This window comes from Mastacembelus armatus, chromosome 11, assembly GCF_900324485.2.
Source record: "Mastacembelus armatus chromosome 11, fMasArm1.2, whole genome shotgun sequence".
In the NCBI taxonomy this organism is placed as follows: Eukaryota; Metazoa; Chordata; class Actinopteri; order Synbranchiformes; family Mastacembelidae; genus Mastacembelus; species Mastacembelus armatus.
In genome coordinates this window covers 19,366,026-19,418,228 of record NC_046643.1, presented here as the reverse complement: position 1 = coordinate 19,418,228, position 52,203 = coordinate 19,366,026, and the positions used below count along the sequence as shown (strand labels likewise).

Sequence of the window (52,203 nt, the reverse complement as noted above, 5' to 3'; positions counted from 1 at the left end):
TTTACCCTCAGTGGCTGCAGAGGAAGGTGAACCATGGGAACTAAAACACTCTGAATGAATGCAGTGACACCACCTGGAGGGTTTTTGACTTCTGATCCAGAACAGCCTAAAGCTTTTTGTAGAAGTGTCACACAGTTAAAAAGACATTCAGGTCAAACCCTGCTAAATGGGACACCTCCGCCATCTACTGTCACAATGCTGCTCCTGCATCCAGTCAGACCAGCCAGGACTTATGGGTCTTTAAGACGTGAGGCAGATTCTCAGAACAACCTCAAATATAATAGTTCAAGTGCTGAGGATCATCATTGAATATTTCCCCCCAGTCATGTTTCAGCTCTATTACCTGTTTGTTGCTGTCGCAGTAATCACTGAAACAGCCACAACATCTGGGAGGTTTGGGATTCCTGAAGATGCAGTGATGAAAAACATCAGGGAGAGTTTCACTGTGGACAAAGATCAATATGTTCACTATAAATATGACACACACACACATCATCATCATCATCATCATCATCACACATGTGATGTTTTCAGTAGGCTTCAGTTAAACCAGTGACAAAGCAGCAGCAGTTTCATTCTAGTCTTCATCAGTTTGATAGAGCTGAGCTGAAGAGACAGTCGGTTGTTCAGTCCAAAGATGTTTCCTGGTTTTGTTTGCAGTCTGTGAGTATTTGAGGCAGGTTTAGCTGCAGCTGAGTCAGGTGGACCAGGGTTAATTGTCCTAAAGATTCAAATTAAAAACAACCAGTTATTTCAGTGTTTGTGTTGCTCTAACTTTTCCTAGTGAGTCTCTCATGTTGGATTTTACAAATAAAGCAAAACTGATCTTTAAATGTGACTGAAAATGTTTTTGATCCATTTGCTGCTTCTCATTTCTGAAAAGGTGAAACACATTTTCAAGTGTGTCCAGTTATTACACACACTGCAGTCCTGTGTTTTTACTGTTTTATTATTTTAGATACTATAACAACCATCTGTCACGTCACATTGATAATGTCTCAACAAACCCAGAGAAAGTGCTTTGTTTAGAAAAGAACAAATGAAACATCTACATGACATTTTCATCACAGTCTAATCAGCTGATGAACAGTCACCATAAGTGTGATGGGAATTAACAGGACAGATGCAAACCTGAGCTTTTTCCACACAGACACATTTTACTGTGTAGTATTTCAGAAAGGAGCAGGTGACAGCAGCCCAACATGTTCTTTAGCAGACAGTGCTACATCAGGACAATAAGCCATGATTAAGTTGGTTCCATCCAAGACAAAGAGAGAATTAAAACACAAACAACCACAGACAGAAAAATATAATAATGAATTTAAGAGAGAATATAAAGATACATGTGTCTACAAATTCATATTGTCAGGGCTACATCAATAGGCTGCTTTATATGGAAACACTAAGGTTTGTTTGTTTTATTACACTTTGGAAAGACAAGAGCTTATAACAGGTTTAGTGCAGAGTCTTCAGTGTGTTTCAAAAGTAGAAAAGTCAAACTAAAGCCCAGAAATGACGACTACAGGCCTGTGTATGACTTCCTACTAATCAAAGACACTACATTAGAATAACTGCAGTACCTACTGATATAAGTTAGTAACAGAAATACTTCAAGGTGCAGATCATCACTCTTTTTTGTCTCTTTGTGTCTTTGGTCTCTGGCTCATTCTTAAAGCTCTGCAGAAACAGCTGGATAGCAGCATCACTTCTCTCCAGATGTTGTTGCCCCTGGAGTGTTTTCCTCCACAGTAACGTTTGTGTCAGATCTGTCACTGACTGGAAACAAGAGAAATATGAGTTTGATGAGAAGCTTCACTGAATCTTCAGAGTCAAGATCAATTCATAAACAGACAAGATGAATATTTGATTAGACACTAATTAAAGTTCATACTGAAACATCATCAATGTTCATTAGTCAGGAGATATTGAGGAGACATGACATTTCATAATTGATATAATACAAATTCAATTCTTCAAAGCAAATACATTTTATTTTATATATAAAGTCAAACTTACTGTTCACAGGTCTGAACCCTGAAACACAGATGAAAGATCACAGCATTACATATAAAAAATCTGAATTCATGAAAAGACAAGAAAACATTTTTACCTATTGTGAAGAAAGAATTTCACATATTGCTGCTTTGAATATAAAGGCAGGAGAGCAACTCTTAGCAAACACACTGTTCAACTTTTCTCCTTCAGATGAACCTGTGTGTTCAATCCAACACAGGAGTAAAAAAGGCTTCATGATGACTGAGAACATGTTTGTCCCTCACCGTTGTTTTTCTTCCTCCAGATGAAGAGTCCAGAGATGCAGGCGGCCAGGAGCAGCAGTCCTACAACAGCTCCAATGACAGCAGCTACAGGAAACTGTGGGTCACCACCTGGAACCAAAACACAACATTCACACTTTGTCTTTACCACTGGATGGAGATCAGTAGGTTTAGTTTATAGAATCCACTGTAGGTTTGACGTGTTTGAAACAGATCAGATGAAAAACATGTTAAAATGGATTCAGTCAAATAAACAGCAGTTTGACTTTATTTCAATTGTTTGTTTTTCCTTCAATACAGAGATAAGAACCTTGTTTCCTGCTCAGACGACGTCACTGTTCACAGACATTATCACTGAGTTGAATTGTCCTTGAAGATTAAGATTTAAAATCTGAGTCAAAAATCTGAGATTGACATCCATCCATCATCTATATCCACTTATTCCTAACCAGGGTCCCAGGGATCTGCTGGAGCCTATCCCAGCTCTCTCTGGGTGAAAGGCAGGGGTCCACCCTGGACAGGTCCCCAGTCCATCACAGGGCCACATAGAGACAAACAACCTCACACACTCACACTCACTCCTATGGGCAATTTAGAGTCACCAATCAACCTGACATACATGTTTTTGGACTGTGGGAGGAAACCTGAGTACCTGGAGAAAACCCACACAAGCACAGGGAGAACATGCAGACTCCACACAGAAAGGTCCCTGATGGGTTTCAAACCAGGAACCTTCTTGCTGTGAGGCAACAGTGATAACCACTAATCCACTGTGCTGCCCTTAGTTTGACATGTTTGCTAGTTTGCCACTTTTGTCATGATGACAACACACTCCACAATACATAAAGGTGTACCAAATAAAAAAGAATATAAATGAATTAATTATCTTTTAGGGAAGTTTATTTTAACCTGAACAAATAAAACTGAATAAAAATGAATGAACTGAATGTGTTTGTACCTCTTTCACGAGGATTTCCCCAGTTTGCCCTGATCATGTCTTTGTCCAGTTTGGTGACGATGTGGTTCTTAACTCCAGAGAGCTGAAACACACAGTCGTACCTGCTCCAGTCTTCAGGTCTGACTGATGAAAGGTTCAGGTCAACCCTCATCTGGAAGGTCCCGTCCTTGTTGGGGAGGATCTCTCCGTGGTCCACGTCCTCATGAAGCTGCTCTCCATCTTTCCTCCAGAACAGGTCAGCTTTGTCAGGGTAGAAACCTGTAGCGTGGCAGCTGACTGGAGAGGAGGGGGTCTTCTGGAGGAGAGACACTGAGGGGAGGTCTGCACACAGACGGACAGACCATGGAAGAAATACTCAGTTATTTTCTCAAATAGAAGAACCAATAATTAATAAATTACAAATAAAGTAAAACTACATGCAAGTGCACATATTGTTAGAATAATGTATTGTTATGGAGTCTGAACTTTAACAGCCACATTAAATCGATAACATCGTCAGCTTTTTCCCATCTCAAAAACATTGCCAGAATCAAAGGGATCATGTCTAAACCAGACTTGGAAAGACTCATCCATGCATTTATCTCCAGATGGTTAGATTACTGTAATGGCCTGTTCACGGGGCTCTCAAAACCAGCTGTAAGGCAGCTACAGTACATTCAGAACACTGCTGCTCGGGTCCTGACTAGAACCAGGAAGTACAATCGCATTACTCCTGTTCTCAGAGCTCTGCACTGGCTTCCTGTCTCTCAGAGAATAGACTTTAAAACAGCACTGCTTGTGAATAAGTCTCTTCATGGCTCAGCACTACATTACATCTCTGACATGCTGATGCCATATGAACCATCTCGAACTCTGAGAACATCAGGGACAGGCCTTCTGCTCGTGCCCAGAGTCAAGACTAAACAGGGAGAAGCAGCGTTTCAGTTCTATGCAGCTAAAACCTGGAATAGTCTTCCTGATGATGTTAGACAAGCCTCATCTCTGGTAATGTTTAAGTCCAAGCTAAAAACTTTTATTTTCAGCTCAGCATATGACAACTGGAAGGGTTTTATCTGCACTCATTCTCCTTTAATTTTTATTTCAAGTTAATTTTCTATACTATTTGCTGTCTTTCATTTAAATTTTTGACTTTAAATTAGTCTTTTATTTCTGTAAAGCACTTTGAATTACTGTGTATGAATTGTGCTATATAAATTAACTTGCCTTGCCATGTAAGTGTCAAAGTAAAATGCTCACTCTCCTCTGACTCAATCTGACATTAGATTGTAACACGTTTTAAACTACTTTCTATACAGTTGCACCACCAGGAGTGCAGAGGTTATCACTGACACCTCACACTAAGAAAGTTGTGGGTTCAAAGCCATTCAACACTGATGCCTTTCTTTGAGCAGTCTGTGCTCCTGAACTGGACTTAGTGGTATAGATAATGGATGGTTTTCAACCTAAAGGCTGAGACCCTCCAAAGGGTCCCAAGATAAATCTGAAGGATGTGAGATGAGTAATAGCAGAAGGAAGAGCACATTTAGATAATGTGAGATGTTTAGAGGGGAAATATCTGTTTGGTGAACTCAGAGTCAGAAACACAATTACAAAGGTTTTTATGGAGAAGTCATATTGGAAACTACTGTTTTAATCTTTACATTAACTACATTATTTAGAAGATGATCATAATTTTCTTGATATAAAGTCTTGTCAGGACCCACACTCCTGCCACACTTCCTGTTCCCAGACTCTTATTTTGTATTACTTCCTGTCCCTTCAGCATTCCCTTATTGTTTCTGCCTTGACTTTGTCATTATCTCTGATTGAACCTGTTTGCTCTGCCTGTTCCAGGAATAAAACCCTGTAGTTCCTCCATCCTGCCTTTCTGATTTGTCTGCATTGAAGTCCACAGTTTGTTAGACCTGACAAGTCTTTGTCTACAAATTAACTAGAAGCTACAGTTACTAGTTCAATGTAGTCAGATTAAATCAACAGAAACATCTCAGTGGGGCTCACTGTGTCAGTTCATGTTCACTGTAACTGCACATTAGAAATTCAATATTCACATCATGACACTACATCAGGTCATGTGACTCTACCTGTTCTCTGCAGAGAGCTGCTCCCATAGATCAAAAAGGTCTTCAACCACTGAGGACAAATGTTGGTGAGAAAGTTAGTATCTTTAAATCCATCTTTGCCACTTTCCCACTTGTGTTTGTAGGTTGCAGCCTGTTCTGTGTACAGCCATGTCTGTGTCTTCATGCTGAATGATATGAAATCTTCTCCATCATAACCAAAGTCATCATATCCATCAAACTCTCCAGTCTCTTCATCCCATTCACATCCAGATAACTCCTGGAAAATGTGAAGACCTGAGACACAGTGAGACAGAGACTGCAGTAAAAACCAGAATGATACTGTAACACACGTAGGCCTAAGTGTTCAAATAATTGGCTATTGCATGAATTTTTCTTGTGTATTTTGTCAACCCAACAGTGTGGCACAATCCAGCCCGAAGGACACAACAAAAACAAGAATGAAACACTAGTTAGTACAAATCAAACATACATTTACCTCCAGTTTGGTTGAAGTGCAGGTTTATATCCTCAATCACAGCTTTTGTAAGCTGATGTGTTACTATGCACCGATTAACATGCCACTCCAACTCCTGAGGAGCAAATTTGATTAATGTTCTGAGCCAGTCCTGTCTGAGTTCGACAGTTTTAATGTCACTGTCACAATAACCCATCTCAGCTCCATCAATCATCGACACAGCCACAAACTCTGGGAAGGTCTGGAGTCCAGAGGATGCAGTGACGAAATATGTCAGAGAGTGTTTCACTGTAGGACAAACCAAAGGTTTCAGGTCAGACAACTTTAAAAAATCAATTTTCATTTATTATCAATTCTCAGTTCTGTGACTAAAACAGGATTTAAGTTCATATTTAGTCAAGAAAGGACAAAGGAGTGATTGTATTTACTTTCTAAACCATAACTGGCTGGTAATTCAAGAGTAAAAGTCATTTCTCTGCTTTGACTCAGTCAGTCCAGACCAGTTCACAGCTTCTCTGTCAATGATTAATATGTTTCAGTCAAGATTCATGTTTGTCTTTAAATGAGAAAGTCTTTTCAGACCGCAGAACAACGTCCAAAGAGGAACTACGGGGCCAAACGCTGAACCAACACCGCAATCAAACAAATGAGTTTGGAGAAATAAATGTTACAACTGGATTTTAATGTGGATCTTACCTGAATGTGCGACAGGAAGCAGAAAAAGCACAAGAACAAGCTCCATCGTCTCCAGACGGAGGAAAGTTTGTCAGAGTCACGTGATCGTTCACACCCAATAGAAATATTCATCTATTGGCCTGATGCCACAAATATTGAACACACCTTTATACAAAATGTGCCCAAAATAAAAATGTTTCAGATCTTCAACCTTTTTGTTTCCACTCAGAGTCCTGGGCTCGTTTGAAATGTGACTGAGTTTATTTTGCAAATAAACCAGGACTGAGTATAAGAAACTGAACCAAAGTGAAATATACAGTGGGTACAGAAAGTATTCAGACCCCTTTAAATTTTTCACTCTTTGTGTCATTGCAGCCATTTGCCAAAATCCAAAAAGTTTATGTTATTTCTCATTAATGTCTTATATAGACAGGTGTGTGCCTTTCCTAATCAAGTCCAATCAGTTTAATTAAACACAGCTGGACTCCAATGAAGGAGCAGAACCATCTCAAGGAGGATCAGAAGAAATGGACAGCATGTGAGTTAAATATGAGTGTCACTGCAAAGGGTCTGAATACTTATGACCATGTGATATTTCAGTTTTTCTTTTTTAATAAATTTGCAAAAATTTCTACATTTCTGGTTTTTTCTGTCAAGATGGGGTGCTGAGTGTACATTAATGAGAAATAAAATGAACTTTTTTGATTTTGGCAAATGGCTGCAATGACACAAAGAGTGAAAAATTTAAAGGGGTCTGAAAACTTTCCGTACCCACTGTAAGGTTTCATCCTCAGCTGTTTGGTTTTGGGCTAATTTAAGTTTGTTTCGGCCTTATCAGGAAAAGATGTGTCAAAACGCGCCGGCGCGTGCGTCGACCCCAGAGGGTTAAAAAACATATCAGGTCTGTAGTGGAACATTTGTCAGGGGAAAACATTTTGGAGCCAGAGAGTTGATGATGGTCTTTGATAGGAAGGATCAAGAGGATCAATAGACATGATCAGCCTAAACCTCAGTGCTAAAGGGTTTCCATAACTTCACTTACTGGCACATTCAGTTATTGAGAATGAAAGATTTAATATCTTATTTTCCACAAATTATTTTTAATTTACTATTTTTAATTCACTTTCATTCCCTCCACCCTGGATGGAAGTTATAATCAGTGAAAATATTAGGAGTGGCAACTAAACAAGCTCGCTGATCTTCATTTTAGACCATTTTAGACAGATCTACAGAGGACACTGTCTGCAAACACTTTCTGTTTAATAACCATCCATCCATCCATCCATCTTCTTCCGCTTACCCGGGGCCGGGTCGCGGGGGCAGTAGCCGAATCAGGGATACCCAGACTTCCTTCTCCCTGGACACTTCCTCCAGCTCTTCCGGGGGGACACCGAGGCGTTCCCAGGCCAGCCGGGAGACATAGTCCCTCCAGCGTGTCCTGGGTCTTCCCTGGGGCCTCCTCCCGGTGGGACATGCCCAGAACACCTCCCCAGGAAGGCGCCCACGAGGCATCCGAAACAGATGCCTGAGACCCCTCAACTGACTCCTCTCGATGTGGAGGAGCAGCGGCTCTACTCCGAGCTCCTCCTGGGTGACCAAGCTCCTCACCCTATCTCTAAGGGAGCGCCCGGCCACCCTGCGGAGGAAGCTCATTTCAGCCGCTTGTATCCGCGATCCTGTTCTTTCGGTCATGACCCAGAGCTCATCACCATAGGTGAGAGTAGGAACGTAGATTGACCGGTAAATCGAGAGCTTCGCCTTCCGGCTTAGCTCCTTCTTCACCACAACGGACTGGTACACCGACCGCATTACTGCTGCCGATGCCCCGATCCGTCTGTCAATCTCGCGTTCCGTCATTCCCTCACTCGTGAACAAGACCCCGAGATACTTAAACTCCTCCACTTGAGGCAGGATCTCTCCCCTGGCCTGGAGATGGCAAGCCACCTTTTTCCGGTTGAGTACCATGGCCTTGGACTTGGAGGTGCTGATTCTCATCCCAGCCGGTTGCAAACTGCCCCAGCGCATGCTGGAGATCCTGGCTCGATGGAGCCAACAGGACAACATCATCTGCAAAAAGCAGAGATGAAATCCTGTGGTCCCCGAACTGGACTCCCTCCGGCCCCTGGCTGCGCCTAGAAATTCTGTCCATAAAAGTAATGAACAGAACCGGTGACAAAGGGCAGCCCTGCCGGAGCCCAACGTGCACTGGGAACAGGTCTGACTTACTACCGGCAAAGCGAACCAAGCTCCTGCTCCATTTGTACAGAGACCGGATAGCCATCAGCAAAGGGCCCCGGACCCCATACTACTGGAGCACCTCCCACAGGATGTCACGAGGGACCTGATCGAATGCCTTCTCCAAGTCCACAAAACACATGTGGACTGGTTGAGCAAACTCCAATGAACCCTCGAGCACCCTCGAGAGTGTGTAGAGCTGGTCCAGTGTTCCACGCCCAGGACGGAAATCGCATTGTTCCTCCTGGATCCGAGGTTCGACCACTGGCCAGATCCTCCTCTCCAGCACCCTGGCATAGACCTTCCCCGGGAGGCTGGGGAGTGTGATCCCTCTGTAGTTGGAACACACCCTCTGGTCCCCCTTCTTAAAAAGAGGAACCACCACCCCGGTCTGCCAATCCAGGGGTACTGTCCCCGAACGCCACGCGATGTTGCACAGGCGTGTCAGCCATGACAGCCCAACAACATCCAGAGACTTGAGGTACTCGGGACGGACCTCATCCACCCCCGGTGCTTTGCCACCGAGGAGCTGCCGAACTACCTCAGTGACTTCACCTTGGGTGATGGATGGATCAGCCCCCGAATCCCCAGCCCCTGCTTCCTTTATGGAAGACGTGTTGACGGGATTGAGGAGATCCTCGAAGTATTCCTTCCACCGTCCGACAATATCCCCAGTCGAGGTCAGCAGCTCCCCACTTCCACTGTAAACAGTGTTGGTAGAGCACTGCTTTCCCCTCCTGAGGCGCCGGACGGTTTGCCAGAATTTCTTCGGGGCCGACAGGTAGTCCTTCTCCATGGCCTCACCGAACTCCTCCCATACCTGAGTTTTTGCCGCCGTCACCGCCTGGGATGCAACACGCTTGGCCTCCGGCCTAGGGTGTCCTGGTGCCATGTGCACTGATGGACACCCTTATGCTTGAACATGGTGTTCGTTATGGACAAACTGTGACTAGCACAGAAGTCCAGCAACAGAACACCGCTTGGGTTCGTATCGGGGAGGCCGTTCCTCGCAATCATGCCCCTGTCGCTGCCCACGTGAGTGTTGAAGTCCCCCAACAGAATTATGGAGTCCCCGGTAGGAGCACCTTTCAGCACCCCCCCGAGAGACTCCAAAAAGGCCGGGTACTCTGCACTGTTGTTTTGGCCTATGGGCCGATCTTTCAGAGCCAAAGGCGCAGCTGCCGATGACGACCCTTTCACTCTGGGGGGAAAACTCCAACACGTGGCGGCTGAGCTGGGGAGCTATGAGCAAGCCCACACCAGCTCGCCGCCGCTCACCGCGAGCAACTCCAAAGTAGAACAGAGTCCAGCCTCTCTCAAGGAGCTGGGTTCCAGAACCCAGGCTGTGCGTGGAGGTGAGCCCGACTATCTCTAGTTGGTACCGCTCGACCTCCCGCACAAGCTCAGGCTCCTTCCCCCCCCAGTGAGGTGACATTCCATGTCCCTAGAGCCAGCATCCAGGGATCGGGTCGCCGAGGTCCCCGTCCTCGACCACTGCCCGATCCACTATGCACCGGCCCCTTATGGATCCTCCTGCGGGTGGTGGGTCCACAGAAGAGCTCTTTCGGGCTTTGCCCGGCTGGGCCCCATGGGGGGAGACCCAGCAACCAGGCGCTCGCCTGCGAGCCTGAACCCCAGGCCTGGCTCGAGGGTGGGACCACGGCTTCGCCATGCCAGGCGACGTCATGGTCCTTGATTGTCGCTCCATAAGGGGTCACTGAACCGCTCTTAGTCTGGTCCGTCACCTAGGACCTGTTTGCCTTGGGAGACCCTGCCAGGGGCATATAGCCCCGGACAACATAGCTCCTAGGATCAAACGGGCACTCAAACCCCTCCACGACGATAAGGTGGCGGTTCAAGGAGGGGTGTTTAATAACATTAACGTAAAATATAAAAGCATCAGCATCAGTCTGGTTCAGTCCACATTCATCTTAACACTGGATCAAGATCCAGACTGTTATTTCTCCTTAGTGGCTTCATCGCATTGACCATCATCACATTTTACTGATCTTTCAGAAAACAAACTCTGTACTGGATGTTGTGATTATTCTAATTTGAATATAACTAACAAAGCTGTGACAGCTGTTGTTCTTATGTTGCACCTGAACTTCTTATTAGAAGAAATGCTCCTTTAATATCTGGATACATTTTGCTACAAGAGCTGATTAATACCAAAGTGAAGCTGTCGTGTTGAGATTTAGGAATAAAGCAAAGCTGATTTTTAAATGTGATTTAATTTATTTTTGATCCATCTGCTGAAAACTTACCTCAAACTTTCCTCCATCTGGAGACGATGGAGCTTTGGACTGAACAACAGACTGTCTCTTCAGCTCAGTTCTATCAAACTGATGAAGACTAGAATGAAACTGCTGCTCCTTTGGAGGGAAATATTCAATGATGATCCTCAGCACTTGAACTATTATATTTGAGGTTGTTCTGAGAATCTGCCTCACGTCTTAAAGAACCATAAGTCCTGGCTGGTCTGACTGGATGCAGGAGCAGCATTGTGACAGTAGATGGCGGAGGTGTCCCATTTAGCAGGGTTTGACCTGAATGTCTTTTTAACTGTGTGACACTTCTACAAAAAGCTTTAGGCTGTTCTGGATCAGAAGTCAAAAACCCTCCAGGTGGTGTCACTGCATTCATTCAGAGTGTTTTAGTTCCCATGGTTCACCTTCCTCTGCAGCCACTGAGGGTAAATGTTGGTGAAGTTTCTATCATCATCTAATTGAGCTTCATGTCTCTCCCACTTGTGTTTGAAGGAGGCAGCCTGATGGGAGAACATCCATGTATTTGTTTCCAGGTCCAGTGATATGATAATTTAAGTCATTTCATTTGCATGTTTGGGTTTTGGACAGTTGCAACAGTATCTTACTGTGGACTGTCATTAATTAACTACAGAGGAATTTAATCTGCATACCTGCAGCCAAACTGTCTGCATCAAGTTTATCTATACGTGACAGAAGATGTGACTGAACCACTCCCTGCTTCATGTCTACAGCTCATCTCTAACGAACCTACTAGAGCCTGTGGATGAGAGAGCAGCTGATCGGTCCTTTACCAACACGCTTTTATTTATCAGAACAAGATGAAAATGTTAATTTTGTTGTTTGTCTTCCTTCATGTTTCATCATCAGGTAAAATCACATTTAAATATTTATTTTAAAATAGTTTCTTCTTTCACTTTGTTCTGCATTTTTCAGCTGCGTCACATTTTGTTTCACTTTCACTTTGACTTGAAGTTTGAATCATAAACTACTGAATATATCATATTTAAACCTGAGTGTTATGATGATGTGTTTGTTTATACTGAATTAAAACCTTGTTTGTCCCACAGTGAAACACACCCTGAGGTTTTTCTTCACTGCATCTTCTGGAATCCCAAACTTTCCTGAAGTTATGGCTGTTGGGATGGCTGCTGATATTTTGATGGGCTACTGTGATGATGACAGAAATTTTAAACCAAAACACTGGATGGAAAAAATATTCGATGATGATCCTCAGCAGCTGGACTGGTACCATTACTTGTGTTTTGAGAATGAGCCAAACTTCTTTAAATCCAGCATCACTAGTTTGAAGCGTCGCTTGAACCAAAGTGAAGGTACAGTATGAACTCAGTTATTTGAAACTTTTTACTGCGAAACTGTTTTTGCATCAGCAGGTTTATCACTAAAAAGCTTTGAAACTTTGCTGTTATTCCTTACAAATGAAAGGGCCACGCTCAGAAACATCCCAACCATTTTTGTGGCAGAGTGCAGGAAAATGTTAGTGTCTCATGCACAATAAGCTCATCTGTCTACTGCAGGTATCATCCAGACATTGTTGTTAATTACAGTCTCTGTCTGTCTCTATTTCAGGTGTCCACATTTTACAGAGGATGAGTGGCTGTGACTGGGATGATGAGACAGGAGACGTTGTTGGTTTTAATCAGTACGGTTACGATGGAGAAGATTTTATATCACTGGACCTGGAGACACAGACATGGATCGCTGCTAAACCACAGGCTGTTACCACCAAACTGACATGGGATGCTGACAGAGATAGAATGAAACTCAATGAGGTGTATCTCACTCAGCTTTTCCCTGCGCTACTGAAGACGTATCTGGAGTATGGGGAAAATGTCCTACTGAGAACAGGTAGAGTCACATGACCTGTAGTTTCATGGACATTGATAGTAAGAAATGTTTGCTGTGTCAACCCAGGGCCTTTCTCTGTCTCTGTGAGTCAACCCTGTGACAGACTGCTGATCTGTCCAGGGGGGATCCCTTTTTTCACCCATCTTTCTTTTGTCCTTTCCCATTAACCCTTTTCTCTCCTCCTTCACCTCTTTCACTCACTCTTCCTCCACTGTCTATATATCCTTCTCTTTCCCACCTTCTCTTTCCTCTGCAGACCTCCCCTCAGTGTCTCTCCTCCAGAAGACCCCCGCCTCTCCAGTCAGCTGTCACGCTACAGGTTTCTACCCTGACAAAGCTGACCTGTTCTGGAGGAAAGATGGAGAGCAGCTTCATGAGGACGTGGACCACGGAGAGATCCTCCCCAACAAGGACGGGACCTTCCAGATGAGGGTTGACCTGAACCTTTCATCAGTCAGACCTGAAGACTGGAGCAGGTACGACTGTGTGTTTCAGCTCTCTGGAGTTAAGAACCACATCGTCACCAAACTGGACAAAGACCAGATCAGGACCAACTGGGGTAAGACTGGGATCAGAGGGAGCTGAATGTTACTTGATGTTTGTATTTTAGCCTTTGTCCTGCAATTCAGCTGGAAATGTATCTTCAACAAACTAATATTAACAAACCAGTTCAATAACTGAATGAACCAGTGCTCATCATCCCAGGATCACTGGTCAGATCCTGTGAACCAAACAAGATTCTCAGTAGATTCTTTGATTTCTAAAGTCCTAGAAAGTTTGAAAGCATTTTCCACACATACAGCAACAAACCTTTATGTATGGATGAATAAACTGATGGAGGCTGCACCTCTGTTCTAACCTGCTTCATCTCTGTCTTCATATTTTTGTTGTTTCCTTCACCAGAGACGTCCAGTATCACGACCATCCTCATCATCATATCACTGGTTGTTCTTGTTCTCGTCCTCATCGCTGCTGTTGGATTCATGGTTTACAGAAAGAAACAAGGTGAGAGAGAAAAATGAAAAGATGATCTGTTTAATTGACTTTTTCACTAAATGACCAAACTGTGTCATGAAGTCCACAGTCTGAAACAACCAGCAGTAAGTGTGTCAGGCTCAGAGCCACAGAGTCCTGATAATATGACTGTACTCTGATGATGTAGGAGAGAAGTGAGAAGAAATAAAGTGAGGACTAAACAGAAGAATGGGTTTATTTTTCAGTTTGAGTGAGTAGAAGAAGGGATCAGATTCACTGGGATAAGATGATGAAAGATATTCTGACATTTAACACTGATCCTGAAATGTTTTTCTTTCCTTTTGATTTTAGCCAAAGACCCTCCATCTCGTAAGTAAAACTTTTATTCTATTTCAAATGATGTGACTCACTTTATGCTGTAGATTTAAAATGATTTCAGATTATTGTACAGATGAACTGTTCACTGCAGGATTAGTGGATTAACAGAGTGTTTCTGAATTTACAGCTCCTGGTAACAGCTCTGAGCTCTCTGAGAGACTGAATCCAGAAACCTGAGTTTCCTCATATGGGATGAAAAAAGTCAACAGCTGGTCATGTGTCACATTATGTGGCTTTACATTTATATTTGTTTGATTTTATTTCATTCATTTTACATTGATTCAATAAGTTTTACCTATCAAGCTTTTTAAAAATGATAAATGAGCGTTTAGGGTAATTTCTGAATTTAAAAATGATTTTTTTAAGGTTTTATAATAACCACATGAATTGCAGTGCTCAAAACACATCTTGTGATAGTTTATTGAAACCCTGCTGTTTTCTTTGATAAAATATGGGGCCAACAGTTTCTCAGACCACAGGGTCTATTATTATTAACTAGTGACTATTGGTAAAACTGGATGGAAGCAGACAAACAGTGGAGGTGACTGGACTATTGTGCAGGCCATAACATTCACATGGAGCTGTCTAAACATCAGGATTAACAGAGTGTTTCTGAATTTACAGCTCCTGGTAACAGCTCTGAGCTCTCTGAGAGACTGAATCCAGATGTTATAATTGTAACTTGTGACTGACCCTCATGGTCCAGGCCGTCAGATTTGTCTTTTATCAAAACTGTGACAAACATCAACAAATCCCATAAATAACATATTTCATAAAATGTGACCGTACATTTTGTGTCACACAGACTTTAACTGAATTACCTTACAGATGTTTTCCTGCAACACTATCAAACTGATTATTACAAACTATTGCACCAAACTCAGCTGATTACATCAAATATATTCAACTTTATGTCGTTGACATGTAAAAACAAATATACTTTTAATGTCATTACACTGGTTTAGATTTCAATTCACTTTTTAAAGCTTTTTATAGTGTTTTGTGCCTTTAACATTGAGACTGTGAAATAAAATCTTTATACCTAATTAAATCTAATGTTATATGAAGTAACTGAGCAGCTGAATAAGGCAGGATGATTGAACCTTCAGAAAATGTAGCTTCTGTAAAATGTTCAAACTCTGTTAAACAAATGATTGTCCTTAAAAGTGACAGCAGATTTAAAGTCCTTTTTTATGTTACTATGTTAATGACATGAACAGTTTATTATAATGAATAGTAAAGTGAGTGTTTGGTTGTGATGTTTGCCTTTTGGTTGACAGCACCAAGAGCAAGAGAGGAGGATAGAGAGGGAGAGAAGGACAGAGAGCAGGATGAAGTTGACAGAGACAGCAAAGACCAGGTGAGAAAGTGCACAATTAGTGAAGACCACACAGTGATAATGCCAATTGACCACATTCATTGAAGTGGATTCTACAATAATCTGACATAACTAATCAGTTTATTGATGTTGGATCATTGCTGTGTTTCCTGGTGTGTTACAGCACCCACCTGTAGATAGTTGTGAAACCATTGTTAGGACTGTGTATCACACTAATTGTTAGAATAAGGGCATTGTAAATTGCTAACTGTGTTATGAGAATTGTCATTTTGTAGACAGATTGATGTAAAGGGTGTAACCAGGCATGTCATAGTTGAGGGAACCCAGGTTTTCTGTGCAAATCACCAAGACATGTAAATGTATGGATGTGAACTCTGTATGAACTTTGAAGTCAACCTATGTTTCAACTTTCCCCTATTGTGTAAAGTGAGACGGTGCCTGGAACCCATGTAACCACCTCCAGATATAAATTAAAGTGTTCTGAGCGGGCTCGGGGCTGCAGCCGGAGATAAGCAACAAGTTTGTATCTCCTAACAGTCACGAGCTCAACCTAGAACAAAGAAAAGAAAGTCTCTGTTTAAATGTTTGATTAGAACCAACACTAATCACCCATGTGAATATAGTTACATGTACATCCTGAAGACAAATATGGAACCAAGTCATGAAAAACTCTGCTCTATTGAAGCTGGATACAACTGGCATTTATAGTTTGCTCACTGTTCAAATAATGTTTTTCCCTTCCTGTGTTTACCAGTGGGAAAGAGCTTTAGAGACGTATGTTAGAGAGAATGTGAAATGATAAGTGTGTATAATGTTTATGTGTTGTGTGTTGGGTAACACTGTCATCAAAAACATTACTGTTAAGCAAAGTGAGCTCTATGGTTCTAACTAATCTGTTTTCTTTTAATTCTTTAATTCTTCTTCTTCAGTTTGTTTTTTAAGTCTTTGGCTAATTGAAATTTTAGAGACAATGTTAATAGTTTCTTAAGTAGCATAAGAAAATAATACAATCTACATTGTTAAATATTGAATAAATTAAATAAAACAAGAATTTATCTTTCAATAATTTTTATTATCAATTAAAAAAATGAATAAATGATATAGATAGAGCAGATCCAGGTAGGGATTCAAGGAGGCTTTTTTCAGAAGAGGAGACCAGGCGTGTTCAGGTTCATATAGCTGGTGTAGCACCGTTAAAGGTCTGAAGTGTTAGAGACCAAGTTAGCTGAAAAATAAAGAAAACCAATGTTTTAAAGGTTTTCTCATCTGGACACCAGAGTTACTTAACATTGTCAAGTCAATTAATAAAAATAAAAAAAAAAAAAAAAATATATATATATATATATATATATATATATATAAAGTCATTTTAGTATTAACAAACACACCTGATAAAAATATTTTGGAGTCATCCAGTTTTTGCTGAATATGTGAAGATTTCAGGTGAAGCTGCTGTCAGTCTGAGGACTGAGGAATGAGAGGGAAGGATTTGAGGAGGCTTTTCTCAGTAGAGGAGATCAGGTGTGTTCAGGCTCAGGATGGACTTTTCCAAAGGTTTGAGATCCAGCTAGCTGACAAAAAAAAGTTTTCAGATTTTCTGTGACACCAGAATTACTTACTGTTTTGTCAAGTCAATTCATGAAATATGTGTATTAAGTCATTTTTATATCAATAAAAATCACATACCTGATACCAATATTTAGGAAACCACCAATAGCTTGAAGAAGACGTGAATTTAAAGATTCCAGTTTTTAGCTGGAGTTGTGAGGATTTCAGGTGAAGCTGCTGTCAGTCAGAGGACTGAAGAATGAGAGGGAAGGGTTTGAGGAGGCTTTTCTCAGTAGAGGAGATGTTTAGGTTCAAGATGGACTTTTCCAAGGGTTTGAGACCCAGCTAGCTGACAGAAAAGAAAATCAAAGAATATTGTAAAATTTATGTCATCATTACACCAGAACTGTTTTGTCAAGTCAAGTATGTATGACAGATAACAAGTATTCTTAGTATTAAAAAGTCACACACCTCATTTAGTAGACTAGACTGAGGCTGTAAGGAGGGTCCAGTTCCAAGTAACATTAGACGATTGAGGAAAGAGAGGAAGGTCTTTGTATGGGCGGCCATGAACAGGTTCTTGCAAACTGTTAGTAGACTGAGGAGTGGGAGGCAGGACTTTGTGCAGGCTGAACTTGACTGTTGATGTTGTCCGGCAGTAATTAGAACAATTGATCTCTTTGGTGATGAAGTGCTGGATCACCCAGGAGAAGCTTTGCCCCATGTCCTGTAGAGATCACTACAAGGTGCCTTGCAACCACCCCCATGAAGTAACTATGTGTTTTAGCCAATGGCCCAAACCCTGTAGCAAATGTTGTCTTACAGAGGTTTTGAGGCAGAAATGTGGTCTGTTCTTCACTAGACCACATGTATTTGAGAGAGAGAAGTGTAATAATTAAACATTCCCCATTCAGATATATTTAGCCACCAGCTAAAAGCACTGACAACCACCTGATCCATCCTAGAAAATTTAAACTGGCAACAAGAAGACCCTAAGTTTAGATGGACTGACCAATTAGGGCCTTTCTATGTTTGTTTGCAGAAGTGCTATTTGTTGGCACCTGGACTTTGCTTGGTGTTCTTGTAGACGTTTCGCCTCTCATCCGTGAGGCGTCTCCAGTTCCAACTGACTGGTGCAGACTCCCAGGTGTTCAGCCTCCGTGGAGCCGTAAACACCTTGAGGGCCGTGGAGGTCACACGTGGGTCGATATCCCACTTGACCAGCCCGTGTGTCGATAGGGTCACACGAGTAAGGAGACAGGTTCAGCTGGAGACCTCATGTCTCCAGGTCTGCCAATTCCTTTATATGCAAATATCGCGTGGCGATTTTTTTAAACTTTTTTTTTTTTTTAATTAGGCAATCGCCATGCGATTGCGTGATCTTGTGACGTGTGTTATTCTGGGGGGGTTGCGGCCTACCTTCCTGTTTTCCATTTTCTTTTTCATCAACTTTTGATCATCTATTCTTTCAAGTATGTCGTACCAGTCGACATCTACTCTCCGCAGTTTCTCCCTCACCTTCTTAATTTTTTTCTCATTTCTCCACACTTTTTTATAGTCGCAGTCAGGGCGCCCAAGTTTAACTGAAAGTAAAAGAAGGGGTCATTCTGTAGTGCAGTTGTACATGAGCGACAGAGTCAATAGACACTGTTTGTGTTATTATGTTACATGAAAACATGTTGTCCTGTCACTTCCTCTCAGCATTAAAGTACACAGAAACCAAATACTGAGGATAGCTGGGTAGGGAAGAGGGCCATAGGTATCGGGGAGGTTGGTCAACAGACAACCTGGCAAAAACAAAGGGCACAACCAAGCCACATAAAAAGGCATGGCGTCAATGAGGCGCAGGTGAAAGTAATCACCACTTGGGGAACAGTCAAAGGAAACAGAAAACAACAAAACCAGTTCCCGTCATGATCCTCCAAAGTAAAACCAAACAGGAAGTTCAGACTGCGGATCCTGACATTCAGAACTTTATGATCCCCTATGGTTTCTATTGTGTCGTACCAGTCGACATTGACTCTGCGGAGTTTCTCCCTCACCATCTTCATCTTCTCCTCATTTCTCCACATTTGTTGGAGCCCAAGTTTAACTGAAAGTAAAAGAAGGGGTCATTCTGTAGTGCAGTTGTACATGAGCGACAGAGTCAATAGACACTGTTTGTGTTATTATGTTACATGAAAACATGTTGTCCTGTCACTTCCTCTCAGCATTAAAGTACACAGAAACCAAATACTGAGGATAGCATAATACAGAGCATAATTAAGGTTGAACAGCTGTGCAGTAAACAACACATTGTTAGAGAAATTAAAATGTTACCCTCAGGTTTTTTTAATCCACTTTACTTTGATGTAAGTCAAAAACACTGTTTGAGTAGGGCCTGTTACCTCTTGTCTTTTCCGAAGGTCAGTCTGTTCTGACCTTCACTCTCTAATAAGACACTTAGTATCGAAACCCAGATGTTTTGCAGTTTCATGGGAAACTGCCTCCTCTTTTTTCCTTTATCACATGACTGTTAGTATCATAGTATTAAAATGATGTGCTGCCCAGCTAAGAGCCAGTGATCCTCATGCTGTACCAAGGTGCTGTGTGACTGTTACTCCTTGCAAGTAAAACTTCTATATAATCTTACCGAAGTTCGTCCTCTGAGTCTATTTGTTAAAAGAATTTACCTAACAACTTGGGGGCTCGTCCGGGATCGCAACATCTCCAGACCAGAGACGGACTCCTGTAAGGTAAGAGAATTTTAATTTGGTTAAACTGAGTGGAGCCTCAGTGGGTCTAATTCGAACAAAACCGTCACCTGAGTGGAGTCTCAGGGAATTAGAGCCCAAACAAAACCGGTGCGGTGTCCCTGGAAGTTTCTGGCTCTCTGGGAGCCCCGGGTGGTCCTGGGTCGTTCAGGTCACGCAAGGTGAGTAGAGTCTCAGTGAATTGCGGTCTCATATCGGGCTGAGGGGTTGGTGATTACAAAACGGGTCACTGACTAAAAATATCATTGACTTGACTTGAGTGCTGAAATTCAAACAAAACCGAAACTTGTGTGGCCTACGGGACACTGGGTCAAACATGTTTGGGTAAAACCGAGCAGGGCTTTCAGGAAATCAGAAACTCGGGATGAACCCGTGGTCTGTGGGGGACCCAAAGTAAACTACCCCGTGGTCTGTGGGGGACCCGGAACAAAAAGGAGCCCCGGTGCGCGTCGATAGTGCTTTTGAGCATAACAAGAGAGAATATTGGTACCACGGAAAGAATATAAAAGCATAGAAATAATTAATGTGATATAAAGTGAGTTAAACAGCTGCTCCATCTCCTCCAATCAGATCAGTAACTAAACAATAACAGTAATTAAAATAATTTAAAAAAACACAAAAGGGGGGATAAGGAGCCTGTTAAAATAATAAGTGTAGGCCTACAATAATTATAATAATAATAAATAAATAAATGAGTAGCAGTGAGTAAAAACAAATAGTAACTGAATATAAAAAACAATAATTATTATAATAATAATAAAATGGGTAATGAGAACACTAAATTAGAAGAACTAGTCACCGGTGACAAAAAATTGGTGCATCAAAAGGATTCTAAAAAAATATAGAAAAATTAGAAAAATGGAAAAATAAATATGGTTTTTGGGGGAAGTTAAACTGTGAGGACTGTAGAAAGTGAGTGAAGGACATAAAAAGTAAGACTAAGGGAAATCAGAAGGATCAGAGAAAAAAAGGGCTGTTTGCAGCAGAAGATATGGTTAAAGTTTAAAGTGGTTAAAGAAAGTTAGAGTGGACAGAGGGAGAGAGAGAAAGGAAGGAGAAAAGAGACAGAAGCAAATAGAAAAACAGGTAAAAGCCTCTTCACCAACATTGTATTTAGGACAAACTGTTAAATTTGCAGATGAACAAACAATGTCATGCTGTAGACCACCTCCTCATCCTAATAATCCCCCACCGGCTCAGCTTCCTCCGTACGCCCAGGGGGAAGAGGGTGCTGTCAGTGGGGCAACATCACCTCCGACAGCACCTTCTGATCCTGTGCCTCGGCCTCAACCTCCTTATGCAGAAGACAGTGAGGGAGTGCTGGCTTATTTTAACAGACTGAAAGATGTTTAACACTCACAGTGGAATACCAGTACCTGAAGGTGCTGCACAGAATGGGGATGGGCCTTATGCACAACAGTTGAAGAATGCCTTTTTAAATGGTCTCAAACCTGAAATTTCAGGATTTATTCGGAAGTATCAAATTGGTTGGCGAACTTGTGCCCTGACGGACACAAAAAATTATGCTGTGCATGTGAGCACTGTTCTCCAACAAAGAGCAAAAGAACAAAAGAAAGTTAGAAAAACAGCTGAAGTGTTTTTCACTGACTGTGATAATGAAATGGTTTCTGAGTGTTATTTTCAGGGGGACAAGCTATGGCTTGATGGCCGGGGCAGGGGGCGGGGACGAGATCGTGGCCGGAGACCTGGCAGACGGCAGATAGTTGATCATGACTACTGTTACGTCTGTGGAAAAGCAGGACACTGGGCCAAGAGCTGCCCACAGAGAAAGACACACCCTGAACACCAGGAGGGAGGAGCAGGATACTCTGCATGACTAGACAGCAAAAAAGGTCAGATGCAAAATACACACACTGAACAGAATAAAGAGATACGAGACACACATCTGACTGAAGCTAACATTTGAGCCTAGAAGGAGTAACTGAACTCATGCTGTATGAAGAAAAACCTAAAGTGACATTGTTGGTGCAAGGAGTTAAAATAAAATTCCAGTGTGACACAGGAGCTTGTAGGTCAGTTCTTAGTAATCCACCAGACAAACTCAGACTGACTACAAAAGAACACATTTCAGTAAAAGATGTAGGAGCAGCTTGCAAACTACAACCTGAGGCTGCTGCAGGAATTAAACCAGTATTTGACTCATTATTAAACGCAGGCATTATCAGAGATACCTAGAGCTCCACTGGTACCAGACCCACAGACCCTGCTGAATGACGTCAAGCCCAGCTCAAAGTGGTTCACTGTCATTGATGTGGCAAATGCATTTTTCTCTATTGAAGTTGACAAACAATGACAATTCTGATTTGCATTTGAGTTTTTGGGCAAAAGATGGACTTGGGCGTGAATTCCACAGGGTCATTGTGAGTCTCCTACCATCTTTTCCCAAGTAATGTCTACTAACTTAGCTAAGTTTAACCTCCTGCAAGAAGTCAAATACGTATTTGTATGTAAATGAAATTTTGATATGCTCTAAAACACAAGAACAATGCAAAACAAACACCATAGCTCTGCTTAAGTTTCTAGCAGAACAGGGACACAGAGTGAGTAAGAGCAAACTACAGTTGTGGAAAAAGGAAGTTAAATACCTAGGACACAATCTTTCACAGCAAGGGAGAGCTCTAGACTCAGACAGGAAAGAAACTATACTTAAAGCACCAAAACTACAAACTAAAAGACAGATGATGTCTTTCTTAGGTATGACAAACTTCTGCAGAGCATGGATACCAAACTATTCAGAGCTGTCTAGTCCATTGTTGAAATTGATTTATGACACACCTATGGCAACTCATGACAGAATAAAAAATGGACTGAAATTACAGAAAAGGTTTTTAATGATCTTAAAAAGACCCTGACCAGCACCTCTGTTTTAGGACTGCCTAACTATGAAAGCTGTTTTATGCAAACTGTTGATTGTAAAAACGGTCACATGACTTCAGTGCTGACTCAGCCTTATGGGGACAAAAACAGGCCTATTGCTTATTATTTTGCCCAATTGGATCCAATAGCAATGCCTGTGTGTATTCAAGCTGTTATTGCAGCCTCCATGACAGTCCAAGCTTCAGCAAACATCTTGTTGTTTCATACTCTGACACTAAAGGTTCCACATGCAGTCTCTGTCCTGTTGTTGCAAAACAAGATAGCATACATGTCACCAGCTAAACATCTGTCCTGCATGACTACATTGCTTTCACAGCCACATCTCACTATTGAACGATGTACAACCTTTAATCCTGCTACATTAATGCCTATAGCTGAGGATGGTGAGCCACGATTGTATTGCTGAAACTGAGAACAGAGTGTTGCCCAGGGTTGACCAAACTGACACACCTTATAAAGATGCTGAAATGACAATGTTTGTAGATGGATCTTGTAAAAAAAAAAAAAAAAAAAGAAATCAGACTGATCTAATTCTACAGGAGATACTGTTGTAACCCTTAAAGATGTTTTAAAGCTGAAATACTACCATCTCATTTGTCATTGCAGGCTGAAGGACTTATTGCCATAACAGAAACTTGTAAATTATGAGAAGGAAAAGTAGTTAATATCTACACTGACAGCAATTATGGATTCTCAACTGTACATGTGTTTGCTCAGCAGTGGAGGAACAGAGGAATGATCACATCATCTGCTAAGCCCATCACACACAAAGACTTTCTTTTCCAGCTGTTAGATGCTGTGCAGCTGCCTAAAAAGGTTGTTAATTGCAAGTGTGACACAAATGTGAGGAATAGACATGATTTCTTTTGGTAATGGTAAAGCTGACGAAGTTGCTAAATCAGTAGCACAGAAACCACTGCCTTTACAAGCTACAGTTACAGTTGAATATCTTGATGAGCAGATACTTAAAGACATGTAGAACAGTGAACCTCAAAATGAAAAAGACTTATGGATAAGAAATAAGTGTAAAATAGATGACAACAATATTTGGAAATGTAAGGATAACAAAGTAGTGTTCCCTAGAAGTTTATTTAGATATGCAGCTGTACTGACGCATGCTAATGTGCATACGTCAGCAGGAGGGATGGTAGATTAGTAAACACAGTGTTTACAACATAAGGTTTTACAAACTACTCTTAAAAAAAAAAAAAATGTATTAACAATGTGAAATATGTGGAAAAATAATCCACAGGGACAGATTGTGACAAGAAATAGTGGAAAGTTTCCACTACCTGAATATTCTTTCAAGACATTTGCATGGATTTTATTGAACTAAATAACTGAGGGAAAGAAATACTGTTTAGTGATCATTAACTAAATGGATTGAAGTGTTTCCAGCAAAGCATCCTGATGCACTAACAGTAGCCAAAGCACTGACAACTACTATTATTCCCAGATTTGGAATTCCAGAGAAAGTCTATTGTAATAATGGTACATATTTTGAAAACCAGGTAATTAAACATCTTACTGCAGTGTTACCATTTACCTCAGTTAAAACCATTCATTAAGGATGATACTTGAATGACTGAGACCATTGCTGATTACATGGCAAAAATGTTGAATAATAAAAATGTTGTAAATATTGTATTAATGCCCAACAGGAGGGTCCTGAGCCTGAACCTGACTCTAGAGTGAATCCAGGAGACTGGGTCTTTGTAAAAATCATCAAGAGAAAGTATTGGTTTTCTCTGTGCTGGGAAGGACCTTACCAAGTACTGCAGTCTATACTCATGGTTGTGAGAATTGTTGAAAGACCTTCCTGGATTCATTTAACACACTGTAAAGAGGTAAAAGTACCGTCTGAGTAATTCTGTCAAACCAGCAGGGACTCACTCCAAACTCCAACTAACCTGTGGTGAAGTCTGGCTACAAAGGGGGGTGGAACCAATAGGGACCACTCGTCTCAAACCAGTGAAGAAACCAACCACACCCAGGGGAATTAGGTGAGTGAGGAGTAGAGTGACCTGGGGAGAAGACTGCTCAGAAGTACATTTTGCCATGGAGGGTCCAATATATCGACCCTGGCACCCCTTTAGACTATTTTGTGGGGTGACACTGACAATAAGCATATTGACTGTCATATCACTGACCACAGTTATGCTGATTGTGTTTCTCTTTGAAAAGGGTTTGCAACAGCCGGAGAACGCTACTGACTCCACTGATATAAGACCTGGTATCTTTGGGTGTGAATCATGATGAAAATGGGAGGCAGGAAAATCTGGAAACTGGAGACTGGATAAGTAGAACGTCTAGAAAGTAACAGGAGCAGGAAAACATGGAGCGGAGACTGGACCAGAACTTGGATTGTGACAATAGTAGTTATATGTGAAACAAGTACTTTTGCTTTTGATACTTTAAGTACATTTTGTTGATAAAATATTCAAAGTTCCTCTTCCACCACTGACACTACCAGGTTTTTATTTAAACAGTAATATCAGATGGTGGAATGGACCAGACTCACATTCAGTCCACATTCATCACACATGGGGATTCAGTAGTATTACCCTGCAGTGAATTTACTAGGTGAAGTATTTTATTCAGGTACCTTTGATATATTTGTACATGCAAGTCTCAGCAGTTTATCAATTGGCATTATCACTGTGTGGTCTTCACTAATTGTGCACTTTCTCACCTGGTCTTTGCTGTCTCTGTCAACTTCATCCTGCTCTCTGTCCTTCTCTCCCTCTCTATCCTCCTCTCTTGCTCTTGGTGCTGTCAACCAAAAGGCAAACATCACAACCAAACACTCACTTCACTATTCATTCGTTTATCATTCAACAAACTGATTATTGGGTTGATCTTACATTAAGTCTATTAGTAATACCTTAGTTATATAAAGTCTATGCTTGTTTAACCGTATAATTAAGGAATGTGTGTAATGTGACCATAGAAACTGAAACAGGGCTGGTTTGCTAATTAGCCATGTGAAGTAAAGTTCCTTTCTGGTTAATGTGAACATAAAATTGATTTTCTTTCATCTGTTAGTGAAGGACAATGTGTATAATCGCAGTACTTTCTAATATTCTACAGCTATTGCTATTTCAGCGTCACTTTCCCTAAAATAATGAAGAGCATCAGTTAGCTAACGGTAGCTTTTTACCTGGGCAGGCTGCTAGCAGGCTAGTTAGCTCAGAGAGCTAACATTAGCCGAAAAGCTAGCGAGCGTTTTTTGACAACATTCCCACCATGAAACTAAAACCAGACACTTTCTAAGTCACAGTGATAACGACCAGTTTGACCCAACGAACTTTGTCAGGACGTTCAACTATTTTATTTCCTAATGTTTCAACTTACTTTGCTTTGTTGAATTTCGCGGTTAAGCGGCGAAGTCTGTTCCCGCGTCCACGTTTCCCCTTAACGCCTTGACCCTGACCCTGACCTCACCCTGACCCTATTCTGACCCTAACCACCCAGGAGGGGCGCTGCAGACAACACAGTTTTGACTGGGGGGAAACGCGTCTCGAAGGGGGAACAGCCTTGGACACAACACCGCCACCTACTGTACCGGAGTGGGAATCATCATGACTTTATAAACAATCACTGGCTGTTAAACCTGGAATGAAGCTATGATCAATCAGTTTGGATCTTTGATTGATTGGTGAACAGGAACTTCACTCTGTGCATTATTAGATTTATATTATTATTATCATTATATATTCAGAGCTGGACCATGTGTGGGACTGGACTTGTTTCAAAGGTTCTGTGTGTTTAAAGTAAATGTCTGTTCCTGTTGTTGTTGCATCTGTTCCTGTTTCAGCTGAAGCTCTGTCTGATCTGTCTGCACTTGTCTGCCTGCTAAAGTCCAAAATACTCTTGATCATTTAACACAGTTTATCTAATGCATCAAGTGTGAAGCAGCAAGTATAGAGTCTGGCACAGAATGGTTATTGCATCATTTGTATTAGTTTAGACTTTCTCATGTTTGACACGTCTTTTCATCTCAGTCTCTCACTTCTTTTCCTGTCATTAGAAACCTGCTTAATAATAATTGATTTTCTTTTTTCCATCAACCAGTTGTAAAGTTGTTAGAAGCATCTTTTACAGAGGTGTTGGCAGCTGTTTCCTCCCTACGTCAGAGTTTGTGCTGAGCTAAACTGGTCTGGGAACTAACTCTGCTCAGAGTCTGGTCTCTATGGTGTCATCTAACTCCTCTGTAAAACACTGACTGGTCAAGTTACAGTCACAGAGGAGAAAGAGCCAACAAACCTAACGCGCACACACACACACACACAACCCCGCTAAATAAATACTGCATCCAAATAATTACTTTATTACTCTATTAATTACTTTATGAATTACTATTAATCAATATAATTTCAATAATCTCATAATAATTTAATACCTGCGGTAACAACTGAATTTCCCCTTGGAGATTAATAAAGTACTTCTTCTTCTTCTTCTTCTAAACCTGAACTTCTCATAATGTGGAGTGATACTGAAAAGAAAACACCAGAATAAAAAGAAAGAAAAACACAACAAAATTTAACATTTCTAACATTTTATAATATTTTTTGAACACATATTTTTTTGATATACACAGGTTTATCAAAATCCTTCAAGAGCACTGAAGGGTCTCACCTCACTAATGAATGAATGTTAATGACATTATGCTGCCAAAGACCAGGAATCTTGCGACAGGTGTTGTGCTGAAAGGGACAGTCCCTGGGACCAAACACAGACTGTTGAACGGAACATTAGCCAAGTTTTTCTCTGCACACAGGTGATTTATTAATTATTAAATTAATTATTAAATAATTAAATTAATCAATAATTCATTGATGCATTCTCAGGTCACCAAAGTCAGTCAGAATATAAAATACACATCAACATTATATCAGTTGTTTGTAGATGCACAATGTGACACATGACCAGCTGTTGACTTTTTTCATTCTACATGAGGAAACTCAGGTTTCTGGATTCAGTCTCTCAGAGAGCTCAGAGCTGTTACCAGGAGCTGTAAATTCAGAAACACTCTGTTAATCCACTAATCCTGCAGTGAACAGTTCATCTGTACAATAATCTGAAATCATTTTAAATCTACAGCATAAAGTGAGTCACATCATTTGAAATAGAATAAAAGTTTTACTTACGAGATGGAGGGTCTTTGGCTAAAATCAAAAGGAAAGAAAAACATTTCAGGATCAGTGTTAAATGTCAGAATATCTTTCATCCTCTTATCCCAGTGAATCTGATCCCTTCTTCTACTCACTCAAACTGAAAAATAAACCCATTCTTCTGTTTAGTCCTCACTTTATTTCTTCTCACTTCTCTCCTACATCATCAGAGTACAGTCATATTATCAGGACTCTGTGGCTCTGAGCCTGACACACTTACTGCTGGTTGTTTCAGACTGTGGACTTCATGACACAGTTTGGTCATTTAGTGAAAAAGTCAATTAAACAGATCATCTTTTCATTTTTCTCTCTCACCTTGTTTCTTTCTGGAAACCATGAATCCAACAGCAGCGATGAGGACGAGAACAAGAACAACCAGTGATATGATGATGAGGATGGTCGTGATACGGGACGTCTCTGGTGAATGAAACAACAAAAATATGAAGACAGAGATGAAGCAGGTTAGAACAGAGGTGCAGCCTCCATCAGTTTATTCATCCATACATAAAGGTTTGTTGCTGTATGTGTGGAAAATGCTTTCAAACTTTCTAGGACTTTAGAAATCAAAGAATCTACTGAGAATCTTGTTTGGTTCACAGGATCTGACCAGTGATCCTGGGATGATGAGCACTGGTTCATTCAGTTATTGAACTGGTTTGTTAATATTAGTTTGTTGAAGATACATTTCCAGCTGAATTGCAGGACAAAGGCTAAAATACAAACATCAAGTAACATTCAGCTCCCTCTGATCCCAGTCTTACCCCAGTTGGTCCTGATCTGGTCTTTGTCCAGTTTGGTGACGATGTGGTTCTTAACTCCAGAGAGCTGAAACACACAGTCGTACCTGCTCCAGTCTTCAGGTCTGACTGATGAAAGGTTCAGGTCAACCCTCATCTGGAAGGTCCCGTCCTTGTTGGGGAGGATCTCTCCGTGGTCCACGTCCTCATGAAGCTGCTCTCCATCTTTCCTCCAGAACAGGTCAGCTTTGTCAGGGTAGAAACCTGTAGCGTGACAGCTGACTGGAGAGGCGGGGGTCTTCTGGAGGAGAGACACTGAGGGGAGGTCTGCAGAGGAAAGAGAAGGTGGGAAAGAGAAGGATATATAGACAGTGGAGGAAGAGTGAGTGAAAGAGGTGAAGGAGGAGAGAAAAGGGTTAATGGGAAAGGACAAAAGAAAGATGGGTGAAAAAAGGGATCCCCCCTGGACAGATCAGCAGTCTGTCACAGGGTTGACTCACAGAGACAGAGAAAGGCCCTGGGTTGACACAGCAAACATTTCTTACTATCAATGTCCATGAAACTACAGGTCATGTGACTCTACCTGTTCTCAGTAGGACATTTTCCCCATACTCCAGATACGTCTTCAGTAGCGCAGGGAAAAGCTGAGTGAGATACACCTCATTGAGTTTCATTCTATCTCTGTCAGCATCCCATGTCAGTTTGGTGGTAACAGCCTGTGGTTTAGCAGCGATCCATGTCTGTGTCTCCAGGTCCAGTGATATAAAATCTTCTCCATCGTAACCGTACTGATTAAAACCAACAACGTCTCCTGTCTCATCATCCCAGTCACAGCCACTCATCCTCTGTAAAATGTGGACACCTGAAATAGAGACAGACAGAGACTGTAATTAACAACAATGTCTGGATGATACCTGCAGTAGACAGATGAGCTTATTGTGCATGAGACACTAACATTTTCCTGCACTCTGCCACAAAAATGGTTGGGATGTTTCTGAGCGTGGCCCTTTCATTTGTAAGGAATAACAGCAAAGTTTCAAAGCTTTTTAGTGATAAACCTGCTGATGCAAAAACAGTTTCGCAGTAAAAAGTTTCAAATAACTGAGTTCATACTGTACCTTCACTTTGGTTCAAGCGACGCTTCAAACTAGTGATGCTGGATTTAAAGAAGTTTGGCTCATTCTCAAAACACAAGTAATGGTACCAGTCCAGCTGCTGAGGATCATCATCGAATATTTTTTCCATCCAGTGTTTTGGTTTAAAATTTCTGTCATCATCACAGTAGCCCATCAAAATATCAGCAGCCATCCCAACAGCCATAACTTCAGGAAAGTTTGGGATTCCAGAAGATGCAGTGAAGAAAAACCTCAGGGTGTGTTTCACTGTGGGACAAACAAGGTTTTAATTCAGTATAAACAAACACATCATCATAACACTCAGGTTTAAATATGATATATTCAGTAGTTTATGATTCAAACTTCAAGTCAAAGTGAAAGTGAAACAAAATGTGACGCAGCTGAAAAATACAGAACAAAGTGAAAGAAGAAACTATTTTAAAATAAATATTTAAATGTGATTTTACCTGATGATGAAACATGAAGGAAGACAAACAACAAAATTAACATTTTCATCTTGTTCTGATAAATAAAAGCGTGTTGGTAAAGGACCGATCAGCTGCTCTCTCATCCACAGGCTCTAGTAGGTTCGTTAGAGATGAGCTGTAGACATGAAGCAGGGAGTGGTTCAGTCACATCTTCTGTCACGTATAGATAAACTTGATGCAGACAGTTTGGCTGCAGGTATGCAGATTAAATTCCTCTGTAGTTAATTAATGACAGTCCACAGTAAGATACTGTTGCAACTGTCCAAAACCCAAACATGCAAATGAAATGACTTAAATTATCATATCACTGGACCTGGAAACAAATACATGGATGTTCTCCCATCAGGCTGCCTCCTTCAAACACAAGTGGGAGAGACATGAAGCTCAATTAGATGATGATAGAAACTTCACCAACATTTACCCTCAGTGGCTGCAGAGGAAGGTGAACCATGGGAACTAAAACACTCTGAATGAATGCAGTGACACCACCTGGAGGGTTTTTGACTTCTGATCCAGAACAGCCTAAAGCTTTTTGTAGAAGTGTCACACAGTTAAAAAGACATTCAGGTCAAACCCTGCTAAATGGGACACCTCCGCCATCTACTGTCACAATGCTGCTCCTGCATCCAGTCAGACCAGCCAGGACTTATGGTTCTTTAAGACGTGAGGCAGATTCTCAGAATAACCTCAAATATAATAGTTCAAGTGCTGAGGATCATCATTGAATATTTCCCCCCAAAGGAGCAGCAGTTTCATTCTAGTCTTCATCAGTTTGATAGCACTGAGCTGAAGAGACAGTCTGTTGTTCAGTCCAAAGCTCCATCGTCTCCAGACGGAGGAAAGTTTGAGGTAAAGTCTGTCAGACGATCATCTATTAAAGGGGCAGGGCAGCAGAGAAACGTGTTGATCTACTTTCTGTAACACTACACAGTAAAATGTCTGTGTGGAAAAAGCTCAGTTTTCAGCAGATGGATCAAAAATAAATTAAATCACATTTAAAAATCAGCTTCGCTTTATTCCTAAATCTCAACACGACAGCTTCACTTTGGTATTAATCAGCTCTTGTAGCAAAATGTGTCCAGATATTAAAGGAGCATTTCTTCTAATAAGAAGTTCAGGTGCAACATAAGAACAACAGCTGTCACAGCTTTGTTAGTTATATTCAAATTAGAATAATCACAACATCCAGTACAGAGTTTGTTTTCTGAAAGATCAGTAAAATGTGATGATGGTCAATGTGATGAAGCCACTAAGGAGAAATAACAGTCTGGATCTTGATCCAGTGTTAAGATGAATGTGGACTGAACCAGACTGATGCTGATGCTTTTATATTTTACGTTAATGTTATTAAACACCCCTCCTTGAACCGCCACCTTATCGTCGTGGAGGGGTTTGAGTGCCCGTTTGATCCTAGGAGCTATGTTGTCCGGGGCTATATGCCCCTGGCAGGGTCTCCCAAGGCAAACAGGTCCTAGGTGACGGACCAGACTAAGAGCGGTTCAGTGACCCCTTATGGAGCGACAATCAAGGACCATGACGTCGCCTGGCATGGCGAAGCCGTGGTCCCACCCTCGAGCCAGGCCTGGGGTTCGGGCTCGCAGGCGAGCGCCTGGTTGCTGGGTCTCCCCCCATGGGGCCCAGCCGGGCAAAGCCCGAAAGAGCTCTTCTGTGGACCCACCACCCGCAGGAGGATCCATAAGGGGCCGGTGCATAGTGGATTGGGCAGTGGTCGAGGACGGGGACCTCGGCGACCCGATCCCTGGATGCTGGCTCTAGGGACATGGAATGTCACCTCACTGGGGGGGGAAGGAGCCTGAGCTTGTGCGGGAGGTCGAGCGGTACCAACTAGAGATAGTCGGGCTCACCTCCACGCACAGCCTGGGTTCTGGAACCCAGCTCCTTGAGAGAGGCTGGACTCTGTTCTACTTTGGAGTTGCTCGCGGTGAGCGGCGGCGAGCTGGTGTGGGCTTGCTCATAGCTCCCCAGCTCAGCCGCCACGTGTTGGAGTTTTCCCCCCAGAGTGAAAGGGTCGTCATCGGCAGCTGCGCCTTTGGCTCTGAAAGATCGGCCCATAGGCCAAAACAACAGTGCAGAGTACCCGGCCTTTTTGGAGTCTCTCGGGGGGGTGCTGAAAGGTGCTCCTACCGGGGACTCCATAATTCTGTTGGGGGACTTCAACACTCACGTGGGCAGCGACAGGGGCATGATTGCGAGGAACGGCCTCCCCGATACGAACCCAAGCGGTGTTCTGTTGCTGGACTTCTGTGCTAGTCACAGTTTGTCCATAACGAACACCATGTTCAAGCATAAGGGTGTCCATCAGTGCACATGGCACCAGGACACCCTAGGCCGGAGGCCAAGCGTGTTGCAGCCCAGGCGGTGACGGCGGCAAAAACTCAGGTATGGGAGGAGTTCGGTGAGGCCATGGAGAAGGACTACCTGTCGGCCCCGAAGAAATTCTGGCAAACCGTCCGGCGCCTCAGGAGGGGAAAGCAGTGCTCTACCAACACTGTTTACAGTGGAAGTGGGGAGCTGCTGACCTCGACTGGGGATATTGTCGGACGGTGGAAGGAATACTTCGAGGATCTCCTCAATCCCGTCAACACGTCTTCCATAAAGGAAGCAGGGGCTGGGGATTCGGGGGCTGATCCATCCATCACCCAAGGTGAAGTCACTGAGGTAGTTCGGCAGCTCCTCGGTGGCAAAGCACCGGGGGTGGATGAGGTCCGTCCCGAGTACCTCAAGTCTCTGGATGTTGTTGGGCTGTCATGGCTGACACGCCTGTGCCACATCGCGTGGCGTTCGGGGACAGTACCCCTGGATTGGCAGACCGGGGTGGTGGTTCCTCTTTTTAAGAAGGGGGACCAGAGGGTGTGTTCCAACTACAGAGGGATCACACTCCCCAGCCTCCCGGGGAAGGTCTATGCCAGGGTGCTGGAGAGGAGGATCTGGCCAGTGGTCGAACCTCGGATCCAGGAGGAACAATGCGATTTCCGTCCTGGGCGTGGAACACTGGACCAGCTCTATACACTCTCGAGGGTGCTCGAGGGTTCATTGGAGTTTGCTCAACCAGTCAACATGTGTTTTGTGGACTTGGAGAAGGCATTCGATCGGGTCCCTCGTGACATCCTGTGGGAGGTGCTCCAGTAGTATGGGGTCCGGGGCCCTTTGCTGATGGCTATCCGGTCTCTGTACAAATGGAGCAGGAGCTTGGTTCGCTTTGCCGGTAGTAAGTCAGACCTGTTCCCAGTGCACGTTGGGCTCCGGCAGGGCTGCCCTTTGTCACCGGTTCTGTTCATTACTTTTATGGACAGAATTTCTAGGCGCAGCCAGGGGCCGGAGGGAGTCCAGTTCGGGGACCACAGGATTTCATCTCTGCTTTTTGCAGATGATGTTGTCCTGTTGGCTCCATCGAGCCAGGATCTCCAGCATGCGCTGGGGCGGTTTGCAACCGGCTGGGATGAGAATCAGCACCTCCAAGTCCAAGGCCATGGTACTCAACCGGAAAAAGATGGCTTGCCATCTCCAGGCCAGGGGAGAGATCCTGCCTCAAGTGGAGGAGTTTAAGTATCTCGGGGTCTTGTTCACGAGTGAGGGAATCACGGAACGCGAGATTGACAGACGGATCGGGGCATCGGCAGCAGTAATGCGGTCGGTGTACCAGTCCGTTGTGGTGAAGAAGGAGCTGAGCCGGAAGGCGAAGCTCTCGATTTACCGGTCAATCTACGTTCCTACTCTCACCTATGGTCATGAGCTCTGGGTCATGACCGAAAGAACAGGATCGCGGATACAAGCGGCTGAAATGAGCTTCCTCCGCAGGGTGGCCGGGTGCTCCCTTAGAGAGAGGGTGAGGAGCTCGGTCACCCAGGAGGAGCTCGGAGTAGAGCCGCTGCTCCTCCACATCGAGAGGAGTCAGTTGAGGGGTCTCAGGCATCTGTTTCGGATGCCTCCTGGGCGCCTTCCTGGGGAGGTGTTCTGGGCATGTCCCACCGGGAGGAGGCCCCAGGGAAGACCCAGGACACGCTGGAGTGACTATGTCTCCCGGCTGGCCTGGGAACGCCTCGGTGTCCCCCCGGAAGAGCTGGAGGAAGTGTCCAGGGAGAAGGAAGTCTGGCTATCCCTGATTCGGCTACTGCCCCCGCAACCCGGCCCCGGGTAAGCGGAAGAAGATGGATAGATGGATGGATGGTTATTAAACTGAAAGTGTTTGCAGACAGTGTCCTCTGTAGATCTGTCTAAAATGGTCTAAAATGAAGATCAGCGAGCTTGTTTAGTTGCCACTCCTAATATTTTCACTGATTATAACTTCCATCCAGGGTGGAGGGAATGAAAGTGAATTAAAAATAGTAAATTAAAAATAATTTGTGGAAAATAAGATATTAAATCTTTCATTCTCAATAACTGAATGTGCCAGTAAGTGAAGTTATGGAAACCCTTTAGCACTGAGGTTTAGGCTGATCATGTCTATTGATCCTCTTGATCCTTCCTATCAAAGACCATCATCAACTCTCTGGCTCCAAAATGTTTTCCCCTGACAAATGTTCCACTACAGACCTGATATGTTTTTTAACCCTCTGGGGTCGACGCACGCGCCGGCGCGTTTTGACACATCTTTTCCTGATAAGGCCGAAACAAACTTACATTAGCCCAAAACCAAACAGCTGAGGATGAAACCTTATATTTCACTTTGGTTCAGTTTCTTATACTCAGTCCTGGTTTATTTGCAAAATAAACTCAGTCACATTTCAAACGAGCCCAGGACTCTGAGTGGAAACAAAAAGGTTGAAGATCTGAAACATTTTTATTTTGGGCACATTTTGTATAAAGGTGTGTTCAATATTTGTGGCATCAGGCCAATAGATGAATATTTCTATTGGGTGTGAACGATCACGTGACTCTCTGACAAACTTTCCTCCGTCTGGAGACGATGGAGCTTGTTCTTGTGCTTTTTCTGCTTCCTGTCGCACATTCAGGTAAGATCCACATTAAAATCCAGTTGTAACATTTATGTCTCCAAACTCATTTGTTTGATTGCGGTGTTGGTTCAGCGTTTGGCCCCGTAGTTTCTCTTTGGACGTTGTTCTGCGGTCTGAAAAGACTTTCTCATTTAAAGACAAACATGAATCTTGACTGAAACATATTAATCATTGACAGAGAAGCTGTGAACTGGTCTGGACTGACTGAGTCAAAGCAGAGAAATGACTTTTACTCTTGAATTACCAGCCAGTTATGGTTTAGAAAGTAAATACAATCACTCCTTTGTCCTTTCTTGACTAAATATGAACTTAAATCCTGTTTTAGTCACAGAACTGAGAATTGATAATAAATGAAAATTGATTTTTTTAAAGTTGTCTGACCTGAAACCTTTGGTTTGTCCTACAGTGAAACACTCTCTGGCCTATTTCGTCACTGCATCCTCTGGACTACAGACCTTCCCAGAGTTTGTGGCTGTGTCGATGATTGATGGAGCTGAGATGGGTTATTGTGACAGTGACATTAAAACTGTCGAACTCAGACAGGACTGGCTCAGAACATTAATCAAATTTGCTCCTCAGGAGTTGGAGTGGCATGTTAATCGGTGCATAGTAACACATCAGCTTACAAAAGCTGTGATTGAGGATATAAACCTGCACTTCAACCAAACTGGAGGTAAATGTATGTTTGATTTGTACTAACTAGTGTTTCATTCTTGTTTTTGTTGTGTCCTTTGGGCTGGATTGTGCCACACTGTTGGGTTGACAAAATACACAAGGAAAATTCATGCAATAGCCAATTATTTGAACACTTAGGCCTACGTGTGTTACAGTATCATTCTGGTTTTTACTGCAGTCTCTGTCTCACTGTGTCTCAGGTCTTCACATTTTCCAGGAGTTATCTGGATGTGAATGGGATGAAGAGACTGGAGAGGTTGATGGATATGATGACTTTGGTTATGATGGAGAAGATTTCATATCATTCAGCATGAAGACACAGACATGGCTGTACACAGAACAGGCTGCAACCTACAAACACAAGTGGGAAAGTGGCAAAGATGGATTTAAAGATACTAACTTTCTCACCAACATTTGTCCTCAGTGGTTGAAGACCTTTTTGATCTATGGGAGCAGCTCTCTGCAGAGAACAGGTAGAGTCACATGACCTGATGTAGTGTCATGATGTGAATATTGAATTTCTAATGTGCAGTTACAGTGAACATGAACTGACACAGTGAGCCCCACTGAGATGTTTCTGTTGATTTAATCTGACTACATTGAACTAGTAACTGTAGCTTCTAGTTAATTTGTAGACAAAGACTTGTCAGGTCTAACAAACTGTGGACTTAAATGCAGACAAATCAGAAAGGCAGGATGGAGGAACTACAGGGTTTTATTCCTGGAACAGGCAGAGCAAACAGGTTCAATCAGAGATAATGACAAAGTCAAGGCAGAAATAATAAGGGAATGCTGAAGGGACAGGAAGTAATACAAAATAAGAGTCTGGGAACAGGAAGTGCGGCAGGAGTGTGTGGACTTTATATCAAGTAAATTATGTTGACCTTCTAAATAATGTAGTTAATGTAAAGATTAAAACAGTAGTTTCCAATATGACTTCTCCATAAAAACCTTTGTAATTGTGTTTCTGACTCTGAGTTCACCAAACAGATATTTCCCCTCTAAACATCTCACATTATCTAAAATGTCAAATGATTCAGATTGTCACACAAAAGCCAAGAGAAAAGTCAGAATCCAAATGTGTCCATCAGAACTTTGTTTCTTCCTTCTGCTATTACTCATCTCACACCCTTCACATTTATCTTGGGACCCTTTGGAGGGTCTCAGCCCTGAGCTTTGAACCCACAACTTTCTTAGTGTGAGGTGTCAGTGATAACCTCTGCACTCCTGGTGGTGCAACTGTATAGAAAGTAGTTAAAATGTGTTACAATCTAATGATGTCAGATTGAGTCAGAGGAGAGTGAGCAAGGCAATTTTCTTTTTACAGAACAATTCATACACACATTCATATTTCTTCCATGGTCTGTCTGTCTGTGTGCAGACCTCCCCTCAGTGTCTCTCCTCCAGAAGACCCCCTCCTCTCCAGTCAGCTGCCACGCTACAGGTTTCTACCCTGACAAAGCTGACCTGTTCTGGAGGAAAGATGGAGAGCAGCTTCATGAGGACGTGGACCACGGAGAGATCCTCCCCAACAAGGACGGGACCTTCCAGATGAGGGTTGACCTGAACCTTTCATCAGTCAGACCTGAAGACTGGAGCAGGTACGACTGTGTGTTTCAGCTCTCTGGAGTTAAGAACCACATCGTCACCAAACTGGACAAAGACCAGATCAGGACCAACTGGGGTAAGACTGGGTTCAGATGTGATGGAGTCTGGAAATACACAGCTGTTTGTTGTTTGTTTGTTTTTCCACCAAATACTGACCTTGATTTCAAACATCTGTCATTTCAGGTCTAGACAAATTGTTTTGACTCAGATTTTAAATCTTAGTCTTTACCTTTGGTTCAAAGGACAATTCTAAGACAGACTTTGCTCCTTATGTTAAATTTAGGTCATCATTTCTATAAGTTAATTTAACAACATACGCCTTAGTCTCTGTGAACAGTGACGTCGTCTGAGCAGGAAACAAGGTTCTTATCTCTGTATTGAAGGAAAAACAAACAATTGAAATAAAGTCAAACTGCTGTTTATTTGACTGAATCCATTTTAACATGTTTTTCATCTGATCTGTTTCAAACACGTCAAACCTACAGTGGATTCTATAAACTAAACCTACTGATCTCCATCCAGTGGTAAAGACAAAGTGTGAATGTTGTGTTTTGGTTCCAGGTGGTGACCCACAGTTTCCTGTAGCTGCTGTCATTGGAGCTGTTGTAGGACTGCTGCTCCTGGCCGCCTGCATCTCTGGACTCTTCATCTGGAGGAAGAAAAACAACGGTGAGGGACAAACATGTTCTCAGTCATCATGAAGCCTTTTTTACTCCTGTGTTGGATTGAACACACAGGTTCATCTGAAGGAGAAAAGTTGAACAGTGTGTTTGCTAAGAGTTGCTCTCCTGCCTTTATATTCAAAGCAGCAATATGTGAAATTCTTTCATCACAATAGGTAAAAATGTTTTCTTGTCTTTTCATGAATTCAGATTTTTTATATGTAATGCTGTGATCTTTCATCTGTGTTTCAGGGTTCAGACCTGTGAACAGTAAGTTTGACTTTATATATAAAATAAAATGTATTTGCTTTGAAGAATTGAATTTGTATTATATCAATTATGAAATGTCCTGTGTCTAATATATTTACTTTTAATATGAGTTTTTAAAAACTTTTCTCTTTTTTCAGATTCCTCATTGTCATTAAACCTGAGTGAAGGTCCAATCTGATCACAGTGAGTACTTCATCATTTCAGCTACTCTGTGCACATAATGTTCCACTGACATAATGTCCATTTTCATCCTGTATTTCCATTGAACTGATGTCTGTACATTCACAGAGACATTCAGTCAGTGATCCAGTGTAACTACAGGAAGCAGACTGCTCACATTTGATGTCTGTTACACCAGAAATCAATAGTGTTGATTATCTCCTGACTAATGAACATTGATGATGTTTCAGTATGAACTTTAATTAGTGTCTAATCAAATATTCATCTTGTCTGTTTATGAATTGATCTTGACTCTGAAGATTCAGTGAAGCTTCTCATCAAACTCATATTTCTCTTGTTTCCAGTCAGTGACAGATCTGACACAAACGTTACTGTGGAGGAAAACACTCCAGGGGCAACAACATCTGGAGAGAAGTGATGCTGCTGTCCAGCTGTTTCTGCAGAGCTTTAAGAATGAGCCAGAGACCAAAGACACAAAGAGACAAAAAAGAGTGATGATCTGCACCTTGAAGTATTTCTGTTATTAACTTATATCAGTAGGTACTGCAGTTATTCTAATGTAGTGTCTTTGATTAGTAGGAAGTCATACACAGGCCTGTAGTCGTCATTTCTGGGCTTTAGTTTGACTTTTCTACTTTTGAAACACACTGAAGACTCTGCACTAAACCTGTTATAAGCTCTTGTCTTTCCAAAGTGTAATAAAACAAACAAACCTTAGTGTTTCCATATAGAGCAGCCTATTGATGTAGCCCTGACAATATGAATTTGTAGACACATGTATCTTTATATTCTCTCTTAAATTCATTATTATATTTTTCTGTCTGTGGTTGTTTGTGTTTTAATTCTCTCTTTGTCTTGGATGGAACCAACTTAATCATGGCTTATTGTCCTGATGTAGCACTGTCTGCTAAAGAACATGTTGGGCTGCTGTCACCTGCTCCTTTCTGAAATACTACACAGTAAAATGTGTCTGTGTGGAAAAAGCTCAGGTTTGCATCTGTCCTGTTAATTCCCATCACACTTATGGTGACTGTTCATCAGCTGATTAGACTGTGATGAAAATGTCATGTAGATGTTTCATTTGTTCTTTTCTAAACAAAGCACTTTCTCTGGGTTTGTTGAGACATTATCAATGTGACGTGACAGATGGTTGTTATAGTATCTAAAATAATAAAACAGTAAAAACACAGGACTGCAGTGTGTGTAATAACTGGACACACTTGAAAATGTGTTTCACCTTTTCAGAAATGAGAAGCAGCAAATGGATCAAAAACATTGATCCTCAGCACTTGAACTATTATATTTGAGGTTGTTCTGAGAATCTGCCTCACGTCTTAAAGACCCATAAGTCCTGGCTGGTCTGACTGGATGCAGGAGCAGCATTGTGACAGTAGATGGCGGAGGTGTCCCATTTAGCAGGGTTTGACCTGAATGTCTTTTTAACTGTGTGACACTTCTACAAAAAGCTTTAGGCTGTTCTGGATCAGAAGTCAAAAACCCTCCAGGTGGTGTCACTGCATTCATTCAGAGTGTTTTAGTTCCCATGGTTCACCTTCCTCTGCAGCCACTGAGGGTAAATGTTGGTGAAGTTTCTATCATCATCTAATTGAGCTTCATGTCTCTCCCACTTGTGTTTGAAGGAGGCAGCCTGATGGGAGAACATCCATGTATTTGTTTCCAGGTCCAGTGATATGAAGCCTTCTCCATCATCACCGTGTTGATCAAAACCAATAGACGTCTCCATTTCCTCATTAACAGCTGTATAACACCTGGACACTGTGAACACCAGAGACAGAGACGTCATTAAAGCACAGTGAGACCTGACATCTACAGAATCTGCACTTTACTTGACCTGACCAACAGTGGAATGATCACAGTTGTAATAATATTATTAACGTGTATTTGGCATTTTAATAGAAGAAACACTGTATATATACTATATAGAACTTTTAAGTCTCATGTCATTTATTCAAATGTTTCATCTTAAATCTTATTTAAAACTGTGTGTGTGTGTAACTTAGGGACAACTTGCCTTTGGTAGAAAATCTGCCCCCTGGTTTGTGTTGGAACCAGAAGTTCAGTCTGTAATAGTTTGTTTCCTACACAGTTTAATGTGCGAGCTTTCTCATTTACCTTCATTTTCTCTTTAAAATATCCAAGAAGGTCAGACTGGGTGTTCATTTCATGCTTTTCACTCTTCCTCTGTCATGTGCGTCGCTAAATTGCTGCCCCTCTGTCTGACGCTATGATAACATCAGAGTGAACCTGGAGTCAACTTACTGTTATTGTGAACCTTTGACAGGACCGAACATGTTCTGATTATGGTGAACGACGCAACTGTCTGACTGAACACGTGACTTTGAAACGCGCCTGATTCAGGGGCTGTTTCAAAGTCACTGCATAAAAAATAACTCACCTGGACAAAGGAGAGAGCAGCTGATCGGTCCTTTACCAACACGCCTTTATTTATCAGAACAAGATGAAAACGTTGTTGTTGTTGTTTGTCTTCCTTCATGTTTCATCATCAGGTAAAATCACATTTCAATCTTTAGTTTAAAATATTTTCATCTTTCACTTTGTTCTGTATTTTTCAGCTGCGTCACATTTTATTTCACTTTCACTTTAACTTGAAGTTTGAATCATAAACTACTGAATATATCATATTTAAACCTGAGTGTTATGATGATGTGTTTGTTTATACTGAATTAAAACCTTGTTTGTCCCACAGTGAAACACACCCTGAGGTTTTTCTACACTGCATCTTCTGGAATCCCAAACTTTCCTGAAGTTATGGCTGTTGGGATGGCTGCTGATATTTTGATGGGTTACTGTGATGATAATAGAAATTTTAAACCAAAACACTGGATGGAAAAAATATTGGATGATGATCCTCAGCAGCTGGACTGGTACCATGATCGCTGTTTTGAGAATGAGCCAAACTTCTTTAAAACCAGCATCAATAATTTGAAGCGTCGCTTGAACCAAAGTGAAGGTACAGTATGAACTCAGTTATTTGAAACTTTTTGTTTTTGCATCAGCAGGTTTATCACTAAAAAGCTTTGAAACTTTGCTGTTATTCCTTACAAATGAAAGGGCCACGCTCAGAAACATCCCAACCATTTTTGTGGCAGAGTGCAGGAAAATGTTAGTGTCTCATGAAAGAGACAGGACAGGAAGTGTCAGTTTGTTAAAACAGCTGGACCATAAATCAGCACTGCTCAGACTTTTCTAACTGGGTCTGTCCAACACAAACTCATTTCTGTCCTGACACAGAGAAATTCAGAACATCAACACAAACATCTTCACAATGTTCACATTTCCTACACAGGACAAACACAACCAGGGTCAGAAAACAGCCTTTATTTCCTTCACTGATCTAAGATAAAGATAAGGTTAACTTTATTCAATTCAGGTAGACTTGTAGATAATTAACTCAGCAGTGAGAACAGTCAGTAAGTCATTTGTCATCTGCCATTGGCTAAAGTGTTGTAGAGCCTGATGGCAGTGGGGATGAAGGCTCCTGTATTGTCCAGTCCTCATGTCAGTTGTTACTGATCTTCCCTGGTGCAGATTCCCAGACCTCACACATTTGATTGATCAGTACAAACCTAATGACTCAGTAAGTCTTTCAGGCTACAGCCCAGTCAGTGAACCAGTTGTGCTGGTCTGTGACTGGGATTTTATTGTCTTTGTTGGATTAGTATGTGTCAAAGGTCTTTCAGCTGGACAGTCGGCATCCAAACCCTAAGTCACAGGGAGATCCAGACAGGTGCAGTTTAATGTGCACAGGAAGCAGGTAGAGAGGATCACTTGGTTTATTGTCACTGGCAATAACTACCATTGTCACTGTTAAAGTACAAACTAGAAACTGGGTTTTATCACTTATGGATTCTCAGCTCCTGGATCATAAACACACAACAAGACTGTGGGAACAGCAGAGCATCATGCACAATAAGCTCATCTGTCTACTGCAGGTATCATCCAGACATCGTTGTTAATTACAGTCTCTGTCTGTCTCTATTTCAGGTGTCCACATTTTACAGAGGATGAGTGGCTGTGACTGGGATGATGAGACAGGAGACGTTGTTGGTTTTAATCAGTACGGTTACGATGGAGAAGATTTTATATCACTGGACCTGGAGACACAGACATGGATCGCTGCTAAACCACAGGCTGTTACCACCAAACTGACATGGGATGCTGACAGAGATAGAATGAAACTCCTCTCACTGAGTGTATCTCACTCAGGTTTTCCCTGCGCGATTGAAGACGTATGTGGAGTATGGGGAAAATGTCCTACTGAGAACAGGTAGAGTCACATGACCTGTAGTTTCATGGACATTGATACCATTGATATCACCTGATCAGACTCAGTTACTATTGTGAGTGTTTGTCTTGATGTGTCATCCCTGTGACAGACTGCTGATCTGTCCAGGCCCTCTCGCCCAATGCATGTTGGGATTGGCTCCGACCCTCCGACAACCCTGAACTGGACTAAGGGTTTCATAGAATAGAAAGCACATGATGGACAGTTTTTAATATAGATATTCAGCTAAGCTTCACAGGCTTTTCACTCTCCTTTTTTCTTTTTCTATTCTAATCTCTGCATTGAATTTCTTCATTTTTATTTTGTCCCTTTTCTTCCCTGTTAATTTTTTCTTAATTTTATGTTTTGGCTTCACCTCTTTCACTCACTCTTCCTCCACTGTCTATATATCCTTCTCTTTCCCACCTTCTCTTTCCTCTGCAGACCTCCCCTCAGTGTCTCTCCTCCAGAAGACCCCCTCCTCTCCAGTCAGCTGCCACGCTACAGGTTTCTACCCTGACAAAGCTGACCTGTTCTGGAGGAAAGATGGAGAGCAGCTTCATGAGGACGTGGACCACGGAGAGATCCTCCCCAACAAGGACGGGACCTTCCAGATGAGGGTTGACCTGAACCTTTCATCAGTCAGACCTGAAGACTGGAGCAGGTACGACTGTGTGTTTCAGCTCTCTGGAGTTAAGAACCACATCGTCACCAAACTGGACAAAGACCAGATCAGGACCAACTGGGGTAAGACTGGGATCAGAGGGAGCTGAATGTTACTTGATGTTTGTATTTTAGCCTTTGTCCTGCAATTCAGCTGGAAATGTATCTTCAACAAACTAATATTAACAAACCAGTTCAATAACTGAATGAACCAGTGCTCATCATCCCAGGATCACTGGTCAGATCCTGTGACCCAAACAAGATTCTCAGTAGATTCTTTGATTTCTAAAGTCCTAGAAAGTTTGAAAGCATTTTCCACACATACAGCAACAAACCTTTATGTATGGATGAATAAACTGATGGAGGCTGCACCTCTGTTCTAACCTGCTTCATCTCTGTCTTCATATTTTTGTTGTTTCATTCACCAGAGACGTCCAGTATCACGACCATCCTCATCATCATATCACTGGTTGTTCTTGTTCTCGTCCTCATCGCTGCTGTTGGATTCATGGTTTACAGAAAGAAACAAGGTGAGAGAGAAAAATGAAAAGATGATCTGTTTAATTGACTTTTTCACTAAATGACCAAACTGTGTCATGAAGTCCACAGTCTGAAACAACCAGCAGTAAGTGTGTCAGGCTCAGAGCCACAGAGTCCTGATAATATGACTGTACTCTGATGATGTAGGAGAGAAGTGAGAAGAAATAAAGTGAGGACTAAACAGAAGAATGGGAGTAGTATATAATGGTTTATGTGGCGGGGGCTATTAAGGGGGGTCACTTTTTATGGCCGTTATTTATGACAGTCATAAAGATAATAAACCATAAAATCGTCGTCACGCTCTCCACCCACCGGGCGGCGCAATTTTCCTATTGGTCATACCTATGTCTGTGGGTCGTGGCGTGGTGACGCGCAGCCGAGGTGGGTGTGAGGGTCTGTGTCATGTGTGGCGGGTATTTAAATACCTGCAGAAGGCGCCTGAGGGCCTTTTCTATCGCTTGTTTTATTAGCAAGAATTGTAGGGAACAACCATGATGATCTTTCCGTCAGGTACGTGCGTCGTTTGTTCCTCGATTCAATAGCGTGTATATCAGACCGTCTGCAGCGAATACATTGTATTTCAAAATAGCGTGACTCCGTCAGGTATCGCATCCATTTCGTTGGTGGATGAGGATTCTCCACAATCATCATCATCATCTGCTGGAGGTATGTATCCGTCATTTATATATATATATATTTTATAATATGTTTTATCTTGGGTGATGCTCTTACTGTGGGGATCTAATGGAAATATGGGTCCGCTCAACAGTGACCATCGCTGTGTCGGACGATCGTGGCGAAGCATACCTGAGTGATAAAGGTGAGAGTTATTCTTACGTGTATCCCTGTTTTAAAGCAGGATCAGAAAGTTGTGGTTTTTACAAAATGTTGGTGTGCTTCACAGAAAATCCTGGAGGGTCGCAAAGAGGTCGTCTGTCTTTAAAGAGACGCAGAGAGCATGCTATTTTAACTGAAATAAACAGTCAGGGTGAGTATGTATGTGATGCCGGGGTTTTATATTAAAAATAGTAATGGTGTGTGTATGTGTAGCTGATTATCTTTTATCCTATCTGGTAATGTAGAGGGTGTCGAGAGCGCGGTGAGCGGAGGAGCAAGCCCCAGCGGCCCTGTGCTACCCGGCCGTTCGAGAGTCGCGGAGCGACCGGTGGCTCCGGAGGGCCTGCAGAGGACGGACGAGCTGTGTCGTGAGCGGGTGATAAGCAGACAGCTCTGGGATTACGATAGTGAGGGTATGAGATTGATATACAATGCATTTCAACACGTTTAAATAAATGAGTTGTTTATAACGCTGTTTTTAAACGGTTTGTCTGTCTTTATATCTAGATGATTTTCAACCGGCCAAGAGACTGAGAGCTGCCCCTGCGAGATCTGCACAGAAGAAGAAGAAGAAGGAGGAGCAAAAGAAGAAGAAGAAGACCGATTCTTGTGTTACAGCGACACCGGTGGTCGATGAGGAGAGTGAACTTTGGAGATCGGTGTGGGTCGCTGAGACTGCAGCCGCCACTTTATTTTTGGAGCAACAACAGGTGGAGGACGCTACAGCCTGGCCGCTGCATCTTCAGGAGGATTCCCCAGCATCTGACTCAACTTGGGGTGTGCTGGAGGATGCGGCTGTTTCATCTCAAGGTGATGTGGCTGTGTGTTTTCCTACCATAAACTTTGATGATTTGTTGCTGAACAGTCAGGACACCACACCACCCGCCGAGGTGGAGCGTGAGAGGTCGCTGTTGTATACGCCTGATGTTACTCCTGTTGATCCAGTCCGGAAGGGTGGGAAGCAAATTTCTATGCTTGAGTGGCTAGCTGATGGTGCTTATAGCTGTAGTAGTAGTGACTCTGACTCTGAGAGTGCTCCTTCTCCTAATCCACCTCCTGTTGAACCACTCCGGAAGGGAGGCAAACAGATTTCTATGCTTATGCGGTCGGCTGATGCTGGGTACACTAGTGACTCTGATACTTGTTCTTCATCAGATAGCGAGTCAGACAGTGATTGTTATTCTGCGGCTTCAGAGATTAGCGGTGTGTCAGCTCTAGATATTGATTCTGCTGGTGGTGATGCATCAGCTGTAGCAGCAGCAGCGACAGCAGATGCTAGCACACAGGCCAGTGCTGACAACACGGTCCTGGTAAACCAAGCTGTGTTAGAACTATTGACAAATCTCTGTGCTGCAGTGAAGCACAATGACACAAAACTCACGCGTCTAGAATCGTATGTCACGCATGCTGTACCAGTTTTAGCCGACTGCATAACAGACGCTCAAATTCTGTATTCTACCTCTCTAGACAGAAATGGCAGGGTGTGATAACCTGTATGGTGGGGCTGCTGCTGCTGATAATGGCTCAACAACAACAATGAGGGCAATGACACATGATCAATTCTCACGCTGGGCTGCTGAAATGCGTACCAAAAACACACACAGTTAATGAACATGTTGAACATCCATCCGCCACCAAAGACAGAATATCTCAATGCCTCATTAAGCACCACAGATTTTGACAGATGGGCTGAAAACACACGCCAAAAGTTTGTGCAGCTCAAGAGAAGAATTGGCCTTCTTCCACAGGGCGGCGTGGCTAAACGCCCTGCTCTGACGTCTGATGTCCCCGGTGTTGCAGTCATTGTTCAGCAAGAAAACAATCAGAGGGCTGTGTGTGACATTGCAGATGATGATGATGATGATGATGATGAAGTATCTGATGATGATGCTGGTAATGCTGTTTCACAGCCTGCTTGTCTGATGCATGTCACTAGTCCTACATACGAGCAGGGACAGCAGGCCCTAGTACCTGATGCGATTCCATATGATCATGGTGTGCTATGTGATGATGATGCTGCTGCTGCTGATGTTGATTCAGAGTCTCCTCGACAGCTGCAGGGGCAGCAGGCCTCTGTGGCTGGTTCACTGATCTCAGACCCTCCTCTGACAGAGGGGTCTACTGTTAACACCCCCTCCAGTCCTAATGGTCTTCAGCATGGCGCTGGTTTAATCACAATCAGGGATATTCCGGCATTTGACGCTTTAGAATTGAGACAACCCATACACTTTAGGGACATTGACATAGATACTCACCCTGAACAGATTCCTGCGCTTGTTAGGGAACGTCTAACCGGTGTTATAAATAGGGCTATTGAAGTATCACGGGCTGGTAGCGTGTTGAATGTCGTGTTGAGGGGGCCCTCCCTGATTAGTGACGTGCAGGCGGTCTTGAGGACCAGTAATGGCTATGACGTCGACACATTTGTTGATGAAGTTGCTCAAGCGATCCAGAGCAATGATGATTCATTGTCAGACGGGGACCTGGAGTTTGTGGTCAGTGTGGCACAAGAAGGGAGGGGTGGAGGCACACGGCTCAAGCTGGGGAGGGTGCCTTATAGTGAAATTCTGGCTAGGAAGGGAAAGCATTTGTATGATCCTGATAATGACGCCTCAGACAACAATTTATGTTTCAGTATGTGTATTATCAGAGCCGAAAATCCCTCAATGGGGGCTCTGGAAATATTACACAGAGCTAAAGAACTACAGGAATCTGTAGGTCTTTCCACCAAACAGCAGGTGGGTTTTAGTGATGTCACTAGATTTGAGAGGGAAATAGATGCAAAGATAATCATTTTTCATCACGCCAGAGCTGGTGCTGGTGCTGGTGCTGTTAGAAAACGGCCAATCTGCTTCCAGACACACGGAACCCCACACCCGCGCACCGTGTGGCTTTATCTACACGCTGAGCACTACTACCTGATAACCAACCCAAAAGGTTTTTTTGGCGGCTCGTATGTCTGTGAACTCTGCTATAACACATATGAGACACCCTTACTGCATAATTGCCAACACAGGTGTAATGTATGCTTCACCACATGTGAACAGCAATCAGGCCCCACAATCAAATGTGATCAATGCAAGCGCATTTGTAAATCAATGCAGTGCTTCAACAATCACATATTACCTGACCCTAAACACAACATGATTCCCTGCGCTACAGTTAAATATTGTGAGGAGTGTGGAAAAATCTACAGGATCTGTAAACAGAGCCCCACCCACAAATGTAAAGCCCCACGGTGTGTGCACTGCGGTGCTCTTAGAGGGGGGATGGTACATCAGTGTTATATCCAGCCGCTTCCGCCTAAAGAGGAAGAGGAGGAACCCTCTGAAAAATACATCCTGTATGACTTTGAAACCAGATACCATGACGGGAGACATGAAGCAAATTATGTCTGCGCCATGGAGATGGATGAACAGGCTGACCCGTACCCATTTTGTTACACAGGGGTTGGTTGTGTGGCTGCATTTATCAGCCAGTTTAGACGCAAAAAGTACAAAGGGTACACACTCATTGCGCACAACGCGGCTGGCTTTGACAGTTATGTCGTGCTCGAGTATCTTGTGAGACAATGCATTACTCCCCTAGTCATCATGAAAGGTAGTCGGGTCATTATGATGTATGACGAGGACTACAACCAGCGCTGGATCGATTCATACAGCTTTCTGCCTATGAGTCTGGCTAAGACACCTGCAGCATTAGGCTTTGAAGAAATGGCTAAAGGCTACTTTCCTCACAAATTCAACACTGTTGAAAATGAGTTTTATGAAGGTCCCTACCCCACACCAGAGCATTACGGGTATGACAAGATGCCTCAGAGTGAGCAGGTGAAATTCATGCAGTGGTATGACGGAGTTAAAGATGGTACTTTTAAAATGCAGGCTGAGCTGGCTTATTATTGTCGAAATGATGTTGCGGTGTTGCGCAAGGCCTGCAAGATTTACCGCACAGCTTTCATCCAGTGTACCGAGATAGGAATAAATGTGAGCCTCTGATCGTCGATGCTGATTCAAACCTCACCATGGGCTGTCCATGAAAACACATCTGGTGATCTAGACAGTGCAGACATGATGTGCTCTGCATTTTTCTCTGTCTTTTCTTGGGTACATGTTTCAACAACCATCATCAGCCACCAAATCACGCACCCCTGCATCTCATCGCTGGGCGCTCCCACACTCTCATCACTAATCTCCTGCAGACCCTGCACGGGAGGTGGCAGTGACAAAGTCAACACACTCTTTTTCATCACGCTCCCCCTGTCTCACAAGTGCAAGGTACCTCTGTAGATCGCGGTGTATTTTTTTGGCCTTGTCATGCACACAAGCCCTTGTCATATAAAACAACAGTCACTCTCCCTGTCAAGGTCATTCTGAGCCAGCCGCCTTAATTTACCGCATGGCATGGTTTTGCTTAACATCTCCAGCTGTTGATGCGGTCCAAGATACATTTTCTGAGCATGCTCCATATCTATCTATGGCGATGAGCTGATGATTTCAGTAGGCTCTCCTAACAGCGAGATGAGGAAACCCCTGACTGATTGATAAGCTTCCTCTTCTGATGCCTGATAGTTTCCTGTCAGCTACCCGTCCTGATCACCGATTTACACTTCTTCAGCTGTGTATACTGCTTGTCGCTCAGAGGAATATTCCCTTTAACACGTTGAGGGCAATCTCACACAAGCGGTAATAAAGTCCTTGTCACAGCTGTTTATGGCCCTGCGTTCCTCGGTGATGATTTTATAGAGGAGCTCAACAATGGCAGATTCTAACGCATACGGTGAGACATTGTCACTTGCCCCGTCCCGTCTGGGGATGTACACAACCTGCTGGGTAGAGAGCAGGTTTGTTCTAAGCCTCAATGGTCAGGTGTCTTTGCTTTATAGTCAATTAGTAAGTACCGTATGCCCGCACTGTGGCGTCACTGACGCCTCTAAAAAGTATTTTGTATTACCAGGGTACATCTGACGTGCATCAGTGACACCTGGTATCTGTCACGAGGGTTTTTGAACAAAACCAGATATGGTGTTTAAAACTGATGTGCGGCTGGCTTTACCCTGTATGAACAAATTCTGTACTAGAATAGATGCAGCTGAGAGTTCGTGATGCAATATTTCGTGAATACTCTGCACCTCCAATTACCGCTGGATCATTCATCAATCATCAATAACCAGGAGGTTGTTTTTGTCAGGAGGCAAAAGGGTTTCATCACAGAGTGACTCAGGCAGACCGTTGACAAAATTTATGTCAACAATCTTAGGAGTTGATCGTACGCTGCCTGCCAGCATGAATAGATATAGAACATATATCAATCTGTGTGAGATGAGACTCTGTGCATTCTCAATGAGCGTTTTGACAAAGACAGTCTTCCCGCTGTTGGAGGGGCCGCTTACGATTAGGCTGAAAGGGTGAATTAGACGCCCGTCAAATTCCATCTTAGTATCCATAAGGCAATGTTTCTGTAGTCAGGCAGGACCCTGCGTTTGTTGTAGACTACACGAACTTTCTGGAGACACTGACATTCTGCAAATGAACTTTCTCTTATCACGTCTGATGGTGTCAGTCTCTGTGATGATGTGCTTGTCTGATGCTGATCAGCCACAAATGATTTAACAAAACCGACTAGACTCCTGGGTCACAACAGATGCGTTATTTGAATTCAGAGTCACCCCTTTACATTTCACATGTCTCTTCCCTCTCTGAGATGATAAGCGTAGCATTTGGGGGCCCCCTGAGACAAACTCTGTAATGAAATCATCCCCGTCACCACCACCATCACACAGCTCGTCTGTCAAGTCACCTAGGTAAGGGCCTAGACTTGGCATCCACTCACCGGGTCAGATGTGAAAACGACAGAGTCAGTATCACAGTACAGCACACGCTCCTGCAACTTGTCCAACAGATCGTAGAGCATCAGTCTAGCATGGGCAGTTGTCACACGCACCATAAACACATTCACATCACTGGCCCTGCCGTCTCGGTCATCACTATGACGCCACTGAACCATGGCTACTTCATCAGATATGAAGCAAAACTGTCTGACATCAAAATGATCACAAACATTGCTCTGTGAATCGCTCAGCCTCAGTGATCAACTCACACCGTGCCCATGGTGGTCCTCAGGCTGAAACGCCCCCACAATGAGTTTAGCAGAAGCTTGTTACAGCTCCTGACGGCTTTATTGACCGTGATCTTGTCAGGATTTAGTCTTATACCTTCATGGGCTTCGTAGTCCCGGACATACTCCTGCTTTTCCTCCTCTCTGTCTTGAATTTTGGGGGGTACCCAGAGGCCTCCTGTTTACATTTCAAAAAGGTTTTAACATATTCCCGAAATAATGTGTTCGATTTTCGGAAAATGCCACACTTCACAATGTACACAAGCTGGAAGCCCTTCTCAATAGCTTTTCAAGCTCAAGGACACCCATGTCCCCGTCAGCTGTCTCTCACAGTCGGTGTGACTGCAGACAGTGTCCTGATTCAGCTCCTCGCAGCACTTGCGACAGAGGGGAACATGAGCTTGTGATGGGACCTGTATGGCAAAACAGGATGGTACAGGCCTCCTAGGGGGAGAACAGTACACTTGACAAAGCCAAAATAATTTTCAATGCTGTCAAAATTGCCTACAATTACTCGGGATGGCCAATTGGAAATCTTTCTTAGCCTGCACGGTGGGATACAGGCTCATGAAATCGTAGTAAGTACTTTTTCTCCCTCTGCGCACTCAGTCACATGCAGGACTTCATAGCATTCGTCCTCCCCCAATAGTGCAATCCCAGGATTCAGGCGCTCAGGCTTCTTGTAGTCTGCAAGAAAGGCCCGTAACGTCTGGATCTTTCTGCTTTATCAGATTCCACTCACACTCCCACATCACAACCACACTGACACCAGACGGTCCCAGAGCTTCAACTTTGTTGTTAAACTGAGCGTACAGCCGACATTATTCTCGGCTGCGGATCTGGGTAGCATTTTAACAGCCGTGATAATAGCAGCCTGCAAATTCAAAACATGTGTTTGAGGCAGCATCAAATCCGTCAACACAGTAGACCCAATCTTGTGTCGCCACCTCTCAGAGCATGTCTGATCACCCTCTTTTCAGAATAGGCCACGTATTCGAGCCATGCACAGAGACACATCTGAGAAAGCTTTATTACACTCAAGATACATCCCGTCATAGGTGAGGGGCAGTGTGTCCTGAGGCAGGAAGAGCTTCTAAAAAAAACCCATACAACTTGATGCCAGAGTCGTGAACACAAAAGGGGCAGTCTCGT

General features: G+C 42.9%; 4 protein-coding genes and 1 pseudogene across 9 annotated transcripts; 3 read left to right on the top strand and 2 right to left on the bottom strand.

Moving 5' to 3' along the window:
* Positions 1-931: 931 nt before the first annotated feature.
* Positions 932-6,526, bottom strand: LOC113126005 (major histocompatibility complex class I-related gene protein-like). The gene is made up of 7 exons (XM_026299729.1): positions 6,466-6,526; positions 5,791-6,057; positions 5,316-5,588; positions 3,235-3,555; positions 2,280-2,387; positions 2,017-2,034; positions 932-1,776 (listed from the first exon to the last, which is right to left on the bottom strand). Exons 1-7 carry the CDS (start codon positions 6,509-6,511, stop codon positions 1,703-1,705), a joined length of 1,107 nt encoding a protein of 368 aa, XP_026155514.1. The 5' UTR covers positions 6,512-6,526; the 3' UTR covers positions 932-1,702.
* A 5,154-nt stretch (positions 6,527-11,680) lies between these two features.
* On the top strand, positions 11,681-15,338 carry LOC113126009 (major histocompatibility complex class I-related gene protein-like). Its single transcript, XM_026299743.1, has 7 exons — positions 11,681-11,816; positions 12,017-12,280; positions 12,537-12,815; positions 13,072-13,374; positions 13,719-13,820; positions 14,142-14,159; positions 14,296-15,338. Exons 1-7 carry the CDS (start codon positions 11,768-11,770, stop codon positions 14,343-14,345), a joined length of 1,065 nt encoding a protein of 354 aa, XP_026155528.1. The 5' UTR covers positions 11,681-11,767; the 3' UTR covers positions 14,346-15,338.
* A 1,583-nt stretch (positions 15,339-16,921) lies between these two features.
* On the bottom strand, positions 16,922-30,813 carry LOC113126006 (major histocompatibility complex class I-related gene protein-like). 6 transcript variants are annotated; one of them, XM_026299732.2, is made up of 15 exons: positions 30,534-30,813; positions 30,200-30,335; positions 29,736-29,999; positions 29,201-29,479; positions 28,642-28,944; positions 28,196-28,297; positions 27,857-27,874; positions 27,345-27,720; positions 27,109-27,201; positions 25,399-25,478; positions 19,728-19,783; positions 19,063-19,147; positions 17,527-18,638; positions 17,194-17,404; positions 16,922-17,078 (listed from the first exon to the last, which is right to left on the bottom strand). In XM_026299732.2, the coding sequence occupies exons 2-8, from the start codon at positions 30,246-30,248 to the stop codon at positions 27,671-27,673; spliced, it is 1,065 nt and encodes a 354-aa protein (XP_026155517.1). In that variant the 5' UTR covers positions 30,249-30,335; positions 30,534-30,813; the 3' UTR covers positions 16,922-17,078; positions 17,194-17,404; positions 17,527-18,638; positions 19,063-19,147; positions 19,728-19,783; positions 25,399-25,478; positions 27,109-27,201; positions 27,345-27,670. The 6 variants fall into 6 exon arrangements, with proteins under 6 accessions (XP_026155517.1, XP_026155516.1, XP_026155518.1 ...); XM_026299731.2 differs by having other exon boundaries at positions 17,527-19,147; XM_026299733.2 differs by having other exon boundaries at positions 16,922-17,074; positions 17,527-19,147.
* A 4,848-nt stretch (positions 30,814-35,661) lies between these two features.
* On the top strand, positions 35,662-39,780 carry LOC113126011 (major histocompatibility complex class I-related gene protein-like). Its single transcript, XM_026299744.1, has 6 exons — positions 35,662-35,869; positions 36,072-36,344; positions 37,253-37,555; positions 38,041-38,148; positions 38,394-38,411; positions 38,936-39,780. Exons 1-6 carry the CDS (start codon positions 35,677-35,679, stop codon positions 39,007-39,009), a joined length of 969 nt encoding a protein of 322 aa, XP_026155529.1. The 5' UTR covers positions 35,662-35,676; the 3' UTR covers positions 39,010-39,780.
* Positions 39,781-40,975: 1,195 nt separating this feature from the next.
* The window catches only part of LOC113126015 (major histocompatibility complex class I-related gene protein-like), a 30,922-nt pseudogene continuing 19,694 nt past the window's right edge, over positions 40,976-52,203 (top strand).

Coding starts and splice junctions, on each gene's coding strand:
- LOC113126005 (XM_026299729.1), bottom strand. CDS start 6,511: ATGGAGCTTGTTCTTGTGCTTTTTCTGCTTCCTGTCGCACATTCAG. Junction 5,589..5,790: donor GCACTTCAACCAAACTGGAG/GTAAATGTATGT, acceptor ACTGTGTCTCAG/GTCTTCACATTTTCCAGGAG. Junction 3,556..5,315: donor CAGCTCTCTGCAGAGAACAG/GTAGAGTCACAT, acceptor GTCTGTGTGCAG/ACCTCCCCTCAGTGTCTCTC.
- LOC113126006 (XM_026299731.2), bottom strand. CDS start 30,248: ATGAAAATGTTAATTTTGTTGTTTGTCTTCCTTCATGTTTCATCATCA. Junction 30,000..30,199: donor CCTTCATGTTTCATCATCAG/GTAAAATCACAT, acceptor TTTGTCCCACAG/TGAAACACACCCTGAGGTTT. Junction 29,480..29,735: donor TCGCTTGAACCAAAGTGAAG/GTACAGTATGAA, acceptor TCTCTATTTCAG/GTGTCCACATTTTACAGAGG.
- LOC113126011 (XM_026299744.1), top strand. CDS start 35,677: ATGATTGATGGAGCTGAGATGGGTTATTGTGACAGTGACATTAAAACT. Junction 36,345..37,252: donor CAGCTCTCTGCAGAGAACAG/GTAGAGTCACAT, acceptor GTCTGTGTGCAG/ACCTCCCCTCAGTGTCTCTC. Junction 37,556..38,040: donor CCAGATCAGGACCAACTGGG/GTAAGACTGGGT, acceptor TTTTGGTTCCAG/GTGGTGACCCACAGTTTCCT.
- LOC113126009 (XM_026299743.1), top strand. CDS start 11,768: ATGAAAATGTTAATTTTGTTGTTTGTCTTCCTTCATGTTTCATCATCA. Junction 12,281..12,536: donor TCGCTTGAACCAAAGTGAAG/GTACAGTATGAA, acceptor TCTCTATTTCAG/GTGTCCACATTTTACAGAGG. Junction 12,816..13,071: donor AAATGTCCTACTGAGAACAG/GTAGAGTCACAT, acceptor TTTCCTCTGCAG/ACCTCCCCTCAGTGTCTCTC.